Below are 72,089 nucleotides of genomic sequence, written 5' to 3'. Positions count from 1 at the left end.
CACCAAGGCCTACATTGGCATGAGTGACAGCTCACAAAGCTGGGGAACCTGGAGCACACTGTACAGCTTTCTGTAATGAGTCTCTCTGCCCCTCTAGACAACTCCCAAATAATGACACAGAGACTTCCTGTTAATTATGAAAGCTCACCCTATAGCTTAGGCTTCTTCCTAACTAGCTCTTATAATGTAAATTAACTCATTTATATTAATTTATGTTCTATCACATGGCATTACCTTTCTTCCATCCTGCACCTCCTGTTTCCTTTCTGTATCTCCTGGAATCTCCTACATGCCCAGATTCCTCCTCCTCTTCCTTTTTCTTCCCAGAAATCCTGCCTATACCTACTGCCTAGCTATTGACCGTTCAGTTTTTTACTACATCAATCACAGCAATACACCTTCACACAGTGTACAAATATCCCACAACATTCCCTCCTTTTTGTCTAAATAAAAAGGAAAGATTTTAACTCTAACATAGTAAAACTATATACAATAACAACAACTATCAAATCAGAATTACATTCATAATATCCACTCCATTTGTATTTGGCAAATTTGGAGAAAGTACTATATTATCTATCCTACCTTAGTGAGTCCAAAGTTTTATACCTAAACCATTTTCTATCGTAACTTATATTACCATCCAAAAAATACCTTTTTAGATCTTAAAACATCTCCTTAGATGAAAAACTCAAGCTTTTATGTTTTTCAACCGTATACACTTTACATCTCTTATATAAATTTCTTTTCTGAATTTGGTAACAAGGAAAACTGTAACTATAACTATTTGCTCTTAAACCCCATCAAAGACCTGAGGACATATTGCCTGAGTAAACAGGAAGTGCAGAGCAAGCAAATTCCAAAACTATAGAAATGACAGAAACATCTGGCTGCCTGGATAGTCACCCGTTTCCTCTGCAACACTGGAGCATCCATCCATCTTTGGCCTACAGGCCTAGAATATCTGACAGACTTTTTTTGTGATGCAAAAATTTTGAAGGACTGTCCTACCTTGTTTGTGCAAATTTTGGCAGTCACCTTCTTTTGTGTCCTGCTTATACAATTTGGACATCATACTGTCAGCAGTCAAGGCACCCAGTGGCTAATTTTGGCACAAAGAAAGCAAACTCCATATGGAGGTTCTTTGATGCCCATCACCTTTTTTGAAGTAAATTGGTGCTGCCAGGAGCAGATGTGTCTCACTGTCATAAAAAGCCTTATGTTGTTAAAACATTTTAAAGGCCATAGGTTTGAAGACCATCTATCTATTTAAAATATGTCTCTGATCTTGAAAACATACCTAACATGACTATAAGCTTGATTTGTATAGATAACTAACTACTAACCTGTCTTTCTTTATTATCCTAAATAGGTCTCAAGGACTAAAACTTTACACTATATTTTTTAAAGAGCTGCATAGGTACAATATCTTAAACAGAGTAGAAACATATATATAGTATGTCAAAACAAAAATAACCTTAACTTTGTATCAATATACAAAAATCTATACCAATATAAAATATTTGAGACTAGTGATTGTTTAATTCAACAATTCATCCTTTTTATCCCATCATTTCTATACTATATCCCCCCCTTTTCCCTTCAGAAAGAGGTCCTTAAATCTAATGTCTTTTGTTCAGCTTTTTTCTGACCATTACCAATAACAATGTGTAACCAACCCCCCTAAATGATGACAAACATCTATAACCCACAAAATGAACAAAAACCACCTACCCTACCTCTTGGGAATGTGAGTGTCATGTTCTCTAGACTTCTTCATGCTCTCTGGAAGCAACGGCATCTTTACGAAATCATGAGAAAATTGGGATAATGGTCAAGTCCTGTGAGAACTAGCTGTATTATTTGTTATCCAGTTTCTGTGTAATGGGAAAGTTCAGGGCTTATTTGAGGTCCTTGATGGAGTTGTGTTTGAGGCTGGAACATTTCAACAAGCAGCTTTGAAGTTGTTCTGGATGCAGAATTTTGGGGAAACTACAACAGAGGCATTCTGAGAGGCTGGATCACCTGGCTACTTGTCTTTATTTGTATCTAGTCCCCTTACTCTGAAAAGAACACATAAACTTTTAAATGATACATACACACACACACACACACACACACACACACACACACACACACACACATCTATCTATCTATCTATCTATCTATCTATATATATATATATATATATATATATATATATATGCATTAACACAAGTATGGAGTGTGCAGTGTGCACAAGTCAGTTAAAGATGATTTTTTGTTTTGTGTTTGAGCATGTAAAAGGCATCTGTTAACTTTATAAGTATGTTTGGACTGTATAACCAAATCTCTATCCATGACATATGAATAATAATAAGTCATGAGGACTCTATAGGCAACAAGATATATTATGTCTCATCTAATTCTAGAGTTGTTGTTCCCATAGCATAGGGATCATACATCACCTGCCTTGTATTCTCTCTTGTCCTGCCAGCCAGCTCCCAAATAATGAAACAGAGACTTCTGATTAATTATGAAAGCTCAGCCTATAGCTTAGCCTTCTTCCTAACTAGCTCTTATAACTTAAATTAACCCACTTAAATTAATCTACATTATATCACATGGTGTTACCTCTCTTTCATCTTGCATCTCCTCTTTCTTATCCATGTCTCCTGGCATCTCCTACATGCCAAGATTCTTCCTCCTCTTCCTTTCTATTCCCAGAAATCCTGCCTATACCTCTTGCCTAGCTATTGGTTGTTTAGTTTTTTGTTACACCAAACACAGCAATACACCTTCACACAGTGTGTAAATATCCCACAATGTTCAGGCAGCTCAAAAGAGTGTCCTTTCCAAGTTGGTCTAAACATCTTCCAGGCAGGCCAGCTGATTTCTGTGTTTTCCCAGCAGATGGACTGATTTCAGGAGTCTCCTTTGAAGCTTGGATGGTTTGAGTCTTCGTCATACTTCAGCTCAATTAGTCTGAGTAGGACTCTTAGCATTTGTTGCTTACTCTGACTGGGAGGGACCTAGTGGATCTGGTCAGTTTCAGGAACTTCCTGAAGCTGTTTTGAGTTGTTTGCCTTACTACTTTAAGAGCTCGCCTACAAGGATAAAATGTTTTAATTTGGGGAAAACTGCTACATAACAATAATGTAAACTCTGTTGAATTTAACTTTCAGTGCCTGATGGTCTAGTCTCTCCACAAGACTGAGATTTTCAAAGGAAAGAAATAGTTGTGGACCTTAGTAACCTTACACAGGGCGAGTGGGAGGGGGAAAGGTAAGAGGACTGAAAAATATTCTAAATATTCTCCTGTCTCTTACTATGGAGATATAATACTGCTAAGTCTTAGTATAATCTTATGTTAATCTAACAAAAACACACAATTTTAATATGTACCCGAGGTAAGTTAAAATTTTCCAGTGGCCAACATTAAGGAAAAACAGGTAAAATTAAATGAAGCAAATTATTTAACCCAATATCTCTAAAATACTATTTAATGTGTTGTCATAATTTAATGTGTTGTCACGACATTAAAATAATGATGTTAAATTATTAATGAGGTAGCTTCCATTCTTTTTACATCTTTATAATCCAGCATGCATAGCACATCTCAATTTAGCCAACCACGTTTTATGTTTGAATTGCCACCTGTGGCTAGAGGATATCAGAGTTGGTAACAAAAATAGAGGTGGCAGCCAAGCGGTGATGGTGCACGCCTTTAATCCCAGCACTCAGGAAGCAAGAGGCAGGTGGTTCTCTATGAGTTCAAGGCCAGTCTGGTTTACAGAGCGAGATCCAGGAAAGCTGCAAAGCTACACAGAAAACCCTGTCTCAAAAGACCAAAAAAAAAAAAAAATAGAGGTGGCAAAAGAGTAAAATAGAATTCCATAATTACATATGAGTTCAAATCTACTTTCCTTATAAATCTTTATTTTCTAAGTAATAAAATGTTTACACATTGCTTTTTTTCTTTTTTTCCTCCCTCTTCCTTCTTAGCTATTGACTTACTTTAAAAACTTGAAATTTACTACCCATGATGGAAGGAAAATTAAGTTTGACACCAATGGAGATCGAGAAAGTGGATATTATGATATCCTCAACTGGCAAATGGATAATGCTGGGGAAATTGCCTTTGTCAAAATTGGAGAATACAAATTCCAAGATACAAATTTTGAACTTGTTATTCCAAAAAACTCAACATTTTATTGGAACACTGAATCTTCAAGGGTTAGTTGGTCTGCCATATTTTTTATTTATATATAGAAAGAAATTTATTGTTTTCAGGTACTAAATAAATGTAAAACACCTAAAGTTTTTACAATATTACAAATCAATTTCCTTAGTGTAACACATTTTTCCATATTGTTGTTTACCTAGAGTTTAAAGAATCCATGTAACACTAAAATTTTAACATGAAAATTTTAACATAATTTATCAATGTATTGATATTTTGAGAATGTTTCAATAGAACATAGTAATTTTATTTTAATCTTCTCTATTAAAATTGGAGTTATATTTATATAATGAAGTTATTTTATAGGTAATTCAAATGAATTTAAAGTTTACCAGTAGCACCAAAAATGCATACTATGCCTTAAATGGTATATGGTTTTGTAGGCTTAACTTCTCTAGGTTGTTGTTTTGGTTTTTTGTTTGTTTATTTGTTTGTTTTTGTTTTTTGAGCTGAGGTCTTACTATGTAGCTCAAGCTGTCACTATGTCTGGCTCAGAAAATGTATTTTATCTACCCTGTAAATAATTATCTCCCCAGATTTATATATAACTGATTAACAAATGTCAAGTTTATTCTGGATTTCAAGGTGAATATCCATGTAAAATTTAAAAATATAAAGAGGCCTACGGTTCCTACTGAAATTTCTAAATGTAGATAGCAAGAAAACATTTCAAGCTATGCCTTCGCTATAGTGTCTTTTTACCTTTAGGATTTTTCTCATGGAACAGACCTACTTTTCTACAAGTCAATTATAGATGTCTAACTATAATAAGGAATATTTGGGGATGCCTTTACTGACAATAAATATCTTTCGGGAGCTGACAACAATTATTGGAATCACAGGCTTCATCAAAACAGGAACAGATTTAGCAAACTGGCCCATCCGCAGCATCTCACGTGATATTAGTTTGGTTTTGATCACCAAGATGACAAAGAAGTCATTAGAGTTTGTTTGGCATTTCCAGAGTCAATCACAAGACTGTTCTTCAGTAGAAATTCTTTCTAGGCTGCCCATATTGTCATGCTTTGTCTGATATATTCACTCACTGTCCTGGGTTCATCTCCTTTAAAACAGGAAACACAGCTCTTTGGAAATACAACTGAAAATGTTCTTGGTTACACAAATAAGGCTTTGTTATACCTATTGTCTTTGTCTTTCCTAGCTTCCAGATTCAGTATGCACAAAACTGTGTTCTCCAGGGACCCGGAAGGGGATTCGCCAGGGGCAACCCATATGCTGCTTTGATTGCATCCCGTGTCCTGATGGATATGTGTCAGAGAAACCAGGTACAGATGGTCCTTTTTTCATTGGTAGTAACAAACTTAGAATAACCAAGTATTGTCAGAGAGATCCATGCAAATCTTTTTTATGAAGAGATATAAGCAGCCTATAACAAAATTCATGAAACCCCTAAAATTATCCAATATGCAGTATGAATAAAGACATACATTAGTTCTCACTTCTGAAGTCAAAAAAGACCTACTACCATGAAGTTCATGAGTAAACACCAAACAAAATACATAAAATGTAAAATATGAGTAAATTCATAAAATCTTCAAACTACTTGTTTCTAAAATAGAGTCAACACTAATTATAGTCTGAGAACAGTCACCCACTTGTCTTAAGGTTCTAAGCACTGAGAACACATGCATTGTGCAGCTGCTGCTGCATGAACTCCTACAACAGCTTGCTCAGTTGCTGCTCTCTGGAGGTGACTTAGGCAGCTTGGTTTTGTGAAGTGTGTTGGAGCAGGTTTATTTATATTTCTACTTTTTGTTGTTGTTGAAGGAACAAAAAATGCACTTGTCTTTTGTCACATGACCCTTAAGAGTAACCATGTAAGAAGGATACAATGGTCTGGGATGGAAAACAAGCTTCCTGTAACCTGCACAACTCCCTGGCTGCAGGTCACCAGTCTCTACCCAGAATTCCATCCAGAGATGTCCAGACCAGGAGTCAGAGTGACTGACAGGGAACACCAGTCTTTACCTGGACCTTTAAATTAGCATTGAGTAACCCATTCCCTCATCTGTCACACCCTCACCTCAAGTAGCTTTTCTTATTCACCAGTGCTTCCTCTAAGAGCCTCCATCCAGACAGACTTAGCCTTCTTAGCCTCAGGGACCATGGTTGGTGGTTTGTTTTCCTTCTGACCCTCATCCTCACCACTCATTCCAATGAGCATCTAGAGTTGGGGACATTTGGATGGGCACACACACGATTCTCCTCCACGAGGAGATATTGACTGAGGAACTGAAAACACCAGGGGTTTAACCAGCTGTGTCCCAGTCCTTTTGATTGTTTCACCTCAATAGCTGTGACTTTCTCATTGGTGCGCGGTTCTGGGGTTGATAGGAACACGTGCCTCTTTCCTCAATAGATAAATGGAGGAGAAAGAGAAGAGCACATCACTGGAAAAGATCAGTTCAAGAAAGCCTGAAATTGGGAAGAAATGCTCAATTCCTAAAATTAAAAACAACTCTCAGTCTGTCACAACATTTGTACGCACCAAGGCCATTTTCCACTATTAATTTTAAAATCAATGCATACACACACACACACACACACACACACACACACACACACACACACACACACACCTTGCTCAAGTCTTTAGCTGTCCTGGACTGTTCACAGTTAAAAGTGACAAGTGGATTTTCTTGCAATCAATTGTCTGCTCTTTCTCAATAGGTCAAAGGGAATGTGATCCATGTGGGGAAGATGACTGGTCCAATGCACAGAAGAGCAAGTGTGTGCCGAAGGAGGTAGAGTTCCTTGCTTATGAGGAGGCCCTGGGGTTCACCCTTGTCATCCTCTCCATCTTTGGGGCACTTGTGGTTTTGGCAGTCATCGTGGTGTATGTGATCTACAGGCACACTCCGTTGGTGAAGGCCAATGACCGGGAGCTGAGCTTCCTCATTCAGATGTCTCTGGTCATCACCTTGCTCTCATCCATGCTCTTCATAGGCAAGCCACTCAATTGGTCCTGCATGGCCCGCCAGACCACTCTGGCACTGGGCTTTTGCCTTTGTCTGTCTTCCGTTCTCGGAAAGACTATTTCACTCTTTTTTGCCTACAGGATTTCTGTATCCAAAACTCGGCTTACATCCATGCACCCCGTTATTCGAAAACTCATTGTGCTGATCTGTGTTTTAGGAGAGATTGGTGTATGCTCAGCTTACTTGGTGTTGGAGCCTCCAAGAGTGTACAAGAACATTGAACCTCAAAATGTAAAGATCATCTTTGAATGCAATGAAGGTTCTATAGAGTTTCTGTGCTCCATATTTGGCTTTGATGTCCTTCTGGCCTTACTGTGTTTTCTTACAACCTTTGTGGCTCGCCAGCTGCCAGATAACTATTATGAAGGGAAATGCATCACTTTCGGGATGCTGGTCTTTTTCATTGTCTGGATCTCTTTTGTGCCTGCTTACCTGAGCACCAAAGGCAAATTCAAAGTGGCAGTGGAAATATTTGCCATTTTGGCATCCAGCTATGGCTTGTTAGGATGCATATTTCTTCCCAAGTGCTTCATTATTTTGCTGAGGCCAAAGAGGAACACTGAGGAAACTGTGGGTGGGAGAGTCCCCACTATAGACAGGAGCATCCAGCTGACCTCAGCTTCTGTGAGCAGCGAGCTTAACAACACCACAGTGTCGACTGTGCTGGATGATTAGAGTTGTGAGTCCCATGTGACATGCAAAGCTGGATAATGACCTGGTTCAACCTTCCCTTTCAGGTTGCTTCTGAGGCAGCTGCTTGTTGCTCTGGGGTAATATTGAAGATTTGGCCCTTCATAATGTAGACTTAGAATAGTGATTAAAATCTTAGTCTGTACAATACCACTTGTCAATGAGTATAATATGACATCATTGAAATTGGAACCTGTTTCATTAGAGTATTTCATTGGGATTTTTAGAGTAGAGAATATTGCAGAAACAACTTGTCTGAAATGACAAGAAAAGGCTTAGGACCATATTAACAAAACTTACTTTCTTTTTTAACTCATCCCAGGAATAAGAAAACTTCTTTAAGGGATGATGTCTGTCCCAGGATTTCCTAGAGAACAGTAAGTGCAAAAGTGTCAGTTTGAAAACATTCCTCTAAGAAACAAAAGCAAATGGAATTAAGACATCAGCATAGAAGTTAAGTATATTCTATAGTAAAGATTTTGACTTCAAAGAAAGCTAACGCAGAATAAGTAATAAGATGCTAGATTTGGAGGAAAATTCAGTGATACTAGCCATGTCATTATAGAGTGAAGTAGAATTTAATCCCTCTGTGGAAATGGTATAAAATATTGTCAATCTATTCATCTAGATTTAAAAAATAGATAGATAGACAGACAGACAGATAGATGATAGATTAAACAGGTAGAAAACATAATTTGTGAAAATACTGACTGACAAATCTACAAGTGAATATTTGAGTTGAGAAAGCTACGAGGAACAGAAAGTGCTCTCTTTTTGAGAAAGTTTAATAATGTTTGTGAATCTTGATCAACCAATCAACCAAGCTGGACAGATGCATCCAGGCATGTTGGAGCATATCGTGGGACTAGGATCTGGCTTAGCAGAGTAAGTTGGCAATTTATTTACTGATTTTTACAGGATAATCATTCCAGATCAGGTAAAAGGAATGTGCTTCCTACAATCTAAATGAGTTTATATCACGGGACAGTAAGTTTCAAAAGTGATCATATTTGTTGGAGGCAACATGTCCACCAACATTTTCTGGACATTCATCTATCCCCCAATACTTCTCCAGTGCTCTGCACCACAGCCCCTATAATGAAATAATTAGAGATGAGCACTTGTACAATCATATGAAGAGGAGAGAAATGGATTGCTTTGGCTGTTTCTTAATTGGATACTTCATTCACATGGATATACTTTGGAAAAGAGAGGATGGTTTTTCTGAAAGTATAAAATAATAAGAAACTGAAAATCTGTGCCTTTTTAGGTTTCAGTTATTTGTACAGCTGGAGCATTCTCAGTTCTCCATCCTGAGGTTAAAGGTAAAATGGGAACTGAATTGGTTTGCTTATAAACTCAGAATATTTCAATGTCCATTTCTTTTCTGAGAGGTTGATCATTGTACTTATGGTCTATGAAAAGAGTATCCTGGAAGTCTATCTGTTTAATATCAGAGACTCCATTACCTTCCCATGCCACGTTGCAGTAATGCTATCTGGTCTGGCACACATTGTTCACACTTAACACTTCTGATTATCAATGGGTTCTACAACAAAATGTCAATTGTACCACGTGTACAATGGCATTGTTTTCTTGTGCAACTTTATAAAGTACAATTTTTATCTAAAATAGTCAAGCTACCCCTTGTTAATTTAGCACATATGCATTGTTATTTAAACAAGACTTGTGACAGCTAAAATTTTTTAAAAATCTTCTTGTAGAAATAATGATAGCCTAATTTATAGCGTTATTTTATTGTTTGTAACAAATGACTTATCAAAAATTAAATAATGTCTTGCAGCAGAGTGGTGGTGGTGTACACCTTTAATCCCAGCACTGGAAGGCAGAGGCAGGTGGATCTCTGTGAGTTCAAGGTCAGCCTGATCTACAAAGTGAGTTCCAGGACAGCCAGAGCTGTTACACAGAGAAACCATGTCTCAAAAACAAAAACAAGGCCAGGCGGTGGTGGCGCACGCCTTTAATCCCAGCACTCGGGAGGCAGAGCCAGGCGGATCTCTGTGAGTTTGAGGCCAGCCTGGTCTACAGAGCGAGATCCAGGAAAGGCGCAAAGCTACACAGAGAAACCCTGTCTTGAAAAAAACCAAAAAAAAAAAAAAAAAAAAAAAACAAAAAAACAAAACAAAACAAAAAAGTCTTGCAGCATTGAAAGATATTTTCTCTTTGGCAGATAATTCTATCTGCAAATATTGTAAAAGAGTATCGGAATGTTGTGACGACATTTCTTTCTGTGGGTGAGCACTTGCTTGGACATTGTATTGGGCATTAGGGAGCAACATAGAATTAATTCCAACATGTCACATCAAAATTATGTGGTTGCTGTCTTGAGAAGTAGCATGAAGATTAAACACATGACAGATAAAATTGCAAAACATCTTCCTTAGAGCCGACCAAATATGTGCAGGACAGAGTTTTGTTTTATGCTTTGTTGAGCTACTTTGCTTAAACCCATAGACTCATGTCATATAATTAATCTTGTCAGTTGATTCTTTGGTAGTTAACACTTGGAAGAAAGTTTCCAGTAAGAAGTGAATATGTTAGTAAAAGAGCTGATACATCTCAGATGAGCCTCCTTGAAGTAGCCCTAGTCTCACCTCTTCTCTGCTTCTCCCCTCCCAGTGGCTCACCATCATAAATGGAAACATCATGAGTCTAGTGACTTAGCTGGACATTAAACACCCTCCAAACTGCTTCCTCTTTTCAACAGTTGTCCCCTCCTCACTCACACCATTTAACACAGCCCAGCTCCACTTCTACAACCCCCAAACTCTCCCGTCATTCACTCGCTTCCTGGTCTGCTTCTCTGTTGGTGTTATAAAACAGTAACCAAAAGCAGCATTGGATGGACAGGGTTTACTTCATCTAGCAACTCCATTAGTGAGGGAAATTGGGGCAGGAGCTCAGGAACCAATACAGAGGCCATGAGGGAACTCTACTTACTGACTTGCTCCCCATGGCTTGCTCACTTGCTTTCTTCTTCTTCTTCTTCTTCTTCTTCTTCTTCTTCTTCTTCTTCTTCTTCTTCTTCTTCTTCTCCTCCTCCTCCTCCTCCTCCTCCTCCTCCTCCTCCTCCTCCTCCTCCTTCTTCTTCTTTTAACGAGACAGGGTTTCTCTGTGTTGTTTTGGTGTCTGTCCTGAATCTCACTCTGTAGACCAGGCTGGCCTCAAACTCACAGAGATCGGCCTGGCTCTGCCTCCCGAGTGCTGGGATTAAAGGCGTACACCACCGCCGCCTGACTCAGCTTGCTTTCTTTTTTTTTTTTTTTTTTTGTGGTTTTTCGAGACAGGGTTTCTCTGTGTAGCTTTGCGCCTTTCCTGGTACTCGCTTTGGAGACCAGGCTGGCCTCGAACTCACAGAGATCCACCTGGCTCTGCCTCCCGAGTGCTGGGATTAAAGGCGTACACCACCGCCGCCTGACTCAGCTTGCTTTCTTATACAACCCAGGACCACCTGCCCAGGGTGCCACCACCCACAGTGGGCTGGGTCCTCCCACATTTATAAGGAAAATGACCCACATATATGCCCATGGACCACTCTGATGAAAACAATTCCTCAGTTGAAGTTCCCTCTTTCAGGTGACAGTCTTTTGTGTCAAGTTGGCAAAAACTAACCAGTAAAGTTGGTTCCACATTGCCCATACTATAGTCCAATAATATTTCATACACACACACACACACACACACACACACACACACACACACACACACACACAAAATCCTCAAAAGCCTTGTGTGTACCAGATTTGGCATCATGCACAGGAGATTTTCAAAGACAAGGTGCTGTCCTCTCACCTCTTGCCACTTACCATATTTTAGCACAATAGATAATAAACTGAAAATTACTGTACGTGCGATACAGCTATGATTCTAGTAAGACATAGAAGAGACGAGCTGATCCAGGGCCAAGGAAGGCTTTGCAGGTGATATAGTGAATAAATTCCGTTGGGAAAGGAAGGACGGTACACACGAGGGAAGGCTGAGATGGCACATGTGTTCTACCAGCCTAGTGCTTCCAGCATCATAAATGCTGGCAGTAATGGCTTTTTCTTTTTAATTATGCTGCTGTAGGGCCCAGCCTCTTTCTATATCTCTGGACATGTTCTGCCTTTTACTGGGGCTATCTTCTCTCATTTGGTGTCACTATCACTATGTCTGAATTTATTTTGTGCAAGTCGCCTGAGTCATGTCTATCTATATATTTATACATCTGTCTTTATGACCTTATTACCTAAAACATACTTTGCCCATTACTGATGCTAAATATTTTAATGGATGGAGGAGTAAAGAACAAAAATAGCCAACCACGCACTTCACAAGGCACAGGTGCAACGTTTCAAAGTAGAATGGGGAGGAAAGTTTCGGTGTCTACAGAGCAGCAAGAGTGAATGAGGGTGGTTGGAGGCTTTAGGGAAACACCGCATTTCCAAGATAGTGGAGCCAGAGCAGTATGTACATCAGACGAGGAAGGCAGAGGAGAGGGTAAGTCAAAAACGGGAGAAGGAGGGTTTGAAAGGGGTTTTTCCTATCATTCATCTATTTTCCCAGTGTTTTTATCTGAAGAAGCAGGAATAGTTTCCCTCCCCGCTCCCCCTCTTCTCCCCATTGATGGCCATTGTGAACAGAACCACTGGCCAGGCTCCTCTCCTGGCCGGGCCCCCTCCAGGAAGTGATGGGGATGCTGCTGTTCCCTATTTGCCTATTCTCTATCTCCTTACTATGACACCAGAGGCTTTGTCATGGTTCATGTTGTCAACTTGACAGAATTTAAAAGCTTGGAGATGGACCTCTGGGCATGCTGTTAGAGATTATTTTAGACTACAGCTGCAGTCTGTGTTGATGTCCGTGGCTCGTGGGAGTGAAATTCAGGTCCTCAGGTTTGTAGGCGAGCACTTTACCAACTGAGCCATCTCCCTAGGCCCCACATGATATTATTTCTACAGGTACAGAAGTAGGCTTTATTCATCTGACATTGTCAGAGAATGAGAACTTTTACTCAACTGATTTTTCCCAATACCAGAAACTTCCCACAGGTCTTTACTTTGACATTTTAATTGTTAACAGTTTTAGTTAGCTTACAAAACTATTATGGAATTTTATGGATAGGTATATCATTATTCTTTGGTTACATTCCTTTCCCATTATTCTGTCTCCCACTCTTGCAAATGTCAGCCTTCCCCTCCACAAACAGTTTCATTACAGCCTCCCTATCTCTGTCTCTTTATCTCTCTTTCTCTCTCTCTCACATACACACATCTCTATCATCTCTCTCATTTCATCTAGATCCCATACTAGAGAGAGCATGAAACATCTGTATTGTTATTTTGACTTTTCAAATCTAAAGTAACAATTTGTCAACTCTAGTTTATCTTGGTAAATGCCAGCTATTGTGCTATTAAAATATCTTTAGAATTACTAAGACATGTAGAATTTTTTGCCTTGAAATTCAGAGGGTATGTTTGCTGCATGAGTTTTGAATTTTGATTTTTGTGTTATTTCTCCCCTTACTTCTTTCTGTAGCCTCTCATTGATGTAAACATCTCTTGAGGCTCTTGGGATGCCTGGCCCTAATTTTCATCGTTACTCAGATGAGGAATGGGAAAAAAGGAAGTCAGTCTTATGTAGATTATGACCAAGAGAGATCATTTAGACCATGAATTGAGGTGTTCTCCAAGGAGATATGAAATACAGGATTTATGGCATCTTATTTGTTCATTTGATTATTGACTATGTCCTGTCTAGCAAGATTTAGAAAAAGCTGTCCCCGAAAAAAAAAAAAAAAACCCTCAGTTGTTCTTTGTAGTAATGTTTCAGTCTGCTTAGGAAAGTTCCAGATGTTGAGATTGCCCCACGATGATCTTTACCTTGGAATAATCCTTAGAGATTTTTGAAAAGCAAAGTGTGTAGAATAGTTTTTCAAAAATGGGACCCTGATAGTTTAGATTTTATTAGGTTCTCAGCCAGAGCATTCTGTCACAAGCAATGTAAACAAAGGGAACAATCATTTCTCTTCATAGCAGAACTGCAGGCTTTTCAACAGATCATTTTTTAATCTATTATTGCCTTGGAACTTTGGTCGGTTGTTAAACAGTCACAATTATAGCACTGTAAAGTGGCATTTCAAGGGGCAGCCTGGTATATTTGTGGATTTTAAATACATAGACTGGGGCTGGAGAGATGGCTCAGAGGTTAAGAGCACCGACTGCTCTTCCAGAGGTCTTGAGTTCAATTCCCAGCAACCACATGGTGGCTCACAACCATCCGTAATGAGATCTGGCGCCCTCTTCTGTATACATAATAAATAAATCTTTAAAAAAAAAAAAAAATAAATAAATAAATAAATAAATAAATAAATAAATAAATACATAGACTGATCCAGTTTATTTAACTCTATGGAGATAGTATTATTTTTCCCACTTATTTTCGGAGAAAAAAGATAAACATATAGAAAGAAGTCAGGTCACAGAAAATGGAAAAGAATGAAGCCCTACACACCTAATCCCTGAGCCCACACCTAGGGAAGTTCTGCTTTGTACTCAGACCCCTTAGAATAACTGAGCACTTACTACTGCCAACAGTGGGTGTCTGCTTCCTTAGAAAAGAGCAAGGCAATTGAATACACTGATTTCTAAGGTTTCTTCAGCTCTAGTTAGAATCCCAGATGTTCTCAGATTAGTGCTAATTACCTAGATGCAGATGCAGTGGGTTTGGATGGAATACTCCCAGGGAAACTTCAGGTAGGTTTGGATGGAATACTCCCAGGGAGACTTCTTAGCAGTCTCTCAGATTACAAAACCAAAATGTCTCATGCAGGCCTTTTTCCTGGCTGAGATGTGCTTTTCATGACACTGCTCTGCATCCCAGCCTCCTGATCCTGTCTCTGACATGTTCCAGACCCTTCAGCTAATGTGTGGAAGGTAGATGGGTACAGTGGAAAAGTAGGTAGGGTCCGTGACCATGGATATGTGGAGTTCCTTGTAGTTTCCAAACCTTGTTTCTGGATAGGTACTTATAGGTCAATTGAGGGAGGTTCTTGTTGGATGAAGGGCAAATCAACCTGGTGCTTACTAGCTGAAAAAAAAATGTGGCATAAAAGGAGGGATTGTCTATAAAAGTATCATTGAACAATGACCAGTACAATGTTCCATGCCTTTCTGGAGTGCAAACTTCTGAGAGAACTCTCCTCTAACACCCCTTTTCCTTTCAGGCTGACCTTATCCTCAAGGGTTTCTGTTATCACCTGCTCTGTCTCACACTGACTAAGGACATTTTGATATTCTTCATCCCAGTCCACATTGCCTTGTTATGTAATCTTTAGGGGCCTCTCTCCTCTATCAAGACGTCCTAAGAACAAAGGCAATGAGTTATTAATTATGCTTTGTTGGTACAACATCTTACTTTCTTTGTTGTGAAAAACACCCTGACAAAGCAATTTAAGAGCTTATGAAGCTGCTAATTCCTGTTACAGTTTATCTCTACAGGGAAACCAAGGCAGCAGAAGCTTGGAATAGCTAGTCATGCCGACAGCAGAAAGCAATGAATTGATACATGCACTCTGGTGCTCGGCCTGCTATCCTCACTTTATACAATCTAGGCTGCCCTAGTCAGGCAATGAACCTGCCCACACTTAAATCTTCCCACATAAATTAACTTAATCAAAAGAATCTCTTACCAGCATTCTCAGAGGCCAATCTTAACCTAGGCGATTCCTCACAGGTGTGCCCATAGGCCTGCCTCTCATGTGTCAAGCTGATAGTTAATACTAACCATCATAAACAAGTCCCTCCACTCCCTGCCCTGCAATTCCAGGAATTGGACACAGAGCCTTGTGCATATGAGGCAAGTACCCTACCACTGAGCTATATTTCCAGTCCAACGTGTACCTGTTTAATGTCATTATATACAACTAGACCCTAGTGTAGATCTGAAAACAACGAAGAGATGATGGTAACATCAAGAGGAGTGATCCTTGTGGGTGGTTCCAGTGGGATGCAGGCAAGTGTCTCATAGTAGCACCTACTGAGTATCAGTGGAAAAGACCAGGAAGACAAGCTGTCATAGATAGTCAGAATAGGGAACATGTTCTGTGTTCTGGAGCTCTTCCTGTGAATTCACTTGGGCAATTGCAACACTACTCCAGCCCAGCTTTGGGAACATAGTTTCACCATCTCAGCTCTGACTTCAGTTTTCAATTCCAAACTGAGATTACTTTCAGAAGATGGAAACACGGTTCAATGCATGTATCTCAGTTGGAGTTTCTATTGCTGGGAAAAGACACCATGACCATGACAGCTCATACAAAGGAAAACATTTAATTGGGTCTGGCTTACAGTTCCAGAGGTTTAGTCCATTACCAACATGGCAGGGCATGGCAAGATTCAGGCAGATATGGTGCAGGAGAAGGAGCTGAGAGTTCTACATCTTGATCTGTAGGCAGCAGGAAGTGAACCACACTGAGCATAATGAGACCTCAAAGCCCACCCCCACAGTGACATACTTCCTTTAACAAGTGTTGTAGAATATTATTTTAAGGTGCGTTACTTTTGTTTATGTTGCATTTGTTTAACTCTGTGAACTTGTGTTACTGTGCCTGTCTAAAACACATCATGGTCTAATAAAGAACTAAACGGCCAATAGCAAGACAGGAGAGAGAGATAGGTGGGGCTGGAAGGCAGAGAGAATATATGAGAGGAGGAAGAAAAGAGACGGAGGAGTGAAGAAAGAAGTAACCAGAGAAGGAGGAGGACTCCAGGGGCCAGCCACCCAGCTACACAACAAACCACAGAGTAAGAGTAAGATTTACAGAAGTAAGAGAACAAGAAAAGCCCAGAGGCAAAATATAGATGGGATAATTTAAAGTTAAGGAAAACTGGCACAAAAGAGTAAAAAATAAAAACAACAATAAACAAGACCATACCTACTCCAACAAGGCCATACCTCCTAATAGTGCCACTCCCTACAAGCTAAGCATTCAAACATGAGTCCATGGTGGCCATAAATATTCAAACCACCACAGCATGGTTGTTGAACCCCAAATCCTTGGAGAGAATACAGAGGTGACCATAGTTATGAATATAGAGGTTCTTTACCACAGAGTGGACAAAAAGCAGAGAGGGCAAGATGGCATACTCTGACAAGATCTAGCCCCCAAAGACATAGTCTCTGTAGTCTACGTCTCCATCCAGACACTACCTCCTAAAGATTCCAAAATATTTCAAAATAGCACTGCCTGTTGGGGTCCAAACATTTAACATATGATCCTGGGAAGGGTATTTCAGATTCATAATGCCATGTTTTAGTGGGAGAAGAAGGAAAGAGGCACAGAAGAAAGACCCTTACCTCATATTGTTTGAACTCCTTTCCCAGTTTTCCTCTGATTCTTCATAGAAGAGAACTTCCACTGCCTCGTGCCCTCTGAACAAGACTCCATCACTCACACACACACACACACACACACACATACACACACACACACACACACACACACACACACACACACACACACACACAATCAAACAAAACAGCCCCAAATTGAATCAAGGACAAAATCCTCCAGACACAGAAGGACAATATTGTCCATTTATAAGGACCCAAAATGGGCAGATTCAGAAAGTAGAATAGTGAGAATAGTGATTCCTAGGGGCAGGAGGTAAGAGGACTAAGGATTTAGTGTTTAGGGGATACCAAGTTATGTTTGGGATGATGACAAAGTTCTAGAGCTAGACAGTGGTGATGGTTACACAACATGGTGAATGTAAAAAGAATGGGCATGGCATATATGTACTACTGGTTGCAGTAACATCTAATCAGAAACTGCACCAAAGTCAAGCAATGCTTGTTGCTATTAAATGATAAGGGTTGAAATAACAGTACAAGATACTAGGAGGAAAATAAAAGTGAATGCTCTGGGATCTCTCCTTGTTTCATCTCATTTTTTGAGTTCTAAATTATTTTCACTTTGTTCAAAGGATTAAACAAAAGATAGCCAAAATAACTTGTGGAGTGCCCTAAACTCAACTGTGGGAGGAAAGTCGTGTGCTACTGGTAGATGCTTTTTTGACTATGAAAAGCTGGTGATGTTGCAGCTTTAAATGAAGAATGTGACTCGATTCTTCACAAAGCAACTAAACTGAGTAGAGTATTTGCAACGCTACCTGGGTTTCACCAGGAAACAACTCTGTTGTTTTCACCCATGAGTCCCGTGGGCTGTGCTAATAGTTAATGAAGTAGTTGAAGCTCTTCTTGAAATGACAACACCTTTATTAAGGTAGTCTGAGATAAATTACTGTTGGGCACTAGCCTTCCAATACCATTAGTTGTTCTTTGAAAGGTTAAGGAGTGGAAGAAACTATGAAACTTCTTCCTAGTGTGGGGTTGTATACACAATCTTTATCAGCTTTTCTGGTTTAGAACTTATCTTTCCTTTCATAGTGATTACCTTCTCATTCTGTACACTATATACTATGATGACTTAAGTCCCCTAGCAGCTTCTGTACAAGACTTTCTTCCTTTAGCAGCTACAGTTTTAAGCAACCTGGGAGCTGTGAGAAAGCCTTAGAAAGACAGGGATATTGAAAACAGAAAATTCAACTGGCCAGGAAAGCTGTGCCCACTGGGGCAATGCTAGTGGCATAACTGTTATGGGAATGACCAACCACTCTCTGGTTCTTGTTGAGACCTGTCCAAGAGGAGGAAATTCATGCCAGATGCTGTAAACTTGGTAGGGAAATCTACAGTGCCAAACTGCATTCTAAATATTTGTTTATACTCATAGACAAATACTACTCTCAGCCCTAACCAGAGAAGTCATTCTGTGCAATAAACAGCAAGAATGCAGAGAGTCATTCTTGTTCAAGGTGCTGAGAATAAGTGGCTGTTGAATGTTTAGCCTTAAACAGGACACTTATAACATGCCCTAACTCACAGGGAATGTCATGCAAGTGGGAGAGGGAAAAAATATAAGAACCAGAAGATAGGGAGAAGGGCTGTGAAATGCTATCTTCAGGATATGACCAACCCACTTTAAACATGATCTCACAGGAGCTGTGGTTGCCTACAGGGCCTGCACAATGCTGAGTGTATCAATAGTCATGGGTCTTGGTGGGACCCATGGGAACTACCCTTCACTGGCTATTGATAGCAAGAGGCAACTGTTGTCTTTGGTTGTGTTCGTGGTAATGAGCACACTACATAAACCTAACAGAATGCTCCAAACCCATGGTCACACAGAGAGTCCTGATTTAAAATTAATAGGTAATAAAACAGAACGAAAATACATGGCTGGGAGAAAAGGATTTATTGGGAGAAGCAGGGATGATGGGGAGGGAGGGGGAAGAGGATGGAAGTAACCATAATTAACTGTGGGGGGAGGCTCGCACATGTGCACATGCTATGGATAAATATATACATATACATGAAATTGTCAAAGAAAATTTCATTAATAAAAAAGAAAAAAAAGAATGGCTATCCTAGGTAAAGTCAAAACATGGATTTCTCGGGGTCAGACTGTTTTCCATGTACAAGCCATCCCCAATGGTTTCATTTTCCCATTCTAAAGGTCTATTTTAATAGAGTAGCTGCTGCTCTGATTTACCAGCTAATTTTATTAATAAAGTAATTTGTAATAATGTGGCTTCTCTCTGGAGAGCAATGTGTTTCACACAGATGGTTTATATAATAAAGGGCTGGTGCAGGAGAGGAATGGACTTTTATGGATGCTTAGAGAGCTCAGGACAGTCTACCCCATGTTGACTAAGAAGTGAGGACCAGAGTCTCCTCAACTGTCTAAGAGAACTCAGCTGCACACGCTGGCTATTCCTCACTGCCTTCCTTCTGACTCTGCATTGGGCAGGAGCCTTCTCCCTCGGCCTCCTCACACCCCTCACTGTCTTCCCGTGCTCCCCTTGACTCTCAGAGGTGGTTGTGAGGGTGGTGTGTGCATGCAGATCAGGTGAAGGGGAGCTGGACTGCTTCATGAAGAAAAAAATCAGCAGGCTGGAGAGAAGGTTCAGTCGATAAAGTGCATGCTGTGAAAGCATGAAGACCAGAGTTTAGAGCCCTAGAACTAATATAAACTCTGGGTGGGTGTGGTGGCCCAACTGTAAGCCCAGTACTTGGAAGGCAAAACAAAGGATTGTCCACAGCAAGCTGGCTAGCTAGACAAATTGCATCAGCAAGTTCTGGGATCAACTGAGAGACCCCAACTCAAAGAACAAGATGGAGAGTAATCTTGGAAGACTTAACATTTGCCTTGGGCCACCAAATACATGTGCCCACATACATGTGAACATATATGAATATACATAACCCACATACATATGGGGAAAAACCCTTACTCCAGATGTGCATCATGAATTGGGTAGTACTACCATGAACTCTTGCATCAGGCTTCAGCAGGCATGCCTCCTTCCCCCTAGTTCCAATCCTCTCCACATTCTGTGCTGTGTGTTGCTGTTTAGATGCAGATGTAGTGTAAGACAGTGCTTCTTTTTTTTTTTTTTTTTTTTTTTTTGGTTTTTCGAGACAGGGTTTCTCTGTGTAGCTTTGCGCCTTTCCTGGAACTCACTCTGTAGACCAGGCTGGCCTCGAACTCACAGAGATCCGCCTGGCTCTGCCTCCCGAGTGCTGGGATTAAAGGCGTGCGCCACCACCGCCCGGCTAAGACAGTGCTTCTTAAAAGGGTCATCATGACAAAGAGGCATGCTTTCTTCAAACAAGTGACAGGAAAGTTTGAGGGGGCAGTTGGCCTCCAGCCTGTTCCTGAGGCTTGTGTAGATCCCATCCTTCCCATGCTTTGAGAAGGATGTGTTCTCAAGGCATCCCTCAAGCCTAGGGAAATTCTTCATGTTACCTTGGTGAGCAAGGCTCTGTGATTCAGGGGATGCCTCATGAAGTCAAGCTCTAGATCACATTCTCCTAAGAAATGGGGCTTTAGAAAGCACCATTACTAAATTTCATTAATTCAAGGAAAGCCAAGTTAAACTCATTGTTGACCCTGTGAAACATCCAGGCTCAAGTCATGATGAAATTGCTGTGTCTGATGCATCTTCCTGGTGCTTCCCTTCATTGCATTTCTCCCAGTTTCCAAAGAGCTTCATTTCACCTTCTCTCAAGACACCTGTTAATTACCCTTATTTAGGATAATTCACTTAACCATTTGGGAAGGAGTTTTAGGGAGCAGGACCATGACTCTTGGCTCCTCTTCAACTTGATCTTTGACCTTGAATTCTTTCCAACATAGTTTGGCCAGGGGTTACTTTCCACTTCTTTTTTATAGTGGGGTTTCTTTCCAGGATAAAAGGAGTAGGGAGCAACAATGACTATGACAACCAACATTGTTTCATGTGATGCCTAACACAAAGTAGACACTCACTAGATTCAGGCTCTCTTCCCAGTTCCCCTACAGCATCTGTTTGCCAGTCTGAGGGTGAGGGGAGATGCAAGCCCGTCAGCTGACACAAATCATAGGAGATTTTTCTCGGGAATAAAACATGATAGCCTTGCACCATCCATGCAGGTCCCATGTGAGCTTCAGAGCCCTGCAGTCTGGGAGCAAAGGAGGCTGCTGCCATCTTCTTCCCAATATGGGCAAATGCCATTGCAGCCTTCAGCCCAGGGACAGCTGCTGAGGCCTTTCAGCATCTGTGAGGGAGAGTTGGGCTGTGTACCAATGGAGACCTGGTACAATTTCTAACTAAGGTTAATTAGGAGAGGGCAATATCAGTGAACATGACAGCACATGTTAAAAAGACAAGAAAGCAAAGGCATCTGTTTGTGTCAAGTTGGTTGTATTGGTGCACATATCTTTCTGTTGGTTTACAAGTTCATTAAAAGCATAATTTTAAAATTCATTTTATTTTTGTTCATTTCCAGCAAAAGATGCAAAGTCAGAAAAGTTTTTTGTTTTTGTTTTTTTTAATCTATTACATAGTATTGAACCCTGAGGCAGCCATTAAGTACATACCCAAGCCAAAGTTAAATAAAAACACCAAGGCATAGGTGGTTCTTTTTTTTTTAATTTTTTTTGTTTTTCACAAAGTCTAACTCTAGGCTACACAGGAACACACTATGTAGCTCAGGTTGGTCTCAAATTCAGGTCATCTTCAATATTTCAAGAGCAGAGATTGTGTTTGCTGGTGATTTTTTTTCCAGGGGAGATATGAACAAATTTCTATTCACCCCAGAACCCCAGATAAAGACCTGACAACTTACCAAAGAAAACAGTCCACCCAAGTCCAGATTGGTGACCCAGTGAGTTTATGTAAGTTACAATACTATGTAAAAAGGGATACTTACAGGAATATTGGTGACTTGGGCAGATGTATTGTTGAGAAGTCCACTCCAATATGGGTAGCATCTCTCAAAAGCTATACAACTAGAATTCCCTTCACAGCTTAAGGAGCACTATCAAAGAGTCTCCTCTGCCCCAGGGACTGGTCGCTGATCATGCACACCTTCGTAGAGGGGCCTTGGACGTCTTACATGTTTCAAGGGCTTTGAAACCACTTCATCCAAACTTGCCTTGTGCATGTGTTTGCTCCTGTTCAGGTGCCAATTTTGCTGTGTGACTTTTCTAAGGGAAGCATGAATTCATGTCTGTTCAACACAGATTGGCCTTTAAGGACAGGTCAAGAAATGCTAGGCCTTAAGTCTGCATTTGCTAATGGATGTATTTGTGGGGTGACGTACTGAGACACCCCACCAGGGGTGACGACTCCAAGATCACTGGAGCTCTCTGTACAACTTGCCGGCAGCTCCACAGGCAGTGTCCTCTGCCAGCCACTGCGCATGCTCATGTAGAACCTCAGGGGAGGCCTGCGAACCTTCTAAATGCCTGGGCCTTATGAACCCTCTCTCTTTGGGAAGAATCATTTCCATTAGGAGGCAATAGCCACACAATAGCACAGTCACCACGAAGGGGAGTTGAAAACATCTAGGCTGAGTTAGGAGGCAGCGGATCCAGAGCTTTGAAACAATTTTATAGTACTATTATTGGCAGGAGGAGCTTTTAAAAAATATGTAAAATGATCGAATCCTGGATTTAACAAGAATTTTCTATAAAAGGCTAGAGAGTGAATATTGAGGCTTGACGCTTATGTTAGTTTTTAACACAGCTATTGAATTTTGCTTTTGTAAGGAGAATATGCAAATGAGTGTATATAGCTGTATTCTCATATTTACTGATACTGGAATTTGAATTTTGTTTACTTTTCGAAAATATTCCTTTTTTTTTTTTTTTTTTTTTTGGTTTTTCGAGACAGGGTTTCTCTGTGTAGCTTTGCGCCTTTCCTGGGACTCACTTGGTAGCCCAGGCTGGCCTCGAACTCACAGAGATCCGCCTGGCTCTGCCTCCCGAGTGCTGGGATTAAAGGTGTGCGCCACCACCGCCCGGCTAAATATTCCGTTTTTAATTTTCTCCAAAAACCATTAAAAAGAACAAGGTCATTTGTATCTCGTGGGTCATCCAATAACATGTGGAAGGCTGGATTTGGGCAGCCTTTGCTGACGTCATGTCTAGAAAGCAAAGCTTTTAGTTGACAGGTTCTTTATCTTTAATTACCTTAAAAATTCTTTGTTTCTGCTGCTGTGTAAGGAGCCCAAAGGCATATAAATCAGGAAGATAGAAATAAACTTAGAAGATAGAGGAAGTATATAAAATGGGAAATGCCTGGAGGACAGGCAAGCCTCTCAAGGCACTTGTGAGGATGGAGACTTCTGAAAATGACTCTGGGAAATAACCTCAGGAACTACCAAAGAGGATCACATGAAATTTAAACACCTAGCAATGAAAAGAGTGACAAGCGTCAGAAGATGCAGGGTAGATGCAATTAGTAGCTAGAATATGCACATGTGTGAACTGCAAAATTAAACATCCCAAGCTCAAACATCTAATCAACAAGTAAACCAATGAACAACAGTCAAATGAAGAAATGCTAATAGTCAATAAATATTTGAAAATGTATTCAACATTCTTAGGCATCAGGAAAATATAAAATCATATTACTTTTGGAATCTATCTTACCTATTCTGACTGGCTATCATAAGGAAAATAACCATCAAAAAATGCTGGTAAGAATGTGGGGAAAGTGGATCCCTTGTGCATTGCCGGAAGGATCTTAAACTCATGCAGTCACTCTGTCAGTTTATGTGGAAATTTAGAAAACTAAAAATTGAACTAACCTATAACCCAGCACTATACTTGTTGGGTATATATTAGACCTAACACACCCATAAGTAAAACACACACACATGCACACACACACACACACACACACACACACACACACACACACACAAAGATACGTGTACATCCGTGTTCACTGCTGCATTATTCACAGTAGCTAGGGAATAGAACTAGCCTTGATATCAATAGATGAATGGATATTGAAAATACGGTTTACTTACTCAATGAAATTATATTCAACCACCAAGAAAAATGAAGTCTCATAATCTGCAGGAAACTGGACTACACTGGAAATCATTATGCTAAGTGAACAAGCCAGACCCAGAAAGCCAAACACCACATGGTTTTGCTTTGCTCATTTGAGGAACTTAGATTTAAAGTGTGTGTGTGTGTGTGTGTGTGTGTGTGTGTGTGTGTGTGTGTGTGTGTGATGAAATTAGAAACTTGACTGTTAAGAGAGAGAAGGAGGTCTTGGGGGAGAAGATGTCACATGAAAACAGAAGGGAGGAGCATCTGGGAGCAGGAGATCAACCAGGATATGGAGGGCAGTGAGGCAGGGAGAGGAATGAGAACAAAGAGATGTTAAACGGCTTGTGTGTATAAAATGCCATGTTGAAATCCATCACCTCGTGTGCTAACTAAAAGATTAAAACATAAATAAGGGTACCAAAATTATAATAATGTGTATACATCAAAGAAGAAAAGAGAGAGCAACTCAGAAACACCTCACTCGTGGGAGCTTCTCACAGATGTGTCCAGGTGACACATCTGGTGATACAGATGTGTCCAGGTGACACAGATGTGTCCAGGTGACACATCTGGTGATACAGATGCGCCCAGGTGACAGCTGCAAAACCTTTGCTCCTGTTTGGTCTCCATTGATCTCTAAATGAAGAAATGCCAAGGGTTGGGGGTGGGGGCACTTTTTTACTCTGGACACGCCTCCGCGTGTTCTGTCATAGTGAGAACATGACGTCATTGCAAGACGTTGGTGGGCCTTTCCTTCCTCCCTCCCTTCTTCCCTTCCTTTCTCTCATTCTCCCTCCCTCTCTACTCCTTTCCTTCCTTCATCCCACCGGCCTTCTCTTGTACTCACTTAGATTCTCTTACACATAAAATTGAAATAACAGACCCTTCTTATCAGGATAATGCCACTTTTACAGAACTGAGGTACTGGAGAAGAGGAACACTATTTTGTACTAAAATTGAACTCATGATTGTCCTCCCAGTACCCCTAGTATCACATACCTTTCTCCGTGAGTTCCTGTGGCCTTCCCTTTCCATGGAATGCATGACACACTCAGACCTGGTTGAGAAGTCCCTTTTGTGTGGGGGCTGCATTGAGACACTCTGACGTGATTTATCTTAGGCTGGTCTAATTTGGGCCACTCCAGGGGCCTGTGCTGATTTCTCAGAGTCTCTATCTATGTCTCTCTTGTAACATTTCTGGAGGCATGAAAATGACACTGAGATGGATGGGGATCAGAATGTGTATGTGAACTGAATTCTGAATAGGCTGCTGGTAGAGGACCTGGAAAGAATAATAAAAGTAACTTATTGATCATGTTTTGTTCTTAGGGGATGGAGTAGAAAATCTAAAGCTTTTATGGTGGGATAATGTCATTTTAAATAGGAAATGCCTTAGCATTTAAACATGAGCACTGCTTGAAATATAATTTGAGGACCAAAATTCAACCTGTTTTGAAGTTTCTGCTTATGATTTTTCTAGGGTAAAAGTTGCTTTGGTCACTACAATGAAAACATCAAAACTTTAGTCTGTGAGAGCAACACTATGTTACATGAACTTTGTTTTCTTGAATAGAAGTTGTTGTTCATCTGAAAACCATAGGGACTTTGAAATCTAATTTATTTTACTTTATTTTTTGTAGACAAGGTTTCTCTGAGTAGCCTGGCTGTCCTGGAACTCTCTCTCTGTAGACCAGGCTGGCCTTGAACTCAGAGATTTGCCTGCTTCTGCCTTCCAAATGCTGGGATTAAAGGCATGCACCACCACTGAAGACTGATTTTTATGACTAAGGTATTCAGTCCAAATTGTGTGTGTGTGTGTGTGTGTGTGTGTGTGTGTGTGTGTGTGTGTGTGTGTGTGTGTGTATAGGCCAAAGGTCAATGCTGGATGTCTTTTTGAATCACTATCTATCTTATTACTTTAAGTAGGGTTACTCAATTGTCCAGAACTTATCTCACTATGTCCTTTAAAAGATGAAGCTCATTATTGGGATAGCCCCCTAACTCTAAGCCCTAGTAATCCGTTCTTTGCCTTCCCACAACTGGGATTATAACCATCCACCAGGCTTTTTTATGTGGGCATTATTGACCTTCATTTCTCATGTTGTGCAACAAACACTTCACCAACTGCCCCTTATCTCCTTAGCTCCAAATACATTTTTACAGAAGAAAGAAACTTTTTTATTTTCTCTGTGGTGTGTTTTTGCTGCCCTGAGGTGCACTTTTTTGTAAAGGAAGTGGTCTGTTTCCCAGAATGCAGTTAGCAGGAACTTCATTCAGGCAATCTTGGACCAGAGCTAAATGAAACTACAGCATTATCCAGTTATAACAATGGGGGGATTTCTACAGTAAGAAATGAGATGTTATGACTGGAATGTAGCTGGGGTTCTGAGATGCCCTGATCCTCTAGCAGGTGTATTACAGCCTAACCCAGTTAGGTCTTAAAGAGCAAATTTTCTATATCCAGAAGTTTTATGACCTTCACTGCTCACCTCTGAACAATAGCTCATAGAAAAAAGACAAGCAGAAAATTTATTGCCAGCTTTTCCCCCTAGAGAGTATTTTGCTTCTTTGACTCATTATAGACCATTTCTATTTGAAATATTATCATTTGAAAATAATTTCAAACTTATAGAAAAGAAGTAATAATACACACAAGCTTATCCTTCAAACTCAGGGATCCATTTAACTTTCCAAGGAATTTGAGAGTACACTGTGTAGATGTAACCAACCGTCTTATTAAATAAGAAACACAGAACTAATGCAAAGAAGAAAGCCAAGAGGTCAGAGCTAAGAGCTAAAACCTTACCCTTCTTCCTGCAGTGGTCCTACCTCTCCGAAAGAGAGCTACTTCCTGTGCTAAAGTCTTTATATAGACTTTCTGTTCTGCCTTCTCACTGGTTGTAAACCCAACCACATGACCGCCTCGTCACTGCCTGTCTGTGTAGACCTTCAGGTTTTCTATGGTTGGTATTGAGATTAAAGATGTGTGTATCCAATGCTGGCTGTATCCTTGAACACACAGAGACTTACCTAGCTCTGCCTACCAAGTGCTGGGATTACAAGCGTATGCCACCACCGTCCGGCTTTCCTATGGCTTGCTAATAGCTCTGACCCCTGGGCAACTTTATTTATTAACATACAAATAACATTTTAATACAAATAAAATGTCACCATAACACTGCACACATTTGAGAGTACTTGATACACAGTATGGCCAAGAATTCTTCATAACCTTCTAATAATAAGGTATTCTTGCATGTATCCCATCAAAACACAACTTCAACAGGATGTGCAGCACCACCCATCTTTAACCTCCAGTCTGTACTCATGCTTTGCCAGACAAGCTAGGAGTGTCTGCTGTGACACTTTCATATCCTAGTGGCTGGAGGTGGTAGGGATCCATTCTCGGACCCCACACTACCTTACACTGTCATGTCTGTTGTGTTTTCTTCATTCTGAACAGTTTATGCAGACCCAATTGTAGTACAGAGAGGGAAGTGGTCGGAGAACCGTGACTGTTGTGACATCACAGCATTTGAACTCAAACTATACCACAGAGTCATTGTAACAAAAATAACACAGTATTGGCATGAAAGCAGGCATGTAAGCCAATGGACCCCAAAAGAAACTCACAAACCCATAGCCATTTCATTATTGACAAAGATGTCAATAATATGCATGGGGGGGGGACAATCTTTTAAACAAATAGTCCCAGGGAAAATGGACTATGTAAAAGGTGGAAACCAGTTTTATATTTCTCATCCTATACAAACTTAATCGAAAAACTGGATCAAAGACCTTAACATAAGACCTGAAACTCAAGTTGCTAGAGGAAAACAGACCACCACTCAAAAGAGTATCACGGGGTTGGGGATTTAGCTCAGTGGTAGAGCATTTGCCTAGTAAGCGCAAGGCCCTGGGTTCGGTCCTCAGCTCTGAAAAAAAAAGAGTATCACAGGTGAAGATTTCCTGATAAGAACTACCAAAGGAAATAAACTCAGGAGTTTACAAATTTTATTGCATAAACTTAAAAAGCTCTGCACAATAAAGGAAACCTCTGTGACCTCCATTCGAGAGGGGAAAGCCACCAGATAGGAGAGGATCTTTGCCAGCTCACATCCAAGAGAGAATTAACACCAAGAATCCACAAAGAACTCAAAAAAGTTAAATAGCTTCAAGTCATCCTCCAAGTCAACTACTTGAGAAGTGGGCTAATGAATCAAATGGATAGTTCTCAAGAGAGGAAATAAAAATAGCTGATAAATGCTTGAAAAAGTGGGCAAGGACATAGGGAAAGAGGAAACTTTATACAGTGCTGGGGAACCACAAGGATTAGAAGTCAACACACCACAAGGATGGATGTGCATGGGTGTTCATTGCTATATCATTCATAATAGCCAACATGCAGAAGCAACTTAGACATCTGTCTGTCAACAGATGAATGAGTAAAGAACATGTAACCATTTGCATAATCAAATTTAATCCAGCTGTAAAGAAGAGTGAAATTATGAGGCTTACAGGAAAATGGATGCAACTGAAGTCATTGTGCAAAGTGAACCGAATCAGACAGAGAAAGATATACAGTGCATATACTTTCTCATATGTGAAATATATATTTAAATATATATGACATGGAAGTAGGAAGGGCTATGAAAGAAGGGAAGAGGTATAAAGGGAAAGAGAGGAGGAAAAAGAGAAGATAGATAATGGAATATAGATATCATGAAAGCAGAAGATGGAACTATTTAAGGGAGGAAGGGGGCCAGCAAGAGACGGAGTAAGGAATGGATGAAGGTAGTGGATGAATACAGAACAGTGTCTTTTGTAAGTAGAAATGGATTCATATGTCTTATTATAATATGTTGCTGTAATTATCTTATTGTTAATTATCATTTGTTATCTCTTACTGTCCCCAATTCATAAATTAAACTGTATTACCAGTGCATATATATGGGGGGGAACAGCATATTTACTATTTGTTACTATTCAAGGTTTATGGAACATTGGGTTCTTGGAACATAACCCCTGTGAATTACTTTTCTAAACTGCACACTGACTGTGAGCTTCATTAATGTCTTAGGCTTTTTCTTAGCTGCCCAGTGCCAGCATAATTTGTTCTTTACAGTTAATTTGCTCACCGTGAATTACTGTGGACCATTTGTACCACCTTTTAAATATGTATCTCTGGGGAGTCACTGTATTCCTATTTTATTTCTGCTATATTAATACACTAGGTACTTCTCTGGTACAAAATCTATAAAAAGAAAATGCAGTTCATCTCCAGCAGATTTTAAAACATCACTATTTATAAAGAAGGGAGAAAAGCTCTCTAAAAATATATAAGTGTCTAGCAAAAGAAAAAAACAAACCATCAGTAACATTCATGCAGAAGCCTACACCCTCCCTGCTATCTCTAATTTAAGGAAACATCACAAAAAAAATAGCATTCTAAGGCCGGGTGGCAGTAGCACACGTCTTTAATTCCAGCACTTAGGAGGCAGAGGCAGACAGATCTCTGTGAGTTCAAGGCCAGCCTGGTCTACAGAGCGAGATCCAGGACAGGCACCAAAACTACACAGAGAAACCCTGTCTTGCAAAAAAATAGCATTCTAAGTGGGCTTTCAGAAGCCCCTTTATACAAATCAAGAGACTTAGAAACTACTGATCAAGATATACCTAAATGTACAATAGGGGCACTCACATGTTGGTAACCAACAGGTATCAATTTGTACTGAAGTCCCATTCAACAGGGTGGAAATGATGCCTCATACTTTTCAGGGCTAGTGTGATCATGGATCTTAGAAGAGAATCTACTACCACCACTTTACTAGACCTGCATAAGGCCTTACTACCTTCTAGATCTTATCCTTATATCCACAGATAAGTGTACCCCTCATCAAGGAAGTTTCTCTTTACAGCAAATGGAAACCATCACACAAACACACACACACACACACAAAGATCAACAGGATACAATGCAGAGCTCAAGCAATAGTTAGGAGCCCAGCTCCAATGGATATATCTATACCACAGCTCATATGTATATATGTATATACTTTATACATTCTTTTGTTGCTGGACATATAGGTTGGCTTCATTAGCTATTCTTAATAATGCTACAATAAACATTAGCATGCAAAACTCTGTGATATGTTGACTTGGAGCCTTTTGAATAAATACCCAGGAGTGGCCTAGCTAGATCACATGGTTAATGGATTTTCATTTTTGGAGAAGCCTCATCCTGATTTCCATAGTTGTGGAACTCCCACCAACAGCCCATTTAGTCCATTTCCTTGCCATCCTTGGTGGTAATTGCTTTCTTTTTTTTTTTTTTTTTTTTTTTTTTTTGGTTTTTCGAGACAGGGTTTCTCTGTGTAGCTTTGTGCCTTTCCTGGAACTCACTTGGTAGCCCAGGCTGGCCTCGAACTCACAGAGATCCGCCTGGCTCTGCCTCCCGAGTGCTGGGATTAAAGGCGTGCGCCACCACCGCCTGGCGGTAATTGCTTTCTTAATGACTGGCATTCTGACTGGGCGAATGAAATTTCAATGTAGTTTCGGTTTACATTTCTCTTTCGATGATGGAGATGGATAGTTTTCATATATTTACTGGCCATTTGTGTTTCACTTTTTGAATTGTGTCTGTTGATTAATTTGGCCCATTTGTTAGCTGGGTTGTTTGCTTTCTTGTTTAATTTTTTTAGTTCTTCTTATATTCTACACATTACTATAAACAAGAATAAAATTATGACATTGTAAGAAAATGAATGAAACTGAAGACCATTATGTAAGTGAAATAAGCCAGACTCAGAAAAACAAATACTGCAAAAATGCTCAATAAAATACTTGCAAACTGAATCTAAGAACACATCAAAAAGATCATCCACCCTGATCATGTAGGTTTCATCCCAGATATATAAGGATGGTTCAATATATGAAAATCAGTAAATATAATCCACCATATAAAAAAACAGAAAGAAAAAAGCACACACACAGTCATCTCAGTAGATGCAGAAAAAACCTTTGACAAAATCCAACATTTCTTTATGATTAAAGTCCTGGAGAAACTAGGGATACAAGAGACATACCTAGACACAGTAAAGGCAATTTACAGCAAGCCAACAGCCAACATCAAATTAAAAGGAGAGAAATTCAAAGCCGTTACACTAAAATCAAGAACAAGACAAGGCTGTCCACTCTTTCCATAACTATTCAATACAGTACTTGAGGTTCCAGCCAGAGCAATCAGACAACGGAAGGAGATCAAGGGGATACAAATTAAAAAGGATGACAAATAACAAAGTATTGTTAGTTGCAGATGATATGATAGTATACATCACTACCAGAAAAATTCCATCAGGGAACTCCTACAACTGACAAACACTTTCAGCAAAGTGGCTGGATGCAAGATCAATTAAAAAAAATCAGTAGACCTCCTACATACAAATAACAAATGAAATGGACGAAATCAGGGAAACAGTATCTTTCACAACAGAATTAAATAATATGTAAGATCTTGGTGTAACTCTACCCAAGCAAGTGAAAGTTTTTATCATGCAAATGATAAAAACTTCAGATCTTAGCTGGGCAGTGGTGGCACATGCCTTTAATCCCAGCACTCAGGCAGAGTTAGGAGGATCTCTGTGAGTTTGAGGCCAGCCTGGTCTACAGAGCGAATTCCAGGACAGGTTCCAGAGCTACACAGAGAAACCCTGTCTTGAAAAGCAAAAAAAAAAAAAAAAATCTTGAAGAATGAAATGAAGGAGATATTAGAAGATAGAAAGATCTCCCATGCTCATGGATTGATTAACATGATGAAAACAGCCATTCTACCAAAAGCAATCTACAGATTTGATGCAATCCCCATCAAAATTCCAACACAATTCTTTAGACACTGAAAAGACAATTCTCAACTTTATATGAAAAAAAATTCAGCATAACTAAAACAATCCTAAACAATAAAAGAACTGTTGGAGTTCTCACCATTTTCAATTTCAAGTTATACTACTGAGTCATGGTTAAAAAAAAAAAAAAACCTTCATGGTATTGGTATAAAAACAGACAGGTTGATTAATGGAATTGAATTGAAGACCCAGACATAAATCCACACACCTCTGGATACCCGAGTTTTATGTGTGTGTGTGTGTGTGTGTGTGTGTGTGTGTGTGTGTGTGTGTGTTAGAAATACACACTGGAAAAAAGACAGCATCTTCAACAAAATGATGCTGGTTAAACTGGATGCCTGCATGTAGAAGAATGCAAATAGATCCATATTTATTATCCTGCACAAAACTCAAGTCCAAGCAGATGAAAAGCCTCAAAATAAAATCAGATGGACTGAACCTGATAGAAGAGTAAGTGGGGAATATCCTTGAACACTTTGGCACAGGAGACCTCTTCCCAAACAGAACACCCATAGGGCAGGCACTAAGATCAACAATTAATAAATAGGGCCTCAATTAAGCGAAAAAGCTTCTGTAAGGCAAAGGACTGTCAATAGGACAAAACAGCAGCCTACAAAATGGGAAAAGATTTTCAACAACTCCACATCCTCTACTAGATCTCAAATAATAATAATAATAATAAAAATAATAATAATAATAATCCAATTATAAAATGGAATACAGATCTAAACAAAGAATTCCCAGTAGATGATTCTCAAATGGCTAAGAAACGCTTAAAGAAATATTCAACATACTTAGCCATCAAAGAAATGCAAATCAAAACTATTTTGAGATTTTATCTTACACCTGTCAGAATGGCTAAGATCAATAACACAAGTGACAGCTCATGCTGGAAAGGATGTGGAACAAGGGAAACACTCCTCCATTGCTGATGGGAGTGCAAACTTGTACAGCCACTTTGGAGGTTTCTCAGAAAAGTGGGAATCAACCCACCTCAAGACCCAGCTATACCTCTCTTGGGTATATACCAAAAGGACACTCCATCCTACCACAGGACACTTGCTCAACTATGTTCATTGCTATTATATTCATAATAGCCAGAAACAACTTAGATGTCCTTCAACAGAAGAATGGATAAATAAACAAAATGTAGTACATTTGCACAATGGAGTATTACTCAGCTGTTTAAAAAAATGGAATGAAACTCGCAGGCAAACGGATGGAACTAGAAAATATGGGTGAGGTAACTCAGACCCAGTAAGACAAATATGGTATGTATTCACTTATAAGTGGACATTAGATATTAAGTAAATGATAACAAAACTGTAAATACATAGACTCAGAAGGGTTAGGTATGCATGGATCTCCCTTGGAAGGAGAAATAGAATAGAATTTACAGGTCTACTGGGGGCATGTACAGAGGGATCAGGTAGGGGAGGAGATAATAGGGAAGGAGAAAGTGTGAAGAAAGGTGAGTGGAATTGGGAAGCACTTGGGGAGTGGTATGGAAAACTAGTGCAGTGGAGATTTCTGAAGTCTATGAGGGTGATCCTAGTGAGGATTCCTAGTAATAGGGGATGTGGAGTCTCCCCTGGCCATCTTTTGCAGCCAGGCAAGGCTTACAGTGATGGGACTGGGTTGCATTCGCTTCAGTTGTTGGCCAAGGGGTTCCTGTGGAGATCTCCAAATATCACAGGCTGATGCTAGGCCAGAGGGCTTCTCTCTGCAAACTGACAGTGTCCATTGCCAAGGATAACACAGCTCATTGAATGTGGGGGGAGCCTTCACCCCTACATTCTAGTCTCTTTGGTGCAGGAAGGTAGTCTGAAAGATACCGAAAGAGAAACCATGAACACCAATCCAGACGAGAGGGAACCCATGCTGTACACTGCTTCGATGGCCAGGGACCGGAGATTGGATAGCCCAGAGATTTAGGTTAGAATCAAACAGGACTGGTTAAAAAAAAAATGAAATGATTCCTAATGATACTATGCTATACTCATAGATAGGTGCCTTGTCCAGTCCTCATCAGAGAGGCTTCTTCCGGCAGCAGATGGAAAAGTGTGCAGAGACCCACAGTCAAACATTATGTGGAGAGAGTCTAAATCGGAGGTTTCCATCAGGTCCCTCCCCTAGAGCTCAGAGAATCCCAGGGAGCAGACGGATTCTAGGAGGCGGAGGGGAATGGAGAACAGCAAAAGAACATGGCCCACTGAATCAACTAAGTAGGGACCATATGGGCTCACAGACACGGGAGCTGCAAGCACAAGGCATGCATGGGTCTGCACCGGCACAAGGCATGCATGGGTCTGCACCAGGTCCTCTGAGTGTATGTTCTGGGTGTTGTGTTTAGTGTTTTTGTGGGACTCTTAAATGTAGGAGTGGGTGTGTCTCTGACTCTTTTGCCTGCTCTGGACTCTTTCTCCTACTGGGTTGCTTTGCCAGCTTCAGTGTGAGGGCCCTGGCCTTGCCTTACCGTATTTTGGTTTGTTGCATTTGGTTGTCTCTGGGAATCCTGTTCTTTTCCGATGCGAGATAGAGGGGGTGTGGATTTGGGGAAGAAGGGAAGATGGGGGGGGAGTGGAGGGAGGGGAAACTGTAGTCAGCATGTATTGTACAAGAAAAATCCATTTTCAATGAAAATATCTATTAAATTTTTAAAAAGAAAAATAAATACGTTTTCTCTTACATGCAAAATGTATGTCTATGTGTGTGACATGAAAATAAAGAGGTGGATATGAGAGGAGCAGAGGTTATGCGGCAGAGAGGGGAGAATTAAAACAGAAGGGAACAACTTGGAGAGGAAGGAGGGGACAAGAAAACAGAGAGGGGGAGATATGGGAGAGAGCGGTGGGAGTAAGGACAGAGTGTACTGAAGTTAGTACGCAAATGTCATGATGACACCATCTCCTTGTATGCTAACCAAAGGCTAGCTGAAAGAGGAGCCTTCTCCCATTTAAGAGACCTCCTTCTCAGTCTCATTCTTGCCCCCTTGTACCGCCGACATGCACATTGCTCTCGCTGGCCCCTGATACCTTGGAAGTGCACTGTGTCCCCACAAGGCTCCTTCCACCTCTTCCTCCCCTATTGTGCCCCAAGCCTGTCCTGCTTATCTTACCTGGAAACCTTGCTCTATGTCTGTTAAGGTAAGGTTAGCTATTTTGTTAACTTTACTCATTCAGCCATTAAAATTTGAGCATCATAACAATTGAGCACCAATTAAAATCAAAGAGTATTCTAGACAATGTTCTATGATATTGTCTAGATCACTTTCTGACACTTCCAAGACTGCCCTTAAAATTTGCTTTGAAGCCAGGCAGCGGTGGCTCACACCTTTATTCCCAGCACTCAGGAGGCAGAGCCAGGCAGATCTCTGTGAGTTGGAGGACAGCCTGGTCTACAGAGCGAGATCCAGGACAGGCACCAACACAACACAGAGAAACCCTGTCTCGAAAAAAAAAAAAAAAAATGCTTTGAATCAGAGGGCAGAGCTGGCTACTAGCTGGCCAAAACTAACCACAGAGGTTTTGGAGGACTGAGAACAGATAGAGAGGAAACAGGAAGTAGTGGGGTGGGGTTTAGAGAGGGTCTCGGCCTGTTTTGGACTGAGGAATAAGAGGTGGGGAGGAGGGAAGGAAAGGTATAGGGAGGGAGGGAGGGAGGGAGGGGAGGGAGGGAGAGAGGGAGAGAGAGAAAGAGAGGAGGTCACTGGTTGCTTCTCTGCAACTTCTCTGATCATTCAGGTTCTTACCCTGATATCTGACGCCCAAGTTTTTATTGGTAAAGAATAATTAGATAAATGCTTCAAGGTGATAAGGCTACAAAGACAAAGGTAGACAAATAAAAGGTAGATCTCAAGTTCAGTTCACAAAATATATTGTAGCGGGACAAGAGTAGCCAGAAATGGACGTGGACGACACTAGTATGAGGCACAAAATGGCTAGGATGTAAAGGAGGCACATAGTCCTACAGCCCTGTATTTTAGTAACAGCAGGAACGGTGTCACGCTGACAATTGCCATGTTATAAGCATGAGACTAGGAAAAATGCACACACGTCTGGTTCATTCTTCTCCGTATGGCTAGTTCTTTTTTTTTTTTTTTTTTTCTTTTTGGTTTTTTTGAGACAGGGTGTCTCTGTGTAGCTTTGCACCTTTCCTGGATCTCACTCTGTAGACCAGGCTGGCCTCTGCCTCCCGAGTGCTAGGATTAAAGGCGTGTGCCACCACTGCCCAGCTAGTTGTGTTTCTTTGTTTGTTTGTTTTAACTTTATGGAAGTGTTTCTTTTTTAAAGTCTAGTACCAGAGAACAGGGTAGACAGACATGACAGTTACTACTCACAAGGGACAATGCCCCCTCTGGTCAGCTACATTGGTACCAGTAGCACAGAGAAGCCAAGTAGAAACAGTAGTCTTGCAGTGCCCGGCTTTCCAGGATGAAGCACACGACAGACGTTAACTAGCTCAACCTATCTTCTGGGAAGGAATTCAGTAAGAAAGCACAAGGACATCCTGGAAGGACTTAATCACATTCAGAATTAAACAGAAAATGTTCAAAGCTAAACAGTGAAGTGGAAGCTCTCATTAGCTGCTCAGTTCTATCAAATCTAAATAAAGAGTTTGGATAATGACTATCTCCACAGCACTTCACTTCCAACAATTCCTGGAACTATCCAGCCTAGCCTCTGTCTTCCGTCTCTCTGCCCCGGCCCACCATGCAATGCTTGGGTTGAATGAAGAGGTCCTAAGAACAGAGAGGCAAGACATGCGGTGAGAAAGCCCTGGGATAGGAGCACGTGCCCTGGCTGCTGATGCTATTGTTTCCATACAGAAGGCCTAGCAGCCCCTTCCAGGAGGAAAAGGAATCTATCTTGGCTGACAGCTGCCCTGAAAAGATCATCAGATATGCAGCTAGTTACCAGGTAACAGCCTAAAGCTCTTGAGTAATGATGAAACCGAAACCCTGCCATCTGCCCATTGAAACATTTTATTGTTTTTGTCAATGCTTTGTCCATAATTTATTATGGCCTAGACTTAATGACGCCAACCTGTATTTAAGCCAATTAGGAGCAAAACCACATTGCGTTCTCTTTAGGTCTAGTTGGTTGAGAATAACATTTCACGTAGTGACCTTATCATTCAGTCTTTAACAAAAACTCCTGAGTTGCATTGATTATTCCCCAGGAAATGAGAGAGCGATGGTAATTCAGATGGGCACCTCTGAAAAGATTGATCAGTTTCCTGTCCCGTTCTAGCCAGATTGTCTTAAAAACCATGGGCAAAAGCTGGAACGGCCCACCAATCTGAGACTGTATTCGAGCTTTTACGACATTAATCAGGAAGCTTAAGAACCCCAACATGGCACCCAGCACACCACCACAGACAAAGTCGTTGACCAAATGCGCGCTATTCATATAGTGTGGCAGTGGGCAGATGTTCCTTAATGGGCCCCTGAAAGGCAAAAAAAAGGCCATTGCTGAATCCATTTTTGAAGAGGATAGGCACCAAGCCTCAGTAATACTTTGCAATTCCATAGCCTCTAAGGGCCCGGGAGGCCTGGTAAGTGTTTGTGAGTTTTATCATGATGCTTGTGGTCCTGAAGCAAAGTCTGAACCCTTTCTAATGGAGTGAGAATGTCTTCTGTTGTCCCGGCAAGTACTGCTACCACACTTCTGGTGGTAAACTCCGGAGCACTGATCACATGCTTGTGGAGCAGGTGAGACAAGTCTTCATACAGACCAAACCTAAGTGCCAGCGTGGTGGTCTTCTGCATCAGTCGGGGGAGGACCCCACAACACAAGTTTCGAAACCCATCCCTCCTCAGCTGGAGTATGGCATTGCCGGTTTTGATGGCATACAGCTGCTGCCGAAAGAGGATCTTCTGAACGGGGTATGTGGTGGCCACGTTGTTGAAGGCTGCGCAGCAACCACAGAAGTAATGCTTTATCTCACCCATGTCTGAGATGTGAGGTGACCAATCCTGGTTTGAAGAGGTCAACACTGAGGGTCTCTTCTCTTATCATGCGCTTCTGAGTCCATCACGGTGCTTACGATCTTTCTTCTCTAGGAAATTTTTTTTAAACTGTGAACTGTGGTCTTCTGCTAGGCATTGGATCCTCAAAGATAATAAAGCTGCAGCCTAGTCAGTGAATCTCCGAGACTGGCTCAGTTCATTGAGTTAATACATCGAGAGCACCTTTGAGTAGTCTGGAGTACTCAACAAAGCTGAACTATGTTGCTGTTCTTTTCTGAAGTACTTATTTGATGTATAAATTCCTCAGGTCATATCCTGTGACATTGACTGAGCTGGCATTGATGATGACAGCTTTCTGGTAACTTTCCCAATGTTTCCCATTGTTAGCCTTCTCTCTTCTGGAGTCAGTATTGATAACTGCATTTCCCACAGCCCTGGGCGTCCTCCCGCAGGACCGCTGGCAAGTGAGCCTGAGCCTGCGCAGGCACAGACCAGGCTGGACCCAGGCAGGGCCATATGGCTAGTTCTTTCTTGTCCTTCAGAATTTTTTTCAATGCCAGCTCATTGAAGAAGCCTTTCTTGACCCTAAATCAACCTGTTCCTTCTCTATCAGAATCACAACTTTATCACATCATACAAAAACTTTCAGTACATGATTTACCATCCCCAAAACAGCGAACACCTAAAAACAGGGGTTGATACCTTGTCATTGCAAACTTTCTGTGTTCAACCCTGAGTCTAGTACTCTTTAATATTCAAGGGTGGATGGATGGACAAATGGATGGGTGAACGGATGCTGCATAGACGATGAAGGTGTGTGGAAGGATGGGAAATATTAGAATGTTAAATGAAAAGGGAACAATGTGAATTAAAAAGTAGATCCCAAGAACTGCAGGAGTACAACCAGTTTGTGTTATCAGGATGTGGGTAGAAAGGCAGCAGGTGGCAACCACTGAAAATAACACATGCAAGCGGTTTAAGAAGATTTTGCATATCAAGAATCAGACCCAGGTTTTCATTGACAATAGAAAGCACCTGAAGTCAGAAGAACAGAAGAGAGGCAGCCAAAGCTGTATGTTAAGGATGGTAATTAGGAAGATGGAATTTCTTACCTTTTTCATGTACTTGCTTGCAGTCAGAAATTGTATTATTATTGATTATTTAGTCACTCATTAATGAACAATATTTAATGAGCAAGGAGTTAATCTTGTGGTAGGAGGGTTAAGCTCCTGTGCTGTAAACATCCTTTTTACTAAATATGTATTAGGTAATGTTGTCTTGAAGGTTTTGTTACTTCCAACATCAACAAAATCATCATTTTGATGCAACACCTTGAGATTATTCAGGCCTCTCCCTAGAGCCCATCACCAGCTACAAGCAAATGTTCAGACACAGTAAGGAACATGACTACCAAATTCTAGTTAAGATTTTCTTACAAAGCAACATATGCAGGTGAACAAAGATTTCAGTCACTCACTAGAAATAATTTTTAAAATAAAATTTTATTAATTCTTTGAAAATTTCATACATGCCTACAATGTATTTTAGTCATATTTATCCCCCATTCCTTCTCCTAATTCCTCCCAGGCCCAAACTCTACTCCTCTACTGTCTCCCAATTTCCTCTTAAGTTTTTATATCCTGAGTCTAATTTGTCCTGCCCATATATTAATGGGTATGGGACTATCCCCTGGAGCATGATCAACCTGTCAAGGTCCTCCCCTTGAAGAAAATTATCTCTCCCTCTCCCAGAATACATCTACTGTCACAAGTTCTTCAGCTAGGGATGGGGGCTGGTGAGCCCCTCTCTCCTCCAGGCTGAATGTTGCCTGACTTGCTCTTATGCTAGATATAGTTTTTAAATGATATATTAATCCAAAAAATCTTCCAACATTATGAGAAATAGTTTAATGTTTGATATGTAATTAATAAAAAATTAAAACACTACAAATTAAACTATAACATTTTGACAATTGCATATTTTTATTTATTTATTTTTTTTTTGGTTTTTCGAGACAGGGTTTCTCTGTGTAGCTTTGCGCCTTTCCTGGCTCTCTCTCTGTAGACCAGGCTGGCCTCGAACTCACAAAGATCCACCTGCCTCTGCCTCCCAAGTGCTGGGATTAAAGGCATGCGCCACCACCGCCCGGCGCATATTTTTATTTTAACTGCCATCAGCCAGTTCTATAACAATACTTTGGTGCCAAATGAGCAAGAAATAACCTCAAACGGTTTCATCACCTTGAAGGTCTAAAGTGACATAAACAAACATTGCCATTAAATGTGCAAGTCAAATTAATGTTTTGTTTTTGTAAAATTTATACCTTTGATTTACTGCACTTAATGCTGACTAGAAAAGTAATTGTAATGAGTACAAGATTAATAAGACAGTATTGCTGAGAGATATGGTAGGAAGGAAATGTAGAGCAGATTGTTAGGATTCTGCTGCCACTCCAGCTGCACTACCGCACAGTTCAGCAGCTGAGCAGGGGGTCCCATCAGTGCGCTGAGTGATCACGCAAATGCACGCAGAGCGGTCACGCAATCAGCGCATGCGTGGCATAGCTCCATACGCCCACCTGCGCATGTGCATGGGAATCCTTAAAAAGCCAGGGATGAGGAAGTACCTAATATCCCAAATATTCCAACCAATAGATAAGGTGGACAGATGTTCTTGAGTCTAACACACACCTATTTTTTTGTTTTACAGATACCCCTAGACAATTGTCAGCCAATCCAGGTCCTGAACTCTGGAAATCCCCTCACCCCAACCTCTGCCATGATTAAAAAAAAAGAAAGAAAGAAAGAAAGAAAGAAAGAAAGAAAGAAAGGAAGGAAGGAAGGAAGGAAGGAAGGAAGAGAAGAGAAGAGAAGAGAAGAGAAGAGAAGAGAAGAGAAGAGAAGAGAAGAGAAGAGAAGAGAAGAGAAGAGAAGAGAAGAGAAGAGAAGAGAAGAGAAGAGAAAAGAAAAGAAAAGAAAAGAAAAGAAAAAAAAACCATCCCACCCGAGCTCGGGGCTCTCTGCTGTCACCGCTGTGTGTTGGACAGACAGAGGGGCCAAGCTCTGGAGCTTAAAATAAAGGCTCTTTGCTTTTACATGGGGGGAGGGGAGCCAGACATAGACTCCTCCTCTCCCCTCTCTGTTCTCTCCTCCCTCCACTATCTCTCTCTCTCTCTGCAAGTGTTTCTTCCCCAGGCCTGGTTCTTTTGTTCCCCACCCCCTTCCTCCTAATAAAGCTCTGATACTGGGTTTTGTCGTGGCTCCTGCCTCATGACCTTCCCGCACGGTAACCAGCACTGCTTATCATTTTTAAAACAACATAGATGTTAACCAGATGGTCTTCTGTATTAACTTGATAGAGAGAATATGTTCAATATTCAACATCTCAGAAAAGTAATGTGACATTGAAATTAAAATATTTTGAGTTTAAAAGTAAGTCACATCATTACAAATAAATTACCTTCTAGCTTTGTTTGAACATTGATATGGATCATTAAGAACATCCAAGCTGTGTGTATAATTGAAAAAGAAGTTGACTTATGGATTTTCATTTTCTATATTGCTCTATGGTCTGAAAAAATCATTTTCTCTTTCCTAGAATGTAGCCTTGTGAATGAAAAGCCAAATAAATATTCAAACACGATAAAGCAATGATGGACAAAGAAAGAGTTTTCCCTCCTCTTCATACTTGTAATATAAACTTATTTAATGGTTATAAGGGCTATGATGAGTGCTGGGAAAGTATTTAGTGATGGCTAGATGAATAGATGTCTATCTAGAAAACACTTATGTGCACTGGCCCTCCAACAAGTGTAATCAGTTTTGAGTTTTGCCAAGGCTTGATATAAACTTCCCATTTAAATTACGGGAAGCTCATTCCCTTTATCTGGTCTAGAATGATTTTCCTTTTGTAATCAGTAAATAAGTTCCCAACTTTCCCTGCTAAGGAGGTCATCACGGTTTGACTTTCTGCTCTAACACACCTGCAGAAGAAATCTCTGCCAAGTTTGAGGGAGTGAAATTCACAAATATTAAGCTCACTTGAAAATAGAGCATGTTCCGGTCCTGGTGTACTTCTACCGCTGAATGTGCACATGCAGTTTGAGACTATCTGCATTTCTATAAGTTCTGTTTGCAGCACATTTAACTCATATGCATATAAATAAGTGAAGGTCATTAAATTTCATGGCAAGGGCACTAAAATGATGGGAAGTAAATTCCAGGAACTGTATAATCAGAGGGTAGATTATCTATCATTGTATATCATTTTTAAAAATCAGTTTAAGAAGTCTTGCATTCTAATCCCTGCTCTAGGTAAACATTTGCTCCCTTTGCCATAGTTCTTTACTTGTAATCTATTTATGGCTAGGTTGGCATCTCAACTCTTCTGCATTTATTTCTCATGCAGAGGAATGTTTTGAACTGCAGACATTTTCCACTTATTCTCTTCCAGGAAAGCCTGGAGCAGGATCATAGCTTGCTCAGAGAAGCTAATCTGTTCTCATTAATAGCTTAAGAAGAAATTGAATTTTATCAATAAAAAAATTTTATCAGTTTCAATCCTCTCAATCTGACCTATACACCAAGTCCTTCAAAGCACAAATTATCCTCCAAGAATTCTCTAGAGCTTCTGCTCCCAGGGGAGATTTCAGAGCTGCAGTTTTCACATTTCTTTTATTTTATGTGTATTAGTGTTATGCTTGCATGTATGTTTGTGTACAAACTACATTCATGTCTGGTACCCAAACACTCGAAAAGAGGGCATTGGCTCCCTGGAACTATAGTTGCAAACATTGTGAGCCACCATGTTGGTGCTAGGAACTGAACCCGGGTCCTTTGGAAGAGCTGCCAGTGCTCATAACAACCCAGCTATCTCCCCAACCATCAGAGCTGTAATTCTTAAAAAATAGAACTATCTATTTCAGGGAGGTATCAATAGGATGAGAAAAGTTCTCTGTGTCCTGCTTATGTGTTTTTATTTAATGTAAACATCTAGGACAGATACTCATTATTTAAGAAAAAAATATTCATGAGCCATTTTACTACCATTTTTGATAAACTGTGTTTATTTATATCCTCTACTTTAAAATTCTAAATGGAATGGTTTCCTATTTCAACTTATTTCAATTATAAATGACATTATAATCCATGCTCAATGGCATGTCACAGAAAGAGATTTCGTTCACCATGTTAACCTTACACTATCACAGCCACAAACAAATATTACCCCAGAGCATCAAGCAGCTGCTTCAGAAGCAACCTGAAAGGGAAAGTGGAACCAGGTCATCATCTGACTCTGCATGTCACATGGGACTCACAACTCTAATCATCCAGTACAGTCGACACTGCAGTGTTGTTAAGCTCACTGCTCACAGAAGCCGAGGTCAGCTGGATGCTCCTGTCTATAGTGGGGACTCTCCCACCCACAGTTTCCTCAGTGTTCCTCTTTGGCCTCAGCAAAATAATGAAGCACTTGGGAAGAAATATGCATCCTAACAAGCCATAGCTGGATGCCAAAATGGCAAATATTTCCACTGCCACTTTGAATTTGCCTTTGGTGCTCAGGTAAGCAGGCACAAAAGAGATCCAGACAATGAAAAAGACCAGCATCCCGAAAGTGATGCATTTCCCTTCATAATAGTTATCTGGCAGCTGGCGAGCCACAAAGGTTGTGAGAAAACACAGTAAGGCCAGAAGGACATCAAACCCAAATATGGAGCACAGAAACTCTATAGAACCTTCATTGCATTCAAAGATGATCTTTACATTTTGAGGTTCAATATTCTTGTACACCCTCGGAGGCTCCAACACCAAGTAAGCTGAGCATACACCAATCTCTCCTAAAACACAGATCAGCACAATGAGTTTTCGAATAACGGGGTGCATGGATGTAAGCCGAGTTTTGGATACAGAAATCCTGTAGGCAAAAAAGAGTGAAATAGTCTTTCCAAGGATGGAAGAGAGACAAAGGCAAAAGCCCAGTGCCAGAGTGGTCTGGCGGGCCATGCAGGACCAATTTAGTGGCTTGCCTATGAAGAGCATGGATGAGAGCAAGGTGATGACCAGAGACATCTGAATGAGGAAGCTCAGCTCCCGGTCATTGGCCTTCACCAACGGAGTGTGCCTGTGGATCACATACACCACGATGACTGCCAAGACCACAAGTGCCCCAAAGATGGAGAGGATGACAAGGGTGAACCCCAGGGCCTCCTCATAAGCAAGGAACTCCACCTCCTTCGGCACACACTTGCTCTTCTGTGCATTGGACCAGTCATCTTCCCCACATGGATCACATTCCCTTTGGCCTATTGAGAAAGAGCAGACAATTGACTGCAAGAAAATCCACTTGTCACTTTTAACTGTGAACAGTCCAGGACAGCTAAAGACTTGAGCAAGGGGTGTGTGTGTGTGTGTGTGTGTGTGTGTGCGTTGATCTTAAAATTAGTAGTGGAAAATGGCCTTGGTGCCTACAAATGCTGTGACAGACTAAGAGTTGTTTTCAATTTTAGGAATTGAGCATTTCTTCCCAATCTCAGGCTTTCTTGAATTGGTCTTTTCCAGTGATGTGCTCTTCTCTTTATCCTCCATCTATCTATTGGAGAAAGAGGCACATGTCCTTATCAACCCCAGAACTGCCCACAAATGAGAAAGTCACAGCTACTGAGGTAAAACAATCAAAAGGACTGGGACACAGCTGGTTAAACCCCTGGTGTTTTCAGTTCCTCAGTCAATATCTCCTCATGGAGGAGAATCGTGTGTGTGACCATCCAAATGTCCCCAACTCCAGATGCTCATTGGAATGAGTGGTGAGGATGAGGGTAAGAAGGAAAACAAACCACCAACCATGGTCCCTGAGGCTAAGAAGGCTAAGTCTGTCTGGATGGAGGCTCTTAGAGGACGCACTGGTGAACAAGAAAAGCTACTTGAGGTGAGGGTGTGTGTGACAGATGAGGGAATGGGTTACTCAATGCTAATTTAAAGGTCCAGGTAAAGACTGGTGTTCCCTGTCAGTCACTCTGACTCCTGGTCTGGACATCTCTGGATGGAATTCTGGGTAGAGACTGGGGACCTGCAGCTAGGGAGTTGTGCAGGTTACAGGATGCTTGTTTTCCATCCCAGACCATTGTATCTTTCTTATATGGTTACTCTTAAGGGTCATGTGACAAAAGACAAGTGCATTTTTTGTTCCTTCAACAACAACAAAAAGTAGAAATATAAATAAGCCTGCTCCAACGCACTTCACAAAACCAAGCTGCCTAAGTCACCTCCAGAGAGCAGCAACTGAGCAAGCTGTTGTAGGAGTTCATGCAGCAGCAGCTGCACAATGCATATGTTCTCAGTGCTTAGAACCTTAAGACAAGTGGGTGACTGTTCTCAGACTATAATTAGTGTCGAGTCTATTTTAGAAACAAGTAGTTTGAAGATTTTATGAATTTATTCATATTTCACATTTTATATGTTTTTATCCTTTATCCACACTGCACAGAACAATCAATAATTTGATAGATGTTAATGATTTTTGCCATACATTACTTACATCTTTCGTTAAAAAAAAAATGTTTCCAAGGACCTTTTTGTCAGTAAATGTTTAATCTAATTGCATTCCTACTAATGAAAAAGCGACCATCTCTACCTGGTTTCTCTGACACATATCCATCAGCACATGGGATGCAATCAAAGCAGCAGATGGGTTCCCCCTGGCGAACTCCCTTCCGGGTCCCTGGAGGACACACATCCGTGCAGACTGAGTAGGGAAGCTAGCAAAGACAAAGACAGTGGGTGTAACAATGGCTTGAAACTTTTCCTCTTGGGAAACTGAGAAAGTTCCCAATTGTATTTCCAGGGAAATGGGTGTCCTATTTATAGAGGAGATGAACCTAGGATAGTGAGTGAAGATATCAGTCAAAGCATTAGAATATGGGCAGCATAGAAAAAATTTCTACTGAAGAACAGTCCTGTGATTGACTCTTGAAATGCCGAACAAACTCTAATGACTTCTTTGTCATCTTGGTGATCAAGACCAAACTAGTATCACATGATATGCTGCAGATGGGACAGTTGGCTAAGTCTGTTCCCATTTTCGGAGAACTTTAACCTCCAATAATCATCCTGAAAAACCTGAAATCTATTTCCTCTCAGCAAATTCATTTCAGCATAATATTAAAATTAAAGTTGTTTCCTAAATGATAGGAAAAAAATTAAAAGTTCAAGGGAGGAAATTGGAAAGACATAAAGATATTAAAGAAGAGGGATAGTCCAGGAATATTTTCTTGCTAAGTTGGGTCAGAAATTTTGCAGCAAACATGAGCCTCCTTCCATATCATGCATCTGACAAAGAATTTTACACTTTAAAATACAGAATAATAGTGATATTGGCAGATAAGTTTTTATCTTAATCTGGAGATGAGAGGATGTTTCTTTTTTACTTAATTTTTTCATGGGGTGTATTTTGATGGTGTTTTACTTCCCAGATCTTTCCCTCCTCCCTACCTAACCACCTAACCTCATGTTCTTCCTCTCTCTCCCTTTTTTAAGAAAGGGGGAAAAAAGGTGAAAATCAAGACCACAAAAATAAATAAATAAGACAGAATAAATTCCAAAACAAAGCCCCTCCCCTAACACACACACACACAAGCAATGGAGTTCATTTTGTGCTGGTCAACTACTTCTGGGCATGGGACCTGCCCTGACATGTGGTTGATATAACCAGTGACACTCCTCTGGAGAAAATTGACTTTCCTCTTGCCAGCACATATCAATTGCAAATAATGTTTTGGTAAGGGATGGTCATGATACCCACTTCTCTCTCTCAGTGCTGGGTCCCATCTGGCTTGAATCTGTACAGTTCCTATGTGTGGTGCCTCAGTCTCTGTGAGTTTGTATGTATATCTATCAGACATGTTGTGTCTGAAACAGTCATTCCTTGGAGTCATCCACCACCTCTGGCTCTTAAAATCTGTTCAGCTCCTCTTCTGCATAGATCCCTGTTGGCCAAAGGGAATCTCACAGACTCCTCAAATACCACAGGTTATTGCCAAGGCTATTGGTTGCTCTCTACAATGAGAGTAAGGCTCTATTGCTGAGACAACACTTAACCTATCAAACACAGAAAAGTCAAGCTGATGCCCTACTAGAAGCTTTACCCCTACTGACTTGCATTCATGGTGCTGGAAAGTATTCTGCATGCTGCTGGAGGAGAAAAGTAATCATCAATATCATCTAACTACAAACCCTATAGCATCAACCTCCCTACAAAATATACTAATGCAAGAGTGGCACAAATGTCATAAAAATAACCAACCACTTTTTTTTTTTATTGGATTTAAGGCCCATTCCATGAGATGGACCTCATACCTAGCACTGCTGAAGTGGCCACGAACCTGGCCAGGTTCATAGATCATGAGCCTAAGAGAAAACCTACTACCATTATTATGTTTAAAGAACATAGCAAAAAAAAAAAAAAAAAAAAAGGACTCCTGATGATGACACGCTGCTATACTCATAGATCTGTGTCTCTCTCAGCATCATCAGAGAAGCTTCCTCCCGAAGCAGATGAGAACTAATACAGAGATCCACAACTGGACAATGTGCAAAGAGTGAGAGACTTTGGAACACTCAGTCCTAAATGAGATGTCTCCATCAAACCCTTCCACTTGAGGCTCTAGGATCAGTTTCTTAAAGTAATCAGATAAAATACTCTTTCTGAAAGAGTAATACCTAGATGTAATCTCAGAAATTGGGAGGCTAAGGAAGGAGGTTCATGAATTTGAGGCAAGTCTTAGCTAATAGTGAGATCATGTCTCAGAAAAAAAAATGTAACCCTATAAGGCTTTCCATCATTAAGGCATGAACATATATGACTGGTGCTATTAGTAAATGCTCATTAAGTTAGTGTTGAATTATATTTGAAGCACTCCTTTATACAAATATAATATCAATCTTAATAGAGAAGAGAAATAAAATGACTATACTCTACTGAAACCTTATTAAAATAGAAATATACTATTATACTTTTATTAGTTTTATTTCAAATAGAGTAGAATAGGAACCTGCAAACCTTGTATGGTCAAACATTTTCCTTTTTCATGCAAACAGTATACTAGACACCTGGCTCAAGAAGCATGAAAAGCAAGTGTCAAGATTCATCTCTAAAGTACTTCACCTTCCAGGCAGTGAGCTCAGCACCACAGAAGATGTTGAGGCTTAAGGCAGCTCTGTCCTTTCTGCAGTTATAGAAAGGTCACATTTCTGTGTTGGCCTGCATGGTATCTGGCTACCTGTGGCTACTGAGCCCTTGATATAGCTAATGCAACTAAGGAACCAAATTTCCAACTTTATTTAATTTTGATTTACTTACTTTTTGAGTGCAATTCTGAGAACAAACTTAAGGCCTCAAGCATTCTAGGCAAGAAGTCTACCCGCCCTGTTGTAATTAATGTACATTCAAAAAGTTAACTGGAGTTAGGGGCTACTGAGTTGGACAAAACTGCTCCTGAACAAAGACATAAAATGCAGGAAGTGGTGGCACACACCTTTAATCCTAGCTCTCAGGAGGCAGAGGCTGACAGATCTCTGTGAGTCTGAGGCCAGCTTGGTCTACATAGTGAGTTCCAGGCAAGCCAGGTTACACAGTGAGACCCTGTCTCAAAAATACCAAACATTTAAAAGGAGGGAAGGAAAAGAGGGAAGGAGAGAGGGAGGGACAGAGGGAGGGAGGGGGAGACAGAGGGAGGGAGGGAGGAAAGAAGGAAATGAAGAGGAGAGTTCAGCTTTCCCCACGTGACATACACTGATATGCTATTTTGATTTCCAGCCATAACGTATCCAAGTACTGCTTAAGGATGCACCAAGAAAAGAGAGAGTAGAGTGTAAGAAGAGGTGTGTGCACAGTTTTGGGAATATGTATAAATCTACATGTATATCACTAGGCATAGAAATCTTAGAGCAAGTACTGAGAGATGAAAAAGATCCTATCTATGTGAGGCACAGGGTAGGCGCTCAAAACCTTATTTGGGGATCTCAGACTTCAGGGCAAGAGGAAAGTTAAAGTAGGGGGTGGGAAACTCCTCCCAGACTCTCATTAAGAAAGCTTCCAAAGCAGCAGTTCCCTCTGGCCCCAGTGACATTACTTTCATCATTCTGTGATTTTTTTTCCAGTCCTCCATCCTGAGATTCACGTGGAAGATTTAAATTGTCTGTGTTACCATGTCACTTGTACACTTCCACAAGTCCTACATAGGAAACACTAAATTATATTGCCAAAACTCTATTGTGCAACTTCCCCCCAACTCATATTTCATTAAAGACAAAAAGTTGAGTACATGATCCATGATGAAAATGCTGAAAATCAGTGATGAGTGTTCAGACATTGAAGGGTCATGGATCAACCTTCCCCTACTCAAGGCTCAGGAAACGTTATGAAGAGGTAGGCAGAAAGACCCTAAGAGCCAAAGGGTGGAGAAGATGGGGAGGAGTGCTATAAAGTGCTGTCCTCTGGACACGACATGGCTGTTCCATGCATAAATTCACAGCTAGTGTGGTTGACTACAAAAGGTTAATCAAAATTCCAGCGTGGATGGGGGACGAGCTCCCAAGTTTCCACCCCTAGCTGATGAGTTATTAACAGTTGATGGCTGCTGCGCTGGAGTCACTTTACTTTGGGGATGTGGTCCATGCACCAGCAGATGGCCCCACACCCATGTACATGTGGTCAGCACTAATTGGATTCAGGAGCTCCTAATAATAAAGTAATTTATAAAGAGGACATGCATTTGTGAGAGGGATGGGTTGGTAAATCCCAGGGAGAAGTAGAGGGAGGAAGCAGGGGGAATGGATAAAAATCAAAATATTTTCTATACATGTATGAAATTTTGAAAGAATAAATTTAAAATACTATTTTATGTCCACCCTAAAAAGATATTTTTTTGAAGACAAAAATCATGTGGGTACGGTTGTGGAGAAATGAGAACACTGTACACAGTCGCAGGGAATGTGTGTTGGTACAGGCACTGATGAAAACAGTATGACTGGATGTCAGAAACTTAAACTACCACATGATTCAACAATCTCAATATAGGCTATAGATCCAAAGGAAAATAAATCAGTGTTCCTAATATTTGCACTCACATGTCATTGCAGCACTATTCACAATAGATAAGAAACTACTTCTGTTCATGAACTGATGAGTGAATAAATAAAATGTAGTACAGAAACACAATTGAGTATTATTCAGTCGTAGCAAAAGAATTAAATCTTGACATTTGCCACAACATAGACAGCATTGGAGATTACATAGTAAGGGGAGTAAGTCACACTCAGAAAGGTAAGTACTCTCTGACCTCATGCATACATGGAGTCTAAAATGCGATCTCATTAGAGATCGGGGTCCTAGCATAGTGATTGTCAGCAGCTGGACAGACTTCCCGGAAAGGGCAGAATCGAAAGGCTGATCAGTGGGTACCGAGTTACAATTAGAAAAAAGTAGGAAGTTCTGGTGTGCATTGCATAGTAAGATGACTCAAGTTGTGCTTTACACTTCTAAAAGTGAGAACTTTAAATGCTGTCATCATAAAGAAACGATGAACATCTGAGAAGATAGAGATAGCTAACCTAAATATTACAGACTGTGTATATGCATGGAAACATCACAGAGTAGCTCATAAATAAGTAAGACTTTTATGTTCTTATGCATCCTTTTAAAAATAGACTTAATTTTAAAACAGAAATGTAAGTTTTTTCAGCAGATATAAAATTCAAAGAAATGAAAAGGGTTGACTTTACTTGTGAAAGAAATAACAAAAAGACATTTCTGGGGTTTAAGATAGACGTAACAAGGAGTTAAAGAATATATTCCAAAGAAAATGTAGTAAGAAGTATTGAGCAAAAGGCAGTAAGATAGCACAGAACAGAAATGAGGTAAAGAAAAGGCCACTGAGAGAGTGGATTGGGTGAAAGTAAACACAGAGGAGGCTTAGGAATACTGCTCTGGTGAACTGCTTGTCAAATCCCAAACACCCAAACAAAAGCTGGCATGATAGAATACGTCTGTAGCCCCAAAACTGGTGAGAGAACCATGTAAATCACTAGCGCTCATTGGCCAGCCAGCCTAGCTAAACAGGCAAGTTCCAAGTTCAGTGAGAGATCCCGTCTCAAAAAACTCAACATGAAGAGTGACTGAGGAAGACCTCAACATCGGCCTCTGGTTTCCACATGCATGTACACAAACAACCACAGGCACACATGTGTATCACACACGTACAATGCACACCCTTCATCACAATATAAACAGCAAAAGGAAATAAAACATGAAAGTGGTCAAAATAACTGTGGCCAAAGTGCTTGAGAAGATAACATACTGAAATTAATGTTTAATACTAAAATCCAAGAAAATATTCCAAAATTTAAAAATCTGAATTTTCATATATGTTAAAATGTGTTGTATCCAGGGAAACTGAGTTGTAACTAGAATAATTTCTAAGTATTTTACATTTCATTGATATCCTTAAAATATATAAATATAAATAAAATAATCTATCAGTGCAACTAACCTTTGATGACTCAGTGTTCCAAAATATTGAAGAATTATTTGGAATAATGAGCTCAAACTTAGTAGTACTTTTGAAGTTGAATTTCCCAACCGTTGCAAAGGAAATTTCTCCATTATCGTCTAATTGCCAGTTTAGGATATCATAATGTCCATTGAGCACATCTCCATTTTCATCCAGAACCATCCGTTTTCCATCATGCATTTCAAATGAAATTTCCTTCATATAGTACATTAGCTAGAAAGCAACACAGAGGGGGGGAAAAGAGAAGAAAAGAATTTGTAAAACTTCAATTGTCTAGAAAATAGTTTTATTAAGAAAATCATTTCAAATTCATATTTAATTTATGAAATTGTAGTGCTTCCTCTTGGTCTCTCTGCTTTTTTTTTATCAGCTACGACAACCTCTAGCCACAAGTGAAAAATCAAACTTGAAAATTTCACTCCGAACTTCCTGAGAAGATGGTGGGGTAGAAGCTGCCAATTGTAAACTAGTGAAAGTCAGAACAAGGGGGGCGGGGGGCGGGGGGTGGGGGGGACCAGCTGGGGGGAATTGGACTCAACACCAAAACAGAAATAAAGGAGGGGCTTCAGAACTCCAGAGAGGAAATGAAAGAATACATGAAAAGTGCAAAGAAAAGAGAAAACAGGAAACCAAACACAGCTTCCACCATGAAGTCACCTTGCGTGGCAGGAGGAAGCTACCTCCAAAGGGATGAGGACAGATGAGAGGCACTCAGTCCTACCCTCAGGACCACACTGTAGCCTTCATCCCTCCAGCAGACTGGTTAGTGGTGGAGAAAAAGCCCATTTTGTCACTCTATGTGTCTGAGAGGCAAGCACCTGAGTACCGTCTCCAGAGGGGACCTATTGTTCAAATGGAGCCCCCTTGGGAGCCTAAGATTAGGGAACAACCACACATCAGGAAGCCTCAACTTGGCCTGTCACAGCTCCTGAGTGAGGAGAAGGATAAAGGAGTCAGTTGTGTAGAGCAGGGTAGCTGAGGCTGACAGGAGTGTGTAGCAGGAGCCTCTGCATTGGCTAGGAAGTGCATGGGGAGGGATAGCCCCAACCTAGGTCAACAACAGATTTTACCAGCTGAGACTGACCCTGGAGTTTGATAGCTCTCAGGCTGAGGCCAGGGGGTATATCAAACTCCAGAGCCACCTGTTTCTTCTCTTTGGCTGAAGTTCCAGGGGTATGTATGATACCAGAAGGGCGACTGAGGAGTTCTTGAAGGTGTGAACACAGACCCTGCATCAACCTCAGTTGTACACATAGGACACACCTCAGTTAAAGCATAAGCCACCCTAGAGAACATAATCCAGGAAGTCTCCTAGGAGAAGGGGAGGAGGCAGAGGAGGGGGTGCAGAGCACCTCCCTAGCCCACGGATCGCAAAGCTAGGCAGAGGCACCTGTAAGCAAAGAAGGAATGTTAGTGAGGTAAAGACAGCTCGGATGGGTGCAAGACACTTGTCCAGTACTGACCACAGCAGCATAACCATAAGAAAGATAAGTCCACAAATTCAAGTGACACTTTTGCCCTATGCATACGGCTGGAAGTCTCTAAAACTCTAGAAGAAGAAACACCTCTCTCTCTCTCTCTCTCTCTCTCTCTCTCTCTCTCTCTCTCTCTCTCTCTCTCCCTTTCTCTTCTCTTCTCTATCTTTTTCTCCTCTCTCTCTTTCTTTCTTTCTCCTCTCTCTCCTTCTCTATGCATTCTCTCTCTTGATTTTTTCCTATTTATTGTATTTTCATCACTTCTGTTACTTTATTTAAACTTTTTGTATTTCTAGTTGTTATTCTCCTTAATAACGTATTAAATTTGTCTACAAACTTTTTCCTTATTGGTACTGTTTTTTTGTTGTTGTTTTAATTTTTTCATTGGTATCCTTCTCTGTATCTGTACATGTTTTTTGCTTAGTTGGGTGGCTACTTGTTATCATTTTTTTCTGCTTTTTCCAACCCCCTCTACGTTTAATATTTTCCACTTTAACTTACTGGTTTTTAAATATTTTTACTTTGTGGTTTTATGCCCATTCTTTTTTTTTTTGAGACAGGGTTTCTCTGTGTAGTTTTGGTGCCTGTCCTGGATCTCACTCTTTAGGCCAGACTGGCCTCAAACTCATAGAGATCTGCCTGGCTCTGCCTCCCTAGTATTTGGATTAAAAACGTGCGCCGCCGCCACCACCACCTGGCTTATGCCCATTCTTACATTAAATTGCTGCTGTTTTTGAAGTTTTTCATTAATGGGTTTTGTTGTTTTCTTTTTGCACTTCTTTGATTTTTTTCAAATCTCTTCCTTGCTTCTCTTTCCCTCCATATATCTTTCTTCACTTTTTGTTTTCTTTTCTTCCTCTTTATTTCCCCTCTATTTCTTCACTTTCTCTGCCTATTTCTTGTATCCCATCCATTTACAATTTCTACATCCACCCTAAATATTACTTTTAGCTTATAGCATATTCCTTAGTAGTGTTTTTCATTTTTAGTTTTATGGTCAATGATGGTGGGTCACCGGTCTCCATGTGATGCCATGCGCATTTCTATACCTTTCATGGGTTTATTTTATTGCTGTTAAAACAGTTTGAATTCTCCTCACTGAGTGGTACTGAGGATTGAGCCTTTTTGCAGTAGCCTGGTCAATGAATGGATTCTGAAATAAAACCAGAAAGGACATTCAAAGCACAACACAAAAACACAGGACCTTGGAGGGTTTGTGGGGAGTGGTAAGGAATGCTGACTTCCTGACTTGAAATAGCACTCTTGAACTCCCAGCAGCTCATATTACCTGCACAAGATCTGCACAAAGCTAGACCAACCCCTATCCTGAAAGGAAGAGGAACTCATTTGGCCCTAATCCTTCCTAGTGATATATAGACAGTTGATGGTTGCTAGGGAGAAAGAGGCTTATTTATTCTTCAGTAGTCCCCACTGGTAAAATATAAATGCTTCTGTGAACAAACTCTCACTTACCCTACAAACAGCCCTAATGAAACTCATTGGGTCATACATACACACACACACACACACACACACACACACACACACACACACACACACACACGCACGCACACACGCGCGCACACACACACACACACAATCAATCAAAGTAAAGATGTGGGGAGAGGGTCAAGGGAAGATAATCAGGTCAATATGATTGTACATGTATGAAAATGTCAAACTGAAATATATGTAATTAGCATAACAGTAACTAGATCTGTTTAATTAATTCAAATAAATAAAATGGGAGTCATACAGTAACTTGAATTAAGAGGAAAAATGACATTTGCCGGGCAGTGGTGGCCTACCCCTTTAATCCCAGCACTCAGGAAGCAAAGGCAAGTGAATCTCTGAGCCGTCTGGCCAGGATGGCTAGGGAGAAACAGAAACCTTGTCTTGAAAAATGAAAAACCAAAGGAGAAAAAAAAAGAAAAGAAAAGAAATTAATGGGGAAACTTCATTCAGATTAGCTTTAAGAAAAACACCTAGAATAAACCTAACCAAAGAAGTAAAATGCCTCAACAATAAATACTTAAGACAACCGAAGACAGCATGATGGCCCACACCTTCAATCCCAGCACTTAAGAGGCAGAGGCAGGCTGATCTCGGAGTTCGAGGACGGCCTGATCTACAGAAGAAGTTCCAGGACAGCCAGAGCTACACAGAGAAACCCTGTCTCAAAAAACCAAAAGAAGAAATGGGTAGGATTTGGCCTGACAAATGCTAACAGGAAATTCTCCCCCATCCTTAAGTTCTACAGTGTTTCAGGGGCAAGGGTGTGCAGAAGCCAGCCTCCCTGGCACAGCAGTATGTGGGAGTGATGGTACACTTCCTGGATAGTTGATGGATAGCAATAGGAATTCTCTGAGGAAATGACCTCTAACTCTCGCTGCACCCCACCAAACTTATCAAGGCAATGGCATGTTCTTTTTCGTAGAAAAGTAACCCATCACATGGAGGCATACCCTTGGTTTTCCTCAGCATCACATGCTGCTCTTGAATTTTCCAACCAAAGTCCCTAGTGCTGTCACCAACTCACCAGAGATCAGTAAGGCTGCACAACCTCAGGAAAAGGGCTTGAATGAAAGCTGGTGATGATCTGTAGGGTGTTTGTTTGTTTTTCTCTGTTAAATATCATAACCTTGGATAAGGCATATACTAAGTATTATTTTCCTGTTCTATGCAGAGAACACTATTATTCCTCCTTCCTTCTGTCAGATGGGTTAAGGTTATATACTGAAAGCCTTTACTAAGTGACTATGCCAAGCTGGGTGGCACACACCTTTAATCCCAGCACTAGGGAGGCAGAGGCAGGTGGATCTCTGAGTTCAAAGCCAGTCTAGTCTACAGAGCGAGTTCCAGGAAATCCGAAGCTATACAATGAAACCCTGTCTGGAAAAAAGCAAAAAAAAAAAAACAAAACCAGCAGGTGACTATGCCAGAAAAGTATTGCAGTATATCCACCTCTAGGACCCCAATGCAGGTCGCCTGCCTTTTATCTTTCCTCTGCCTTTTGTACCTTCTGCTCTTCTCAATCCAAATATCTATACATCAGATTTCACCAAATGTAGTCACAAAAAAATGTTAATGAAAAGGACAAAATTAAAAAAGAAAAAATCAAAACACCTCACTTTCAACTAATCAGATACAAACTGCTTAGAGCCTGAAGCAGACTTGTGATGTCTTACTTAGACAATAAGAACCCAACTCCTAATGGCCCCTGGAATCTCTCCTCAGACAGTCTCAAAAAGGAAAAGTGGCTTACAGAACTTTACTATTTCATCTCATGTGCAGTAGTGGCATCAATGATTAGACAGCCAAAGACAGTGTGCTTTGGACATGACACACCAGATGTGTTCATGAACTTACTGTAACTTTGGTGACCTGCACAAGGCCTACACCAGATTGGGCCTGTCAACATCTTGTCATGGAAGGAGGAAGGGTCATGAGGTGCCATCCTTCCCTAAGGAACTATGGGAGTGTTGATTGTTGATGGTGGTTGGGTGGTGTGATGTCACCTGCTTTGGTGGTATATCCACTGATTAGTTGTCCACTCTCCACTAAATAACCTCTTACCTAGCTCATGGAGACACATCTAATTGAACTCAGTGGGTAACACACACACATTTTTAAAAAGAGACATGAAAGAAAGGGGACCTGTTAGAAGGGTTTCAGAAGGAGATGGGGTGAGACAATGTTAGAGAGGGTGGAAAGGACTAAAATTATTATGTACATGTATGAAACCGTCTAAAAATAATTTAAAGTAGTGGAATTCTAAGTAGTGGCTGAATAGTAGTGAGTGATAACTCAGCAGTTAAGAGCAATTACTGCTCTAGCAGAGGACTGGAGTTCAGATCCTATAACCCACTGTAGGTAGCTCACAAGCACCTGTAACTCCAGCTCCAAGGAATCCAAAGTCTCCTTCTGACCCCTGTGGTCATCTACACACACGGGCATGGATACACACACACATATTTTTTAAAGAACTTTAAATTTTTTTTTCAGTTACTATCTCCAGATAATGAGCTCTTCTACTGAACTCTATTCAAATTGGACCCCAAGCAAAGAGCCTAAGTAATTTCTCTTTACTGTTATAAGACCTCATTTCCCTTAGTGAAGTGATTCATTCTCTCTCTCTCTCTCCCCCTCCTTCCCTCCCACCGTCTCTCTCCCTCTACCCAGACTCCTGAGAGGTTTCCCTGACCCACACTATTTCTATCCACAGCATCTCTTCTTTATTAAAGTGTTTGTATTAATTCTGGCCGGTTAAATGCTTTTCCTATCCCGTACCTTGGGATACTCATTCTAGACACTATCTTTCAAGGCCTAGCCTGAGAACAGATCCCTTGCACCCTGGGCCACTCTTCAGCCTGGGTGCTTATGATGGCCAGCGGCCTGGCCCTGAAGAGCTGAGCAGTCTCCTTAGCCTCTGTACAAGGTAAGGACCCTGCTTTCCTTGCTTCTGGAGACCATCATTACTCTCAGTTCAGGACACAGTGATGACAGCGATTTGTGCCTGTTTTTTCATCCAGCCCGGCTGGACTTTGTGATCCTAGCTGCTTATGGGTAACCAGGGTTTTTGTTTTTGTTTTTTTCATCCAAGTTTTCAGTTTCTTTGGGACAGTTAAATTTGGTTTCACTCACAGTTGGTTTTTTTGGCAATCTCAGTTTGTGAATAGCCTGACCAACCAGACAGATTTGGCTCCAGTGTCTAAGTGGGTTTCAGCTCTGCAAGTTGGAAGGTCTCTCTCTATTCCTGGGGTATAGCTCAGTCAAGTCAATGTTGTGAGACTGAGTTATGTCTAATCTGCAAAGTGTACTGGAAACAAAATGTTCTAATAATTTGTGGCCTAATAACTGTCCTTCACGAAGGGAGGCCAGTATTCATCCAAGGGCTTCAGGTCAAATCAAACTCAGAAAAAGACAAATGCTCCTGATTCTCTTCCTGGACTATAAGGCATTCTATGGGGCATGGTGGGAGCCAGGGGGAGAATCCCTTCCCCTTGAGGACTGCCAGATTTCGGGGACTCTACAAGCTCCTGTGTTCTCCATCTCTAGGAATGAGACTAGGAAAACCCTAGATGTGGCAGGGGAAAAATTACTTTCATTTTAAATATTACCATCGTTTCATCAGCCCCTACCACCTTCTCTGGTTCAACCCTCCAGTCCCAGATCCTCCTCACTGATATTGATGGCAAGCTTCAACCAGTGAGATAACACCCCTGTTTACCTGCAATATATGCAAATCTCTTTGTTCTGGTCCTAAGCAATTGCTCCATTCTCCTTCTACAAAGAGATGCCTTGTCTAAGTTTCAGGCTGATCTAAAACTCTTTGAAGCTCCAGAGGCATTTCTCTGTTTAACAAAGTGACCAACAGCAAAACAAGTGGCTTAGCTTCTACTTCAGGCTGCCTTAGTTGCCAGTCCAATTCTCCAATATCCTCTCTACATCCTCAGAGGACCCTGGAGGCATGGTTGCAGAGCCCAGAAAACAACCTGTTTCTCCATGGATCCTCCCAATGGAAAATTTTTGTTTGCATCAAGCCACACTTTTGGGGGCTAAGACCATCCGAATTCTAGTTGAGCTCTTTTTACAGACACCAGAGTTCCTTATGGTCCATTTCCAAAGCTTTTCCAGCCTGTTGTCAGGCCAATCCTAAAGGGGTCCTCACACCCTTTCCTTTTACAGCCTGACCAACATAGTGAAGTATGCCACAGGAAGATTAGAAAGTAGAGTTCTTTCACCTACCTCCATGCAAGGGACTCAAACACCTATTAGTTCTTGTGAATACCTTCACCAGATCGATGGAGGCATTCCCTACAAAAATAAAAATGGGCCTCAGAGATAGTCATCATTTTTTTTTTCTTTTTTGGTTTTTTGAGACAGGGTGTCTCTGTGTAGCTTTGCACCTTTCCTGGATCTCACTCTGTTGGGATCTCACTCCAGGCTGGGCTTGAACTCACAGAGATCTGCCTGGCTCTGCCTCTCGAGTGCTGGGATTAAAGGCATGCGCCACCGCCGCCCGGGCATCATTCTTATAGAATACATTGTCCCTCACTTTAGGCTCCTCTGGTCCCCAAAGACAGATAATCACCAGCTTTCATTTCTAATATCACTCTCAAAATTAAGTATTATCTCTATGCATCCTGACATCCTCATCTTTGGGATTTTTTTGTTGTTGTTGGTTGACTTTGTTTTGTTTGATACAGGGTCTCACTGTGTAGCCCTGGCTTTTGCCTACAACTTGCTGTGTAGACCAGGTTGACCTAGAACTCACAGAGATCAACCTGCCTCTACCTCCCAAGTACTGAGACTAGAGGCTTGAACCACCATAGCTGACATTCTCTGTCTTCTAGGAAGGTAGAAAGGGCCAGTTGAACTCTTGGGAGAGATCTTACTAAACGTTCCCTCAAGACTACATTCTTAGCCCAGTCTTCTCCCAGTTGTACTGTAATGATTCTGTATTACTCCAAAGTCTACAGCCTACCTCACCCTCACTTAAGCCCTTTATGGTAGGCCCTTCCTCCAGTCAGACCTCCTGCTAGACCCAGAATTCACTATCTTTTTCAGTATGTTATACCTTTCAGATAGATAATCAAGACTGTCACTGAGGGACAGGACAGGAACAGCCACAAGTATGACTTCACTTTTTTAGGATCACCTCCTTACATTAAGTTAGGAGACTAGGTCTATCTTAAAATCGTCCTGCATGATAAATGAGCACTCAAAGCCATGAGACTGTGATCATATCAAATCTTACCTCCATCTTAAGCTGCAAGGGCTGTCACTGTGAATTCATCTGTCTAGAGCTGAGTCTCTTGGAGATCTCTGTCTCCTCTTCCAGCAAGACCGAGGTGAAACTCAACCATAGATACCCCAATATCTCCATGAATAGCTAAGATACTCCTTCATCTCTCTGAGCTTTATGATATAATTTTGCAAGTTCTGTCTCTCTCTTACTCAATCAGTGTCTTAATAAACAAGACCCAACTGAGTTTGAAGAGTTCATTTTAGAACCTGTTTGTTCAGAGGGGTCTTCTAGATTACCTCTGGACAGAAGTAATCGCTTACATTTAGTTAAATACATTTCTACTTCTATAAGAAAGCCAAATATGGCATAGTACCATATTAGGGACCTGCTCATTGTCTTTTTACTCATATGTGTCCTATTAAGGAACTGACCCCACCACCAGAAAGGCACACATGCACAATAATAATAACAGCAAAATGTAAAGAATAATTGTCAGTGATTGCTAAAAACTAGTGGGCAAAAAGTGTAATGAAAAGCCATACATTTTCAGAGCCTCAAAATATTGCCCAACAAGGTAATTATTACTTCCCAAGGAAAATATAACAACTTTATAGAGAAAATATAGGGATCCTACTGTAATTAAGTTACCAAAGTTAACAATATTAGCAATAACTAGAGATGTTTACATAATGTGCCTTCCTTTTTTTTCTTTTCGTTTTTTTCTGTTTTTTGAGATGAGACTTTTTGTAGCCCAGGCTGGTCACTATGTTCCTAAGGATAACTTTGAACTTCTGATGTTCCTGCCTTCAATTCCTAAGTGCTAAAGTAACAGGTGTACACCAAGTACCAGATTTTCATGTGGTCTAGGGGACCAAAGCCAGGACTTTTGTGCATGCTAGAAAAGCACTCTATCAAACTGAGCTGTATCTCCAGCCCATGACATGCCTTCTGATAGGAGGAATTTGAAAAGATACAATATTGCTTTTGCGTTATTTGTGCCAAAATTTCATAAACTCAACCAAATCATAAAAAAATAGACAAAGCCAAATTGAAGCCACTCTAAAACTATCTGACCAATCCTGATCAAAATTATCAAGTTCATAAAAAAAGGAAAGGGAAAAAGTACCACAGACTGTGAGTAAGACTAAGACTGAGCAGTAAGATTGAAAGCAGGAGGCAAACAATTGAAAACGCAAGTCAAAGAGAAATGCAATGGCCCCAGCCACTGCAACCTCTGCTGTATTGACAGGGAGTTATATAAGGGTAAAGTGAGGATGACCCGTCAAGGAAAAAGTAACAAGTTAGAGATCGTATTAGTTAGGGTTTACTATTGCTGGAAAGAAACACCATGACCACAGCAATTCTTATACGGAAAACATTTCATTGAGGGTGGCTCCCTTATAGTTTCAGAGGTTCAGTCTATTAAGATCACGAAGGAGAACCTGGCAGCGTGCAGGCAGACGTGGTGCCAGAGCTGAGAGTCCTACATCTTGACTCAGAGGCCACAGGAAGTCGACTGACTGTCACACCGAGTAAAACTTGAGAAAAAGACCTCAAAGCCCACTCCACAGTAGCACACTTCCAACACAAGGTGTGGCCAGATTAAAGGTGTGCCCTCCAGCCTCAAGGTCTGGATTGAAGGCATGTATCGTCCAGCCTCCTCCAACAAGACCACACTTCCTCCAAAAAGGCCACACCTCCTAATAGTACCACTCCCTATGAGCTTATGGGGGTCAGATACATTCAAACTACCACAGAGATGCTAACTGGATCTCCTGCAGGGCTGATAGAACCAGGGCAGGGATGCTCAAGCTCTGTATTTCCAGGTAAGGGGAGGATCTTGGTTGGATGAGACCGCACAGGCTACTCTGAGTCAACATGAATTGTTTAACATGAGACCAAAAATGGGAGGCACAGAAAAGAGTCTCCCAGGTAATGCCCCAGAATCTTCACCTCCTACAGTTCTCACACTACAGGAAGACTCCATAGTCCAGCTCCTTTCAAGCTAGATAAGACCACATGACTAAAATACGCTATGTGAGTATAAGAAGAATTGTATATAATTTCCAGAAATGGTCTTCATTCCCCTTTTCCTTCTTGTTGTTTCAAATGTGAGCATGGTGTCTTGAACGCAAGTAATCATCCTAGATGACAAAGTGAAGCCACATATTGTAGACAGAAACAGCAAATTAGAAGAAACTGGAGTCTCTAAGCCATTCATGTAGTCCTAGAAGGTTTACCTTTAACTTTTATTTATGTTAAAGAAAATCAGCTTACCTAGTAAAGGAATTCTTTTTGTGGAGGACATAGATTCCATTTACAACAAGCCTAATAGTTCTGTTAATAAATGGGGACTTAAAACACACCTCCAGCTGGGCTGTAGAGGCACATGCCTTTAATTCCAGCACTTGGGAGGCAGAGGCGGGTGGATCTCTGTGAATTTAAGGCCAGCTTGATATACAAAGTGAGTTCCAGGACAGCCAGGGCTGTTACAGAAAAACCCAGTCTCAGAAGAAAAAAAAGCCCACATCCAAGCCAAACAGGCAAACTATTTCTTTAAGTGGTCATGCAAGGAAATGAGACCATCAAAGGTAAAGAACTTTAACATGAATGGCATGCTACATCACAAAGGAAAACAACTTACCTGCCATAACTCAAAGGTAGGTATATATGCACAAGTATTATTTGGAGAATATGGCCCGTGTCCTTCTTGACATCTGCTGAGACGATCCAGGGCATAAGCTATAGCATACACAGCTTGTTTGACATTGTTCGTGGTTCTGAGCTGAGATATATCCAGATAGGTATTGTTCAGGTCTTCCAGCCTCTCCTCTCCAGTGCAGAGCTGATCAGACATGTCATACAGTCTGTCTTCTTTGCCAGTCATGTTCACTCTGTGGTCCACATTGTAAGGCACACTGCTATTGGGCCAGGTACAGTTAAAAGCAGTTTGCCAGAATTCAATGGTCAAGGTATCATTTGGATCCTTGCTAGGGTGTATATCATATAGAAATTCTTTTAATCCTGGTATAACGGCTCTTGGTATTGCAAATCCAATACTTCCTCCAAAATATGGAAAGTACTCTGGCTTTGCAATGAGGGCTGAGGTAATCCAGGCTTCGCTGGCTATCCATGTCCTATCAGTTATGTTATGATGAATCATTTCCAGCACAAAGGGGCTGAGATCAATGTCAGAGGTATAAAGCACAATGACTCTGGCAGTTGAACCTTTTACTGCATTAACAGCTTTTTGCATTTTCTCATTGGAGTAGATTTTGGGAATGGTTTCAGAGAAAGCAACACAGAGGTTGGCAGTCTCCATTTTTTCCTTAAAAGTTTTTACTCCATATTTTCCATAATCATCATCAGCTGCAATAGCACCTACCCAGACCCAACCAAAGTGTTTGATAAGATTCACCATGGCCTCAGACTGGATCTTATCACTGGGTATTACACGAAGATAAGATGGAAACTGGAATTTGTCACTAAGAATTGAGCAGGAAGAAGTATAGCCCACCTACAATTGAAAATATTTATAGTTATTAGGAAGCCAGAGCCAAATCTTAAATGACAGCCTCAGAATATTCTGTGAGGGGAGGAGCTGAATAGTTCTCTCTTTTCCTCACATTTTTCTATGAAAAATGACTCTCTACTCTTACTCAATGAGTCGGGGTTGCTGATGGAAGTTGTTGGTCTATGCTGTCAACCCCAAGGGGCTTAGGGCAACCTATTATTGATACAATTCAATGCAGTGTTTTTCATGAATGGCACTGACAGTGAGGTCATTTGCTTTTTCCTGTATCCTCCCTGGAGATAGGGTGCCTCCCCTGAGTCACGACATCCAGACTGCTGATCATCTTCAGTATCTCGTGCACAAGGATGATAGAATGGATCCACTCCCCCTCCCTTTGGTAGCACCGGTTTCTCTTACTGTATCACTTCTCCACCACCCCAGTTAGTTGTGTTCTCTTCTTTCCTTTTTCATTTTCTCTTTATTTATTTCATTCTGCCAGGACTTCTGCGTGAGTAAATGCTAAGTCTTATACTGACAAAAGTAGTACAAACCTTAGGTCTAAGGGAACATTTTCTCCAACAAAGTCCCTCGACGCTCTCACTTTATAGGCCAGTAACTACACACATTAAGAAGCTCTTTTTGTCATGTTGTCAGTAGCCCTTGTATGTATTTCCTATCTCTAGGGACTTTATCATGGAACGGAGGTCACCATGTGTTGGTGACCACTTTTGTGCATTTCTGTAACTTAACTCTCCACATCACTCATTCTCCTTATCATTTTACTAATGCCTTGCTTCTGGTAGGGTCTTGTATAACACAGTTCCACAGCTCCAGAACTGTCAATTCCTTCAGGAAGTCAATCTACTCGATGTTCTTTCCTCAGCCTTTCGTTTCATTCTTGATCATTTTCAATCCTCTGGCTAACATTTACATCACAGAAGCTATCTATAGGAAAGAACATTTTTAAGAAGCAAGGACAGAACTGATGGGATGGATCAGTGGATAGAGTGCTTACCATACAAGCCTGATGACCTGAGTTCAATTCCCAAAATCCAGGTAAAAAGTAGATGCAGTGGCACACATCTGTCATCTCAACACTTCCATAGCAAGATGGGAGGCAGAGAAAGGAGAATTCGCCAGAAGCTGGCAGGACACTTAGCCTTGAGTATACTAGACAACATCAGTAACAAAAGAAACTCTGCCTCGCCAGGCGGATCTCTGTGAGTTCGAGGCCAGCCTGGGCTACCAAGTGAGTCCCAGGAAAGGCGCAAAGCTACACAGAGAAACCCTGTCTCGAAAAACCAAAAAAAAAAAAAAAAAAAGAAACTCTGCCTCAACTGAGTGGAAGGCAAGAAATGACTCTCCAAAGTTGTCCTCTAACCTCCACACTTATGCATGGCAGTCATGTGTGCGTATGCTTGCTCGTGTGCAAGAACCTGTAAAGATGTTTCAGCTTTTGGTAGTATCCCAAAAGGATATCCATTTGGTGAAATTCCCAGACCCATTTTAGATTGTGTAATGATTTAGGTCATGATTAATAAGCATCAACAGAGACAAAAACCAAAACATGTGCCTTATTCCAGCTACGGATCAACCCACAGTACTAAGGAGCATGGTGACTAGTGAGAAGTTAATATTCACTGCATCACAACTCCATCGGGGCCAGCAGGATGCTCTGGGTAGAGTAATCTCAAATCACCTCTAAGGAAGCCTCAGTTCTCATAGCTGAGGCTTGCTTAAACAGAGTCACTTGGAACTCTGTCACACTCATCCTAGGATGTCTTTGTAACTTTATAACAATTTCTACACGCTGTTTGTATTTCTTTAAATATTTTTGTTTGTTTTTCAAGACAAAGTTTCTTTGTGTAACCCTGGTTGTCTGGGAACTAACTCGGTAGACCAGACTAGCCTCTAACTCAGAGATCTGCGCCTATGCCCCTCCCCCAAACTCCCCCTACTCCGAGTGCTGAGATTAAAGAGTGTGTGCCACCATATTTTTTTTAATGTACATTGATGTTTTGCCTGCATGTATGTCTGTGTGAGGGTGTCAGGTCCCCTAGAACTGGAGGTACAGACAGGTTGGAGCTGCCATGTGGGTGCTGGGAATTGAACCTAGGTCCTCTGGAAGAACAGCCAGTGCTCTTAACTACTGAGCTATCTCTCCAGCTCTGTGTACCACCATTTTTAAGTGTATGTACATGTTCTTGCATGAGTTTATGTGCACTGCATGTGTGCAGCAGCCCATGAAAGCCTAAAGAAGGCTTCAGATCCCCTAAAACTGGAGTTTCAGATGGATGTGAAACGCCATGAGTCTTGGGGACTGAATCTAGGTCCTCTGCCAGAATGGCAAGTGCTCTTAACCTCTTAGCCATCTCTCCAGGCCCCGTTTCTATTTCTTTACAAGTAAGTACTCAGCACAGTATTTCAAAATACCTGAGGCAAGTAATACAACCCCAGAATTCTTGAAGCTGCAACTGACAAGGACGATCCCCCTGATCCAACCAGTGCTGCCAGAATTGATCCAGTGCTGTTTCTAAAATTGGGCTGGAATTCCTCCTGCCCCGTCAGAAACACCAAAGCCGACTCCATTGCTTTGGTGATAGTATAGCAGGAATCAAAGATCTGATAGCCCAGAGTATGGTTGGGCAAAATATCTTTCCTCTCATTAATCTCCTTGATGGTGTGGATCATGGTTTTCATCCAGCGGAAACCCCGGAAGTTAAATCTGGAAAGGAGAAGCTTTTGTGAGGCACTGGACACTGAGAGTGGGAGTAGGCGAAAGGATGGGAGGTGAGATGCTTTTCTAGGAAGGAGCTTCAGTTACATGAGTGATTACAGCTTTTTGCTGAAGCAGCAGCAGGTACCTCCATCATCAGCTCTCCTGACATTACAACCTTAAAATATTCAAATGAATCATATTCACTATTGATTAGTAATCTTGGGAAGCAAACTTTTGGATTTTTCTTGCCATATATATATAGTTTATATGCTATGATTTCCTCAAATGGCCAATTATCTCTTTGTCACAAAAATATTGTTCTAGTCAGAATTCTCTTCACCAATAGTCCCTCCTTTTCCCTTCTCATTGGAAGCTGTAGCTGAAAGTTTTTTGGTGTCCCACCTGGCCTGCAGTCGGGACAAATTTCTCACCCACATGTCCAATCAGTATTTTATTTATCAACCAATCAGAGCAACATATTTGTAGCTGGAGGTTTTTCTGTGTCCTGCCTGGTCTGCAGCTGCTCAGACCCAAGTAAACACACAGAGGCTTATATTAATTATAACTGCTTGGTCATTTGCTCAGGCTTATTACTGACTACCTCTTACATTTAAATTAACCCATAATTCTTATTTATGTTTAGCCACATGGCTTGGTACCTTTCCTCAGTTCTGGCTTCACATCCTCCTTCCTCTGTGTCTGGCTGGCGACTCATGACTCAGCCTTCCTCTTCCCAGAATTCTCCTTGTCTGCTTATCCCACCTATACTTCCTGCCTGGCTACTGGCCAATCAGCATTTTACTTATCAAACAATCAGAGCAACATATTTTCACAGCATACAGAAAGACATCACCAATCAGGGAGTCCCTAGGGCCATATGATTCCACTTAGCTTGACCTACGTTCTTCTGAACTTTAATAATAATTATAAAAATCACTAAAATACATTAAGAGCAGTCAGAAGAACAGATTGGTGCCTAGCCCAACTGTCATCAGAGAGGCTTCATCCAGCAACTGATGGAAACAGATGCAGCCAAATATTAGGCAGACCTCAGGGAATTCTGTGAAAGAGAGGGAAGAAGGATTGTAGGAGCAGTGAGGTCAAGGCACCACAAGAAAAACCCACAGAATCAACTAACCTGGGTTCATAGGGGCTCACAGAGACTGAACCAACAATAAGGCTCATGGGACTGACCTAGGTCCTCTGCATATACATTACAGTTGTATAGCTTTGTCTTCCTGTGGGATTCCTAACTGTGCAAGCAGGGCCTGTCTCTGACTCTGTTGCCTGCTTTTGGGACCCTATTCCTCCTACTGGGTTGCCTAGTCCAGCCTTAACAGGAAAGGAGGTGCCTAGTCTTACTACAACTTGAAATACCATGGCTGGCTTATATCCATAGGAGGCCTGCCTTTTTCTGAAGAGAAACAGAGAAGGAGAAGTGGATGGGGAGGTGAGGGGGAGGCTGGGAGAAGAAGAGGAAGAGGAAACCGTGATCAGGATGTAAAAACAAACCAACAAACAAACAAAAAAAGAAAATAAATTCTTTTTATACAATTTACTAAATTACACTAAGACTCTTAGAGGAGTACAGAAAAACATTACAAAAATTATGTGTAATACAACTCCAACTGCATAATCTTTCTGAGATTTTTATTTTTAATACTGAAGGATATTGATTGGTTCTCACATATAAACACAAATATGATACATCATCCTTTTAATTCTCTAGCCATTGAAATAGATATTGCAGCTCAATACTACAATTTTTTTCAATTCCTCCTATATATGTCAACTAACTCTTCTATTTTCTTCTTTCTCTCTTCAATGTGAAAGCACATTTTAACTTACTAAAGGCAAGTGCTCCAACATGGCTTTATGCATTAAATTTTCTGTAGATATCTAACTTTGTCTTCTGTTCAGTAATTTTTTAGTTAAATACCGAACAACAGGAAGCTAGAGAGATGGCTCAGCATTTAAGAGCACTGTTGCTTTTTCAGAGGATCCAGGTTAAATTCCCAGCACCCACATGGAGGTTCACAACCATCCATAACTCCAGTTCTAGAGGATCTGATGTCCAACTCTGGCCTCCACAGGCTCCAAGAGTGTACCTGGTGCACATAGATACATGCAGGCAAAACATTCACACATAAAAAAAATTAAATCTGAAAAAAAAATTAAATCTGATAATTAAAAAAAAATCAACAACAAATAACACTTTTGGAACACTGGAATTTTCTTCCACGTCACTTTGATTGAATTATCATATCAGAGGTCGTTCTTTGGTTTCTCAAGACAGTAGACCACAACAGTGAAAGAATAAGCACAACACTTTCTGGGTAGGAAACAGAGACACAGTCCAGCGGTAACAACACAAGATGGTAAAAGGAGCCATCTGAGTAGATGATGCTCAAAGGGACACCCAGCCCCGGAGGAGCTCACAGGCATGCTGAGGCTTAAAAGATGACACAGAAAGAGAAGGGAACTTCAAACAGAAGGAGCAGTCGGAGTCAAGGCTCCTCGCTAGGGGAACACGGAAGTTAGTGTCAAGGAATGGGGAGACTGGTATGATTAGAGGAGAGAGGCTCGGCTGGAGCAGCGTGGGTAAAGAGAGAAGAGGGCAACAGACACCATATAGCACAGAGTGCTGTTTCCAGATTAACAACAGTGATATCATCAAACTTTTGAAGTAAATGTAGCAGTATCTTTTTTTAAGTAAGATTAAAAATTCACTTCAAGAGCTAGAAAAATATTTGGCTGTTTTGAACTAGTAACTTGAGCTCTTGAGAAGTTAACTGAAAAACAAAACAAAACAAAACAAAAAAAACTCTAAGAAAGAAAGCTATCTACTCCCAAAGGGCAGTACAGAGTTGTTGTTGTTGTTGTTGTTTACATTATTTGTTTATTTTATTGGTGTTTTGCTAGCATGTATATCTGGGCACAAGGGTTGAGTCCCCTAGAACTAGAGTTACAGATGGTTGTGAGCTCTTATATGGGTGCTGGGAATTGAATCTGGGTCCTCTGGAAAAGCAGCCAGTGCTCTTAACTAATGAACCATCGCTCCAACCCACAGAGATTATTATAGTACTGGAAAACTAGAACAAACTAATACGCCCACTGATGGACCCTCAACTGTATGAGAGTGTTTCCCATCATTACAAAACAATGATCCAAGAAACGACACAGCAGTGAGAAAACAATTGTGAGTGAAACAGACAAGTGTGAACACTTTCGATAATTAAAGCTGCGTGTGAGGTATTTCAAGGATTACCAGGGAAATCATTTTAAATCATCGCAGGATAATTACTAAAAAGATGGGATTTATGATAAATTTTCCTCCATTCATTAATTTTTCTTATGAGATTCACAATATTTCATAATATCTAAATCTTCCTTTTATGATGATCAAACAAAGCTTAAATATGCCTTTCTTTTCTCCATTTCATTATTTTCCTCTGTTCTGAACAACGTTTTTCAAAACAATACAAAGTCTTCCTGTTTTGTGTACTTTTAACAGGTGGACAACTGAAACGAGTATTGTATTAAAGTTGTTTATTGCAGAAGGAAACGTCTCCAAACCCCAAGTTGGAGTTCTGAATCAGTTAAAGTTTATGATTCAAAAAATAAAATGAATATTGCTTAGTTTGACCCTGGATTATGAACACTACACAGACCACTGGAAGAATAATAAGAGGCTTGGGGAACACTGGGGTTGGAACTATTGACAGACACTGGTGGAAAATAATCCTGAAGATCTAATTTTAAAGAAATGTAGTTTTTTTTTGACATTATAAGACCAAGATGTAGCCACTCAAATCCTAATTTCAATGATTACACAAAACCCAAAATAACCCCAGTCAGGGCATTATTTTAAATAGGACAGATATCCGCTGTTTCAACTATGCTGTAATAACACATTATTTTATGGGAGGGAAATTCATATTTTAAAATCTGTCTATTATCTTTACCATCTAACATTGCCAGGAGAGAAACCTTCAGAGTTTCCAGTGAAGGGTGGGGAACAAATTAAGTAATTCCATTTATAAAATATCAGTGGGTTAAATTATGGTGAACTCTAAGTTTTCATTTCAATTATTGGGGATTAAAGAAGTGAAAACTCCTGTGATAAATAAAATTTGACTCTACAGTATTCTATTTGTAGGTAAAATCCTATGTCTTCTTCCTCCATTCCCTTTTGTGGACAACAGTCCCAGGCTTGAGGAAGGCAGGAATTGAAACCTTTGTATATTCTGAAGACATGGAGATGGTTATTATTTTTCACACAATGACATCTCAAATATGGAGCATGAAACATTTCAAAGGAAAGAAGTTGTGATCAGTAAAGATGTGAAGTTGTCAGAAACTGCTAAATGTTTATAGTATATATTGACAACTCTTAAGGCCATGAAGTGTCATGGAAATGCCTAGTGTGTTAGGTAAAAGTCCAGCTAAAACTATGTTTGTATTACAGTTACAAATATTTAAGGCCCCATATATATATATGGGGGGGCCAAGAAACAATACAGAAAAAATGAAAAATTGCTTTCTGATAACAATAAGTTGTTGGTAATTTGCTTTGCTTTCTTCAATTTGTGGCATTCTTTTCATACTAAAGTGGTTGTGTGTGTGTGTGTGTGTGTGTGTGTGTGTGTGTGTGTGTGTGTGTGGTGTGTATGTGTGTGAGTGTATTATGTACAGATAGTTGTCCTATCCATGCTTTGAATTTCTCACAACTGATTATTGGCAAATTCTAGTATCAGGCATGGATCTTATTTCCTGAAGAGGCAATTTGGAGGTGCAAACACTAAGGGCAAAAGCTTCCAGCAGGGTAGGTCTTACTCAGATAAATCAGTGCTCCCCTGCAATATGCTGCTCTTGAAGAAAGTTTCACTCTTTGCTAATTAACAGTAAATCGGCAGTGCTACATAATTCTGCATCTGTGCTTCTCAAACCTCAGTGTGCACATGAATCAAGAGGCGTCTTCTCAAAACACGAGCTCTCTCACTCTGCAAGTCTGGGATGCAGCCCCTAGCTCTACATGCCTAATAAGCTCTTGCATGCATGCATGCATGCCGCTGCTGCTGCTTGCTACTGCTGCTGCACCACAGAGCACTCTGTGAGAAACAACTGTTCTGTACAGCATCAAGAGTCCAGCTGGATACCCAAGCCCCAAGATCATCACTCCTCCCCCACCACCTGAATTGACAAAAAAGAAGACTAAACAATGGCTTACCCTTCACATATAGGTGATACTGGCTCCAAAATAGATTCATCTACTGGGATGGTCCTGGAGTGAATAGGAAACAGTCCTGCAATAATAAGTGAATGGTTTTTGGCATCTACATATCCAGTCAAATTAAACTTGCCCATCAACCTGCATCGTAGTTCCTCCGTTTGGTTTTGAGCACCGAATACAGCCCATAAAAATGCAAGAAATCCTAGAGCCAAGCATATCTTTCTGCTGGCCATGTTAATAGGGTGTCTAAAGAAACTGGCCAGTGTGGAAATCACACACGTTTTAGTGAAGCATCTTGATTGAGCACTAGAGTGTATGTGTCCCAGTGGACTCGGCTTGCCACTACTTGCTACATAATTTTCATGTCTCAATCACAGGCGTTGCAATCACTTGCAATTTGTGGATCTGGACTGGGAGCTGAGTAACCCTTGGAGAAGAAGCTTCTGAAAATCCCCTTATGCTTTGTGATAGTAAGTGACTGGAATATAGATCCTGAGTTTGAGTCGTTTTGTTCTGTAGAAACTGTCCCTCTCTTTCCCAGCACTGCTGGCTTCATCAGTTCTCACTGCAGTCAATTCTGGGGGGGGGGGTCTTCTC

The 72,089-nt window shown here is 40.8% G+C and overlaps 2 protein-coding genes and 1 pseudogene across 4 annotated transcripts in view; 1 reads left to right on the top strand and 2 right to left on the bottom strand.

Annotated features, from left to right (window-relative positions):
• LOC128106305 (vomeronasal type-2 receptor 1-like) overlaps nucleotides 1-7,896 on the top strand; it is a 20,189-nt gene extending 12,293 nt beyond the window's left edge. Inside the window, exons 6-8 of one of the 2 annotated variants that reach the window (XM_052731720.1) lie at nucleotides 3,992-4,215; nucleotides 5,385-5,508; nucleotides 6,914-7,896. In XM_052731720.1, coding sequence (XP_052587680.1) covers nucleotides 3,992-4,215; nucleotides 5,385-5,508; nucleotides 6,914-7,896 — 1,331 coding nt within the window. Of the gene's footprint in view, nucleotides 1-3,984; nucleotides 4,216-5,384; nucleotides 5,509-6,913 lie in introns of both variants that reach the window. The other variant, XM_052731719.1, reaches the window with a different exon arrangement.
• A 29,498-nt stretch (nucleotides 7,897-37,394) lies between these two features.
• Nucleotides 37,395-38,298, bottom strand: LOC128106036 (mitochondrial nicotinamide adenine dinucleotide transporter SLC25A51-like; annotated as a pseudogene).
• Nucleotides 38,299-43,323: 5,025 nt separating this feature from the next.
• Nucleotides 43,324-71,725, bottom strand: LOC128106266 (vomeronasal type-2 receptor 1). Of its 2 annotated transcripts, none has more exons than XM_052731661.1 (6): nucleotides 71,490-71,725; nucleotides 65,974-66,265; nucleotides 62,671-63,543; nucleotides 51,780-52,013; nucleotides 45,866-45,989; nucleotides 43,324-44,537 (listed from the first exon to the last, which is right to left on the bottom strand). In XM_052731661.1, exons 1-6 carry the CDS (start codon nucleotides 71,723-71,725, stop codon nucleotides 43,555-43,557), a joined length of 2,742 nt encoding a protein of 913 aa, XP_052587621.1. In that variant the 3' UTR covers nucleotides 43,324-43,554. The 2 variants fall into 2 exon arrangements, with proteins under 2 accessions (XP_052587621.1, XP_052587622.1); XM_052731662.1 differs by having other exon boundaries at nucleotides 65,974-66,299; nucleotides 71,497-71,626.
• Nucleotides 71,726-72,089: the final 364 nt, after the last annotated feature.

This window comes from Peromyscus californicus, unplaced genomic scaffold (genome assembly GCF_007827085.1).
Source record: "Peromyscus californicus insignis strain IS unplaced genomic scaffold, ASM782708v3 Scaffold_9__1_contigs__length_137607984, whole genome shotgun sequence".
Lineage (NCBI taxonomy): Eukaryota > Metazoa > Chordata > Mammalia > Rodentia > Cricetidae > Peromyscus > Peromyscus californicus.
Note: the sequence above shows the minus strand (reverse complement) of the source record. Positions and strands in the feature narration are given on the sequence as shown.

What these genes read in the sequence shown, in the direction of transcription:
- LOC128106266 (XM_052731661.1), bottom strand. Translation starts at nt 71,725, where the DNA reads ATGGCCAGCAGAAAGATATGCTTGGCTCTAGGATTTCTTGCATTTTTA. An exon ending in GGTTGTATTACTTGCCTCAG is followed by an intron (nt 63,544 to 65,973) that starts GTATTTTGAAAT and finishes TTTCAATTGTAG; the next exon opens with GTGGGCTATACTTCTTCCTG. An exon ending in CTACCTTTGAGTTATGGCAG is followed by an intron (nt 52,014 to 62,670) that starts GTAAGTTGTTTT and finishes GTTGCTTTCTAG; the next exon opens with CTAATGTACTATATGAAGGA.